This window comes from Ipomoea nil, unplaced genomic scaffold (assembly GCF_001879475.1).
Source record: "Ipomoea nil cultivar Tokyo-kokei standard unplaced genomic scaffold, Asagao_1.1 scaffold3104, whole genome shotgun sequence".
In the NCBI taxonomy this organism is placed as follows: domain Eukaryota; kingdom Viridiplantae; phylum Streptophyta; class Magnoliopsida; order Solanales; family Convolvulaceae; genus Ipomoea; species Ipomoea nil.
The window spans coordinates 2,439,019-2,511,107 of record NW_017619532.1 but is presented as its reverse complement, the minus strand read 5'-3'; the positions used below and the strand labels follow the sequence as shown (position 1 = coordinate 2,511,107).

The 72,089-nt window shown below is 36.6% G+C and overlaps 3 protein-coding genes and 1 long non-coding RNA gene across 6 annotated transcripts; 3 read left to right on the top strand and 1 right to left on the bottom strand.

Annotated features, from left to right (window-relative positions):
• Positions 1 to 15,360: 15,360 nt before the first annotated feature.
• On the top strand, positions 15,361 to 18,290 carry LOC109166704. Of its 2 annotated transcripts, none has more exons than XM_019315599.1 (5): positions 15,361 to 15,602; positions 16,075 to 16,352; positions 17,201 to 17,332; positions 17,458 to 17,574; positions 17,674 to 18,290. In XM_019315599.1, the coding sequence occupies exons 2-5, from the start codon at positions 16,095 to 16,097 to the stop codon at positions 18,013 to 18,015; spliced, it is 849 nt and encodes a 282-aa protein (XP_019171144.1). In that variant the 5' UTR covers positions 15,361 to 15,602; positions 16,075 to 16,094; the 3' UTR covers positions 18,016 to 18,290. The 2 variants fall into 2 exon arrangements, with proteins under 2 accessions (XP_019171144.1, XP_019171145.1); XM_019315600.1 differs by having other exon boundaries at positions 15,430 to 15,602; positions 16,058 to 16,352.
• Positions 18,291 to 20,921: 2,631 nt separating this feature from the next.
• On the bottom strand, positions 20,922 to 49,059 carry LOC109166702 (probable DEAD-box ATP-dependent RNA helicase 48). Of its 2 annotated transcripts, XM_019315598.1 has the most exons (11): positions 47,849 to 49,059; positions 47,632 to 47,738; positions 47,253 to 47,308; positions 46,946 to 47,170; positions 46,313 to 46,519; positions 46,150 to 46,233; positions 45,840 to 45,935; positions 45,645 to 45,716; positions 39,180 to 39,184; positions 31,998 to 32,073; positions 20,922 to 21,112 (listed from the first exon to the last, which is right to left on the bottom strand). In XM_019315598.1, the coding sequence occupies exons 1-10, from the start codon at positions 48,970 to 48,972 to the stop codon at positions 32,004 to 32,006; spliced, it is 2,046 nt and encodes a 681-aa protein (XP_019171143.1). In that variant the 5' UTR covers positions 48,973 to 49,059; the 3' UTR covers positions 20,922 to 21,112; positions 31,998 to 32,003. The 2 variants fall into 2 exon arrangements, with proteins under 2 accessions (XP_019171143.1, XP_019171142.1); XM_019315597.1 differs by lacking the exons at positions 20,922 to 21,112; positions 31,998 to 32,073; positions 39,180 to 39,184 and adding exons at positions 43,726 to 44,127; positions 45,009 to 45,191 and having other exon boundaries at positions 45,501 to 45,716; positions 47,849 to 49,053.
• Positions 49,060 to 51,384: 2,325 nt separating this feature from the next.
• Positions 51,385 to 53,296, top strand: LOC109166708. The gene is made up of 4 exons (XR_002051712.1): positions 51,385 to 51,592; positions 52,709 to 52,866; positions 52,947 to 53,022; positions 53,119 to 53,296. It is a non-coding gene; the product is annotated as an uncharacterized LOC109166708 (long non-coding RNA).
• Positions 53,297 to 61,376: 8,080 nt separating this feature from the next.
• On the top strand, positions 61,377 to 61,887 carry LOC109166676. Its single transcript, XM_019315564.1, has 3 exons — positions 61,377 to 61,511; positions 61,603 to 61,747; positions 61,817 to 61,887. Exons 1-3 carry the CDS (start codon positions 61,377 to 61,379, stop codon positions 61,885 to 61,887), a joined length of 351 nt encoding a protein of 116 aa, XP_019171109.1.
• The last annotated feature ends 10,202 nt before the right edge of the window (positions 61,888 to 72,089 follow it).

The window sequence follows — 72,089 nt, the reverse complement described above, 5'->3', positions numbered from 1 at the left end:
GATGTCATAATATCATAGGTATTGGTGATGTTAACATCCAGATGTATGATGGTATTGTCAGAACTTTGCATGATGTTAGACATATACCGGGATTAACTAAGAACCTGATTTCTCTTGGCAGTTTGCGTGCTAATGGTTTTATTCATAATTCTGAGAGTGATAAGGAAACCATTAAAATTAGTAAGGGTGTTTTAACTGTGATGAAAGGGAAAAGGACCACAGGGAACATTTATAGGTTGTTGGGTAGTACTGTTGTAGGTGGAGCACATTCTGTTGAGTCTAGTGATGATACTACTAGGTTGTGGCATTTACGTTTGGGTCACCTTGGTGAACGTGGTTTGTCTGATTTGCACAAAAGGAATCTGTTAAAAGGAGTTGAATGTTGTAAGCTAGATTTCTGTGAGTTCTGTGTCCTTGGAAAACAGACTAGAGTCAGTTTTTCTACTGGACAGCATAAAACTAAAGGGATTCTGGATTATGTGCATTCTGATGTTTGGGGACCTACCAGGGAACCTTCAATGGGTGGCTCTCGATATTATGTTACATTTACTGACGATTTTTCTAGGAAAGTCTGGGTGTATTTCTTGAAATAAAAATCTGAAGTGTTTGAGAAATTTAAGTTGTGGAAAGCTGAGGTTGAGAACCAGACTGGAAGAAAAATCAAGTACTTGAGGTCTGACAACGGGACAATATACTGAGAAAGAATTTCAGAAATTCTGTGCAGAACATGGAATTCAAAGGCACTATACAGTGCGTAAGACACCACAACAGAATGTGTTGCTGAGCGGCTGAATAGAACCATTGTTGAGAGAGCAAGGTGTCTCAAATTGAATGCTGGGCTCTCTAAGTGTTTTTGGGCAGAAGCAGTGAACGTGGCGTGTTACTTGATCAATAGATCACCACGAGCATCACTTAGTGGCAAGGTTCCTAAGGAGGTTTGGTCAGGTAATCATGTGAGTTTTGATCACTTACGAGTTTTTGGTTGTCCTAGCTATGTTCTTATTCCCGGTGATGAGAGATCAAAGTTAGGTCCCAAGTCAAAGAAGTGCATCTTTTTGGGTTACAAGAAAGGTGTAAAAGGATATAAGTTTTGGGATCCTGCAACCAAAAAGGTGGTGATTAGCAGAGATGCAGTGTTTGATGAGAATTTCATGTTCCAGCCAAAGAAAGAAGATACATTAGTTGATGGTTCTAGCACAGTAGAGGTGGATGTAGATCGTGTACCTTTGAGTGAGAAAGTAGTTAATCCACCTACGATTGAGACTCAAGAAGTTGCAGATTCTACATCTGTAGCAGGTACGAGTTCAGAAAATTTACAAGATTACAGTTTGGCTAGAGATAGACCGAGACGCACCAATGTCAAACCACCTAGTAGGTATGGGTTTGAGGATATGGTTTCTTTTGCACTTCTTGTTTCTAATAATGATCCAGTTACCTTTCAAGAGGCTATTTCTAGCCAGGAGAAAGATAAATGGATAGCAGGTATGATTGAGGAGATGGAGTTTTTACATCATAATCATACTTGCGAGTTAGCTCAACTTCCTCAAGGAAAGAAGGCTATAGGGTTCAAGTGGGTCTATAGGAAGAAGCCACCAGTATCAGAAAAAGAAGGGGAAAGGTTTAAGGCTAGGTTAGTTGCGAAGGGGTTTTCTCAACAGAAGGGGATAGATTATGATGAGGTTTTCTCTCCTGTTGTTAGACATACTTCTATCATATTAGTACTTGCTTTGGTAGCCATTTGGGATTTGCATTTGGAACAAATGGATGTGAAAACTGCTTTTCTACATGGTGATCTAGATGAGCAAATTTACATGAAGCAACCTGAAGGGTTTGTTAAACCCGGAGGTGAGCATCTGGTTTGTCGACTCAAGAGGTCTTTGTATGGGCTAAAACAGGCTCCACGACAGTGGTACAAGCAGTTCGATGCTTACATGATCCAAATTGGCTATACACGTTGTGAGTATGATTGTTGTGTCTATGTTAAAAGCCTTGGTGATGGTTCTTTTATTTTTCTGTTACTGTATGTGGATGATATGTTGATTTCTGCTAAGAGTATGAATGATATTACTGCATTGAAAGTGTTGTTGGGTCAGGAATTTGATATGAAAGACTTAGGAATTGCACATAAAATTCTTGGCATGGAAATTCACAGGGATAGAGGTGCAAGAAAGTTGTGGCTAACTCAACAGAGTTATATAGAGAAAATTCTTGACAGGTTTGGGATGAGTAAGTCTAAACCGGTTAGTACCCCTTTGGCTAATCATTTTAAACTCTCATCTAGTCAGTGTTCTCAAACAGTTAGTGAGATTGAAAATATGGCAAAGGTTCCTTATGCTAGTGCAGTTGGCTGTTTAATGTATGCAATGGTTTGTACTCGACCTGATTTGGCTCATGCTGTTAGCCAAGTTAGTAAGTACATATCTAAACCTGAGAAGCAGCATTGGGAGGCAGTTAAATGGATTCTCCGGTACTTAAGGGGCACTATGGAGCATGGTATTGTATTTGGGAGTCAACAGAATGAGCATGTACTCATGGGATATGTGGATTCTGATTATGTTGGTGACATGGATAATAGATGTTCTACAACAGGGTATGTTTTTACTCTTGGGGGTGGTCCTGTTTGCTGGAGATCATCAGTTCAGTCTATTGTAGCTTTGTCTACAACTGAAGCAAAATACATGGCTGTGACTGAGGCAGCTAAAGAGGCTTTGTGGCTTTCAGGTTTGATTAAGGAGTTGGATATTGAGCATGATGGAGTTCAATTACACTGTGACAATCAAAGTGCCATCTTCTTAGCTAAAAATCAAGTGTACCATGCCAGAACCAAACATATTGATGTAAGGTTTCATAAGGTCAGAGAGTTGGTTGTTTCTGGTGAGATTTTGTTGCAGAAAATTCATACAAGTGAGAATGCAGCAGACATGTTGACAAAGGCAGTTACTAGTGACAAGTTCAAACATTGTTTGGACTTGTTGGGTGTTTCCAGATGTTAAATGAACATGGTGGTCCTAATCCAGGGAGACTATGAGATGAGTTTTTTCTCCTAAAGGGCTTATTTGCGAAGGTGGAGATGGTTAGATAAGTATTTTCTCCTAAAGGGCTTATTCGCCAAGGTGGAGATTTGTTGAGTTATCTTTTCTCCTAGAGAGCATATTCGCCAAGGTGGAGATTTGTTGTGTTTGTCTCATAGAAGGATTAGGAATATGAGTTTATCTCATATAAGGAATAGGAGTGAAAGGGAGATTATATGCCTATAAATATAATCAATGTATCTCATCACCTGGATCACCATCACAAATAATAAGAGAATATTTTCACTCCCGTGAATGTAGACACATTGCCGAACCACGTAAATCTTGTCTTGTCTTCTTTACCTTTCTGCCATTATTATTTTTATTGTTCTTGTTAATCTCCACAAAACAGATAAAAGTAAATAATAGATCAGATAAGTTGGACAAGTTGGTAAATGCGTGTTTGATGCTAGGAAAAATTTTGGGGTTTGTATACCTTATTGTTCAACATAAGAAATAAGCAGTTTTTAACTGCTTCTTTATGGCTTTTATATATATATATATATATATATATATATATATATATATATATATATATATATATATAACTTTTTATATTAATAATGAGATGTGTAATTTATAATGTTTTTCTATTTGAATTATTTTATCAAATTAATTATGTTTCATATTTTGTTATGAATATTTTTATAAAGTTTTAATGTGTTTTATTTTTCGCCTATATCCAACAATATTTATGACTATATTTCTTTAAGTGTTTCATTGTTTTTCAAACTATAATGTTTCGCCTTCACTGAACAAAATTTCTGGATCCACCCCTAACTCTTCAGCAATTAAAAATTGCCTCCCATAATTAGTTTTCAGCAAGGGTATCTTAGCTTGTACGAAGGTAACTTGATGGAGTTACCATCATTGCCTCCGTTTACATGTTGTTTTTTTTATGCTTTGATCATTTTCTTTAGGGGTCGTTTGGTTCACGGAATGTCAGATTACCTTAGGGAATGTTAGATTTCTTGGAATGTTAGATTCCTGTGTTTGGTTAAAATTGGGATATGTAATATAATCATGTTTGGTTTAAGGTTATCTTTTATTCACATACTATAATATCCTTAACATATTTTCATATATTTTAATAAATTTAAAAATTAAAATAAATAAATAAGATAACGGTATCATATATAATTACATGATTTTAAAATATTAACTGAAATATTGAACTTGAGAAACAAAATTATTTTATATGCTAACCTAACATAATAAAAATAAAAAATATAATTACAAAAATAAATTTTATATATATATATATATATATATATATATATATATATATATATATATAGAGTGTCGTTCAGGAATGGATTGTATTTAAAATGTGAATGTGTGGACTGATAGCAGCCGTTCATCTTGTTATGATCAACGCACACAAACGCGGGTGCACGGTGTACTGTGTGCATCTATATCACTGGATTGTTGCCCGTATATGTGTGGTTTTGTGTTTTAGTCCTTCTCCGACTCTTTCACTCATTCAACTTTACTCACCCCGCGTCGGACGGTCAAGCTCGATTCGAACACGCCGCAACGACGACTTTCTAACAGAGTGCATTGCGGAGCGAGGATCGGCTTTAAAAAAAAAAGGCTCGGGGGAGTACATCGCTACCGTTTTTGTCGAGGAACACACCCAACCATACCGCAAACTCAGTCCGAACAGATTGCAGTAATGGCGAGGTCTAATGTGGGTGATCGCCGCTCGACGCGTGGAAGGCCCGGCCGTCAATTGCCGCCTCTGGCTTCTCCGTCCGCCGGGTCACTCAAACGCCGTTCGCGTCTGCGGACTACTAGCTCCCATTCCAACAGCGGACGCCGCGTGGGGGTCGACTGGTCTGCGTCGGGGGTAGCATCCAGGGTTTCGGCACGGAGGAGGGTGGCGCATCGATTGGGGCAGAGAGGTGAGTTCCGTGTATTTTTCTCATTTGGTAACGTCTGGTGCAGTAAGGGGGTTTTGTTCACATCAAAACCTGGGGTGTAGTGGTGGCAGTCGGCGGGGTAATTACGGATTGCAGCTGGGGGTTGGGGGGTTGGTGAGGGGGAATGAATAAATAATATTGAAAAAATTTATTATTAGCATAAATTTGGACTGTTGAGGTATTGATTTGCTTCCGGAGCATGGTGCATGGTTTGTAAAAAATTTATTATTAGCATCCCAAACATAGATAGGCAGAAACATAAGTTCAAAGTGGAAACTAGCATCAGTCCTTGAATTAGTGGTGATTGAATTGTACTTAGGTACTTTCTACTAAATTAAAATCCCATTAAGAAACAATGACTCAATAAAATTATTATCTAGCAAAGCATAATCTGTGAAACACATACAAGGATATTGGAAACAGAAATATAGCATGCACACTCGAATAACAGAAATAGGCGTTACCCATCCAGTAACTAATTTTACCACCAATAACAGAACTTTGTTAAAGCAACACAACTTTCAGCCATCCCCCTTAACACAAAGCTGAAAGGTTGTAAGCATTATTTTTTAGTACACCATATAAGACAAGTACTACAAAGTTATTTTGTGTGAACCTCTAGGGCCATTGGTCTTTCTACGTCTGCCGCTATTTGTTTTGATTTAGGTATAGACAATCTAATTATATTCACTATTCTCAGCTAATCCCCATTGGTTCATCTACCCCAGGTAATACCGTTATGAGGTGCTTTCACTTTGAAAGAGTATACTAGGTGAAATAGCAGCTTATGCACTCAGTCTCGACCCTATATGAATAGTCAGATTTTGCAGCTTATGTACTCAAATTCTAAATACTAGGAGTCTGATTTTGCAGATTACCCCACTATCATACCCATCGACTAGCTTAATTATCTACCAACAACACAGCTTTGTTAATGCAACACAGATTTGAGACAACCCCCCGGTCCAAATGTGGCAGTAATTAGTAATATTAATAGTCTTTACTACATTTTAGCTTCCTGAAGTGCACCGGTGGCTTATGATATACTGCCTGCTATATAAAAAAATATTAAATACTATACTGTTATTGTACGATGGTATTGCTGTGCTATTGTTGTGGATTATAGTTTACATATAGTATGTTGTGGTTCTCATGCCCTCTCATTTGCTGTGCATAGGTTCTGATGACTGTCGCGTAGTTCTGCTAAGTGACGGTGAAAGTGGGGAGGAGGATGTTTTCCAGACTCCGCCGCTGGTGTTGGACAAGGATGTGGAGATGGAAGCACCCCGTGTGCAGCGTTCAACGAGAGGCCAGTTCAACACACGTGGGACGCCGAAGGACCTCGCAAACTTCATGGGAACCTTGACTGAAAGGCAGAGGGGGGATGTTCTGGCGATTGGCCTTGGTGCGCTGTTGGGGTTTAAGATTACTGACGTACCGCTGCGTATGGGTCATTGGTTGGTCACCTGTTTTGACCCGGTTAAGAAGAGGATCAACCTGGGGGACGGTCGGTACATTCCTGTCACCAAGGAGGATGTTGCCGCCATCTTTGGCTTGCCGTGTGGACCAATACCGATTGCTGAACGGGATAGCCAGGGGGTTAGCCCGGAGTTGCGGGACTGGAGGGACGCGGTGAAACAACGTAGAGGAAGGATTACAGCTAGGGGGTTATGTGCGCTGTTGGAGGAGTTGAGTGATGGTGGCCGGTGGTTCAAAATCCATTTCAGTGTTGTAGTGATGACCACCCTGGTTGCGAGCACACCTAACGGCTATGCAAACCAGAAAACCGTCCACATGTTAAGTAGTGTGGACATGATAAAGGACCTTGACTGGTGTGAGTATTTGATTCGCTCGTTGGTTACTACCCATCGGAGTTGGACCGAGGGTTCGAATCGCAAATTCACTGGCCCACTTCTGTTCCTAACTGTAAGTGGCTTTGGTTTTGGTTCTGTAGGGGGTTTGTTATTTTATCTTGGCTAACAGTGGTGTGTTTGTGTGTGTTCAGCTTTTGTATTTGGATAGGGTCGTGGTGGGTGTGCGAGAGGTCCCTAGGACGATCCCGCTCATGGTGGGTTGGACCACGGATCTCATTAAAGCATGTGAGCTGATTGAGCTTGATTCTGGGGGATTCGGTAGGGGTGTGGTGGATGGTCCTCCTTGTGCGTCAAATCCTGGTGCACCTCAACTTGGGGCGGGGTGGGACCACGCCATGGACAGGCTTGTGCCGAGAACATGGTATGTTTTTTGATGTAGCCGTTTTTTTTCTTCCAATCATTATATCATTTGCATGTTAACATCCGTTGTGTGTGTGGTGGTGGGGGTGGGGGGTTGCAGGGGTTTGGCCAAGAGTTTGCAGGAATCACCGTTGAGTTGCAATCGCTCACCACACGGGTTGTTGACTTGGATTCCAACCACCCCAACAAAGTGCAAGAAGATTGTAATTTCCAAACGGTGGTGGATTCAATCAAACAGTGGGAGGTTATTGTAAAGACAGCAGCCAAGGCAATTGAGGCAGCTCCTAAACTGCCCGCCCTGTCGCCGGTTCACGACGAAGGGCCTCTGTTGTATGATGCGGACTTTTTAAGGGAGCTTGACCGGGCTGAGATGGCTGCTACTGGGGTTTATGGCGTGTCTGATGTGCCAAGTTTCAGCTTAGGGTTGACGCAAGAGTTTGCAGCGCATAACCGGACAAAGAACATGGTTCAAGAGCCGGTCTCCGCTGCACCACCTCCTCAGGTATGCTAATGCATAGTATTCTCCTAGTGTCATTTTCAGATGTTTATTTGGGCCAACATTTGCAGGAACTAGGCAGCGCACGTGTTGCATCACATCCCGCTGCACAGGTTGACGGCCCAAAGGGCAAAGAGAACGCTGCATTGTGCACAGCTCCAGTTGACGTGTCAAAGGGCAAAGAGAACGCTGCACCGTGCACAATTCCAGCTGATGGGCCAAAGGGCAAAGAGAAGGAACCAGTTATTCATCATGCCCAGGCGCGGGGGATTTACTTCAGCCCCATGCTTGGTTACCCGACTACTCCACTACCGCACGTGTATGTCGTGTGGAGGTGGGTTTTTAGTTGCCCCCAGGGAGAACGGTAAGTGGCTTTTAATGCGACTGAGCTCGGGTGTTCGGGGTGCATTCTAATTATTATTGGAAAATGTGGTTGGGGTCTATTCTGAAAATGTTTGGTTTATCGTTGTTAACCTGTAGCGATGAGGTGTTATTCCAGTATGCTGAGCGGACGGTAAAGTGGGCACAAATCCAAACACTGAGGGAGGGGTAGAATGTGGCCAAGCCTGTTGTTGATGCCTGGTGCTATGTCCTTAATGCCCGGGAGGAGCTGAGCACAGATGGTGGCGTGACGCGGTTGTTTCTTTCCACTAGCACAACGGTATGCTTTTGTGTGCACTCTAGCAGAATACTCTATATACTAATTATTTGGTGCAAACCCCTTCTAATTATTAACTGGTATATGCAGATCGGCATGGTTGTTGGGACATCTGGCAGCGAGGACGCGAGGATCAGTTGGTTCGCGAATCGCATGGATTCTGAGTTGCAGAGAATAGGCCGTGGTGGTACTGCCGACATAGATATGGTGATGTACCCTTAACTATTATGACATTGCACTAACACATACCCTCCATAGTTTAATACTCCTTTTTTTTTTTTGATACCAATGCAGTTTATTTTCCCAATTTTCACCAAGGGTACTTATTACATGATGGCTATCAGCTGCAAGCCACCCCGTTTTGACATCATTGATAGTTCGTCTGTGAAGAAGACAAACAAAGAAATGTATGGTGGGGCTCCAGAGGAGCTGGTATGTGTCCTTAGCTCCATACTCTGTTTATTAATTATTACATATGCATCTTCCCTTTAATCCTTTATATTATTCCATTTGCTTGTGTCAAACTTACCAGTTGCCACTCACGTTCACTTTAGTCAAACCAACTAGCTGTTACAGCTAAGGCTTACGATTATACTAGCAGAAAAAAATGGAGCACAATGCTCGCAAACTGCAAAATGGAATAATTTTTATTGTAAAATGTAAATTGGCTTGGGATGGTATGTTCGTCTATGTGTCTGGTATTCCATATATATGTATATCTTAACTATTCTTCCTCTGTACAGTGATGAACTAGTGATAGACTTGAGGTGAAGCATAGTACTCGCTTTCATTAAACATGGGCCTTAGGTCTTCTCTGGACATAAAATCCAGTGGGGAAGAATAATTAACTGCTTATGTAACATATCTTATGCAGCATATGTTATTAATAGTCATGCGTTTTAGGCGTGTGCCCTTCTTATCCTAAGTTGGTCACAGCAGTTTTAATAATGATTTCTGTGCAGATGATGTGCCTGAGTGCTTACTTGGACTCCAAGGGGCAAGGGCTTCGTGCTGCACGCATACAAATGTTGAAACCGAAGAGGATGCAGATGGCGTGGAGGGATACCACCTCAATGTTGGATTCTAGGGTGTTCACGATGCGCCATATGGAGGCATACGTGGGACAGGGGTGTGCGAGTTGGGATACTGGTCTGCAGCGGGGGGATGCCATGCAGATGCTCAACCTACGCAAGCGCTACATGCACAATATCCTGCTTAGCGTGGTAAACACCCATACAACCAGTATTGCTGAGCGCGTGTCAGCTTTTGAAAGTAAAAGATTGCCACAGATGCATCGGTGAGTAGGATGGGGTGCCAGCGTGGAAGAAGATTTGATAATGATTACACCTCCAATCCGGGGTTTTGTTTTTTGGTCTCAGCAGTTATGGTCTAGCTCAAGTGCTGTGGGTTAATTTTTGGTGTATATTATCTTAGGTGGTGATGGTCAGTTATTAGTTAGACTTTTTTTAAATGCTTGGGCAGTGCAACACGGTTTTAAATTTTGTTAGTCGGTTTGATCTATTTTCGTTGTTAATAAATTATATTTGGGGGATCCCTGTATTCTATTTGCATACAGTTGCAGAGGCAGTTATGGGGTAGCTCAAGTGCTGTGGTTTAATTCTTGGTGTATATTACCTAAGGTGGTGATTTTTAGTTATTAGTTAGACTTTTTAAAATGCTTGGGGCAGTGCAACACGATTTGTAAACCAAAAAAATAAAAAAAAAAAATAAAAAAAGAGGTGGACAAAAATCGTAGCAACATAAACCAAAATAAACCAAATATTTGCAATCGTAAATCATTTTCTTATGCCATAATAAACCACATCAACCAAAATTGGTGAATCAAGGTAGGAGACATTATGCATGCCTGTGTATATACAAACGCGCACTGTGCAGTGGGGGGGGGGGGGGGGTATGTTTTATATTAAAAAGTCAATTTTAATCAAAAGTGCTACCACATGTGTTATGCTTGGCTGTCCATTACATGTCCATTTTGGTTATTAAATAGTGGGTTTGATATGCATTGGAAAATTCCAAAAAAAAAACAAGGCAAAAGGGATAAAATTAGGTAGCACTGTATGCATGGGCACTCCAGCGTATGTGTATAAGCAGTGCAAAAAATGCTACTAACAGTAATAGGTGATTAAAAAACTGATGGTATTGGAATGCACTAAATGAATTACGAACTGACTATATAATCCTGGGTACAGGCCAACGAATCGTACTGAATAAAAAAGGGAGTAAAACAAACCAAATTAAATATGCTACAGAATTCTTAGCAAGTTACTTTGACGGGCAACTACGGGCGTTATGGTGAGCATATTTACCACAGATCCCGCACTTTCGTCCAATTTTGGCATTTTTCTCGATGGCTATCTCCCTTTGGCTTTTTATACGCTTTCCAGTGCCTTTGTTCTTCGCTTGGGCGGGGGGCTTGATTATTATTGATTCTGGCGGCTCAACACCGCATAATGCCTGTATCGCAGCACGGTTACCCTTAACAGGGTTCGTAGATAGTCCGTCACTACTGAATTCTGCGGTAAGGTCCTTCAGTATCGAGACCATCCGCGTTTGCCGCTCTAGGCTGTTGCCTACCAGTCCAACGCACGTGTTAATCTCAGTCCACAGTTGTGTTGCTACAGGGGTTGGCTTATCACCATTTGACGGTACTCCTTTGCATGCACCGCAAGTAAGATGTTTGCACCATCGGCTCACAATGTATTCAGCCGGTAACTATTCCATCTGTGCACCCCGGAAAACCACAAACATATGCCGACAGACCAAGCCCATTCTTCGGAACAAGTTGCAGCTGCATGATGCTCCAAGACCACCAACCTTGTAGTGCACGGTCGCAATAATGTTCCCCTCATTTGCAATGTCGTAATGGGTGCTATCCCCGTCTTGGCGTACACCGATCACAGAACAATAAAAACAAGCTCCTTCTATTTCTTTCTGTAGCTCATAAAAAATAGTGATCGTGAATTCTCGTGCAATAGTACGCTCGAGTGCTAATGGCGTTTTAAACTCAGGCAGGTAACCCTCGCAATCTGCGTTTAATTTATCTTGTCGATAGCGCTGCGTTCCCAACGCGCTCTGGAATTGCATGTAGAACTCTACCAAACTGGAATGGGGACGTGTGAATTTACCGTATACGCCGTTTTCTGCTTCTGACCGCGATGTGGTTCTTAGCAGCCCACTCATGGGCAAATCATAAAAGTAAGCCGGGATCCAATTCTCCCTTTCACCAAATATTTTGCAAAACCACCGATGGTTTGTTAACTTGTACTCATCTATTAATAGGTGCCATTGCGCCTCAAACTCATCAATGCAGATTCTTTCGTTCCAGACGATAGCGTTTAGTTTTTTGCGAAACTCATTGTCCTTAGCTAACTCATTGCCTAGCTTTTCATTAACCTTTGTCATAATGTGCCACATACAGTAGCGATGACGGCAATTTCGCAATACTTGTTGGATAGCAATTCGCATTGCTGGGTCTTGGTCCGTCACAACACATAATGGGCTCTTGCCCATTGCAGCTATAAATTTCTCCAACAGCCAGCTGTATGAGTCAACGTCTTCCTTAGTGAGCAAACCGCCCCCAAAAGTGATGCATCGTTTGTGATTGTCCACACCCGTAAATGGCACAAACACCATACTGTACCTGTGAAATAAGAAGGAATGCATTAGTTCCAAAATTACTCGCCTAAAACGTTCAATACAAAATAATTAGGCATCAAAGGGCTATTTAGTATGAAGGTAGTGGAGGGCCTACCAGAACATCAAAATCAAAATAGAAGCAATAACATAATAGTTAAGGTGAAAAATAAATATTATTTGGTTGTGCATGCATCATAGTCATTAACAATATAAAAATTCTCCAACAAAAAAAAAAAAAAAAACAAAAACAAAATACACACACATGTTCGATACAGTAACTTAGCAAAATTCAAAGCATAATTAATAGGATTATATCATTTGAATGAGATTTTGCAAGTAATTCACACATGGAGTAATTCAGCAACAAAAATGTGATGCTCAAAGGGTATTTGGGTGGGCGTGACATGCACACACAACTACTAGTACACACATTGTGCAGGGGTTCAATCTAAACATCCACAGTAATCAAAGTGCAGTCCCATACCTGTTTGTTCCGTAGGTGGCATCGAAGGAAATATTATCGCCGTAGCAAGAAAATGTCCGCCTACTGAGGGGGTCAGCCCAGAATAGACGCGATAGCCGGTTTTCCTCATCCATATGGTATTCATAAAAAAATTCACTGCACATTTCTTGCTTGGCTTTGAAGGTGGCGATAATCATCTCCCCATCAGCTACATCAACGTACGTTTGGACATCTCGCTTAAAATTGTGGAATTCCACGTCCGTTGCGCCGACATTTACATACGATCCAGTGGCCTCCTTGCAAAACCGCAGCCTCGTTGAAGAACCAATGTTGGCCTTAACGCAATTACCTAAAAAAGCCTGGTGGACCACATTGAGACGTCGGTTAATTCGCATAAAAACTTTAGACGAATCTGAGCACAATTTGTGGGTGTGTTCCTCGACAAAAACGGTAACGATGTACTCCCTAGAGCCTTTTTTTTTAAAGCCGATCCTCGCTCCGCAATTAACTCTGTTAGAAAGTCGGCGGCGGCGCTCCCGTTTATCTCCAGCATTCACACCCCGATCATGGTCGCGGGGTATCCTACCACCGGCTCTGAACCCTTGCCGACTGCACACCAAATATCGCGAGTACACTTCTCCGTCTCGGTCATGCTTCACGGAGCTACATCGAACGTCAAACCCGATGGTCCGCGCGTAGTTGGTGTAGCATTGGATACCCTCGTTTAGTGTTCTAAATACACGCCCCACTGCCGGCAGCTCTAAAGCGTCCATGGCGAGGTTCAAATTGTGGTCGTCGGGTGGCGGTAACTCCATTGCGCAGCCACCCTCGTCCGGTTCGCATGCCATCACCCTTCGTTGGTACGTCGCAGGTTCGTTACGGATCAAAGTCGACAAGCGTAAGCAAGCCAAGGAATACGTGTTGGAATCCTATTCAGTTAAGATGGGAGGGAAGTTACGTGGTTTGGATTCTATTCAAATAAGATGCATACTTGAATTCTATTCAAGTTACGTGGTTTGAATTCTATTCAAATAAGATGCATACTTGAAGTAATATACTGCTGGCAGGGATCCCATGGTGCATAGTGCATGCGTCTGTTGTGAGTGGCAAATATTTGGCCATCCGATCCAATACATCAACACACCTGATTGATCCGCAAGTTCACACATTAATAATGGTTTGCACCTGAAAAATAGCATATATATATATATATATGTGTGTGTGTGTGTGTGTGTGTGTGTGGGTGTGTGTGTGTGTGTGTGTGTGTGTGTGTGTGTAATAAACTAACATAACCAAGGTTATCTTACATAACCTTAGAAATTGAGGGGTCGTTTGGTTCACGGAATGTAAGATTACCTTAGGGAATGTTAGATTGCTGGGAATGTTAGATTACTGGGAATGTTAGATTCCTGTGTTTGGTTAAAATTGGGGTATGTAATATAATGATGTTTGGTTTAGGGTTATCTTTTATACACACTATAATATCCTTAACATATTTTCATATATTTTAATAAATTTAAAAATTAAAATAAATAAATAAGATAACGGTATCATATATAATCACATGATTTTAAAATATTAACTAAAATCTTGAACTTGAGAAACAAAATTATTTTATAAACTAACATAACATAATAAAAATAAATATATATATATATAATTACAAATATATATATATATATATATATATATATATATATATATATAACTAACATAACCAAGGTTATCTTAGATTACCTAAGATTTTGAAGGGAATCACATTCCCTTCAAAATCCTATGTGGAGGGAATGTGACATTCCTTGGGAATGTTAGATTCCCTGAGATAATATGAACCAAACACCGGAATGTGAGCTTTGGAATGTCACATTCCCTTGGTTATCTTATATAACCTGAACCAAACGCCCCCTGAAGGGAATCACATTCCCTTCAGGGGGCGTTTGGTTCAGGTTATATAACATAACCAAGGGAATGTGACATTCCAAAGCTCACATTCCGGTGTTTGGTTCATATTATCTTAGGGAATCTGACATTCCCAAGGAATGTCATATTCCCTCCACATAGGATTTTGAAGGGAATGTGATTCCCTTCAAAATCTTAGGTAATGTAAGATAACCTTGGTTATCTTAAGGATATTATAGTATGTGTAAAAGATAACCCTAAACCAAACATGATTATATTACATACCCCAATTTTAGCCAAACACAGGAATCTAACATTCCCAGTAATCTAATATTCCCAGCAATCTAACATCCCCTAAGGTAATCTGACATTCCGTGAACCAAACGACCCCTCAAAATCCTATGTGGAGGGAATGTGACATTCCTGGGGAATGTTAGATTCCCTGAGATAATATTAACCAAACATAGGAATGTGAACTTTGGAATGTCACATTCCCTTGGTTATGTTATATAACCTGAACCAAACGCCCCCTTAGAGTTTCCATAACCATATCTAATTACACGAAGTTATTGTCCTTACTTCGGTTTATATATTGGCGTTTGATACTTTGATCTTCTCCTCTAGAATTTCCATAATCATCTCTGATACCTCTAATTACGTTCACACTATCTGGATTCACCTTTTGACTTTTTCATTATGTACATACGTTCTGAGAGATCTTGATTTTCAAAAATTGAGTTTTCAATGATGACGATGAATGTGTAATCAAAAACAATTTTCAAAGGGTATTTCTCTCAAAGTAGTGATTTTATTAAATCCCATGAATTATGGAGTATAAAATTGAGTTGTTTAAAATGAAAAATAGAAATTAAGTTGAACAAAATCTTACATGCAAGATACTTGGACCTACATCATAACCTAAAAATTCTATCTTTTTGCTTGCCTTACAAACGGTACCGTTTAAGGAAGCGCTAGGTCAGCAATATTTCCAGCTCGCCAATCGCCATATAAATTGAGTCTCTCTCTGCCTTTCTCCAATTTCTCTTCGTGATCTCTCTCTCTCTCTTCTCTTCTCTCTACAGTTTGGGATTTCATCGTGCGCAAAATACCAGCTAAATCTCCGTACGGAAACCATATTTGTCATCTCTGCAAATTGCCTGTCGCGATTCAATCATCGCTGTCAGAGTATTGCTTGCAGAGAGGTAAAAGAGATCGCTTGATCGTAAATATCCAATTCTTGGATCTTAAATTTTGATACCCTGTTTTGCTTCTGCACAAAAAGAACACATCTTTTGATATTAGACTAAAAAATAAAACAAGTAAAAATTTAGAATAAATCCTTTCTGGGATCAGGGTCTGAGAAGAAGATATTCAATTTTGATGTTTGGTTTGGAAATTCATAATTTTGATGATTTTTTTTTTTTTTTTTTTTTTTTTGCAATATTCTGTGAGTTTAGTTTTTTATTTTTGTAAGTTTGTGTATGAAAAATGCAAGGCAGAGGGTATTAATTACATAAAATGATGATTAAAAAAGTTATCTTGTGAGCTTAATATTCTTAAACTGGGACATTAAATTGTCCTGTTAAATGTAAATAGTGTAGTTCATTCTTTAAACTTCAACTGAATGTATAGAGTTCATCATTTGTTAAGATGTTAGGCAATCTTGATTACCAGGTTGGCTTTTCTGCTTTGAGATGGCCTTTTTGCAAGACAGCTTGACTAAGTTCCAGAAGCAACAAGAGAAGTGCCAATCAACCCTTTCCAGTATTGCAGCCAAAGCAGGAAGTTCTAGGCCAACTCCTTCAAAGTCTTCCAATTCTTCTGCAAATGCAAAAGCTCCTGCCCCTGCAGTCAAATTTTCTAATGACACAGAAAGACTTCAACACATTAACACCATAAGGAAATCCCCAGTGGGAGCCCAGATCAAACGTGTCATAAACTTGCTATTAGATGTATGTTCACTCACTCTTTTCGTTGCCCCAAGTTTCCCCTAATGAGTTAAGACATGCTTGTTTGCTATATTTTATTGCCATCTGATGAGTGCTGGTGCTGATGTTCTTGATTATCAAATGATTCTTTACGTAGACGAGAAAATGACTGATTAGTATGGTATTTCTGCTCATGCCTTTGTAATTAAGAGGGATAGTTAACATGGTATTCTCTTAGTAGTAGAGATTTCAAGTTGGATAGGAGTATATCTGGTGTCTTGACAAGCATAGCTTAGGTAGACATGTTGTGGTGTAAAAAAGCCTTCAATAAAACATTCTGCGCCCAAAACATATGGAGTGTTTTGCAATGAATCCCAATAAAGTTCTATGAGTTGGATATGTACACCTGACCTATCTGAAAGACACCGTTCCTTCCATCCCATCTCTCAACCCACAGAAGTGCTTTGACAGTCTTATTTTCTCTAGGATGGTTCCCTAAAGTTTGTGGTGCCTGAGAGTTTTATGATTAGTGGAACTAAAAGTGCCACTTGTGGGCACCCTAGTGGATACCACTACTTTTTACTAGTGTGGGGACCAAGGTAGCTTGGTGTGATAATGGCTGCAGGCAGATTTTACCGGGGGATGGAGAAATTGATTCCCAATTGGTGTTTCCTTTTCATTTTGGGTCTTTTGGGAGGAGGACTTCATGGGGAACGGTACATTTTATGGGCACTTATGTCTAGGGAATTATGCATTGAACAGCAATGATATCGGTCTTATATAGCTCCACTTCGATTATATTATATAGGTACACTTCAATAGGCATGCTACTTCCAGATAAATTGTCTAATTTGTTAATTTCGTGTCTGCAGACAAGGCAAGCTTTTACACCGGAACAAATAAATGAACAATGCTACGTTGATATCAATGCAAACAAGGCTGTATTTGACAGTTTGAGAAACAATCCTAAAGTCCATTACGATGGCAGACGATTCTCTTACAAGGTAACTTTGATCCTTCCATTGCCAAACTCATAAATTAAAGCCTTGGGCTTTTAGTATCTCTGCCTTCATTTTGAGATTGCGATGTGGATTTCCCAATTGTAACTTTATGTGTTTATCGTCCACAGGCCAAGCATGATCTGAAAAACAAGGAACAATTACTGACCTTAATACGGAGATATGGTGAGGGTATCCCTATCATTGATCTCAAGGATGCATACCCAACTGTCATGGAGGACCTGCAAGTATGTTTGAATTGTATTCTTCAGGTGTTGGTATTAGTTGATCGAAATCGAGTAATACTGTTCATGAAAATGATCCTAAAAGTAGTGTATTTTCTGTAGTCTTTGAAGGCCGCTGGACAAGTGTGGCTGCTGTCAAATTTCGACTCTCAGGAGGACATTGCCTATCCAAATGACCCCAAAGTCCGCACCAACAAGGTCGATGAAGATATCAAACAGCTCTTCCTGGAAATCGAACTGCCCCGTGACATGCTCGACATTGAAAAAGATCTCCTGAAAAACGGGATGAAACCCGCTACAAACACTGCCAAGAGGAGGGCGATGGCACAGGTCCACGGCATGGCCAACAAGCCCAAAACCAAGAAGAAGAAGCACGAAATCAGCAAGAGGACCAAGCTTACAAATGCTCATCTTCCAGAGCTCTTTGCAAACCTCAAATCTTAATGATGGTGAATTAAGAAGCATTTGGATTTTGTTTTTTTCACATATGTTCTATAATGGCCTTTGGTTCTTCCCATGGCCTGTGGTCTAGTTCATCCTATGTAATGTTCTGTGTCCCCATTCAACTGATTTTTATATTTTCTTTAGTATAATACTGCCTTATAAAGAGTATACATGAGATTGTAACTGGTGATATCCCAGGCATCTGTTTCAATATGCATGGACTAAACATTATAAACTGATATTTGATTATCCATTTCTGCATTTTAAGAGCCAAAGCAAATTTCTTTGGAACTAAAGATTCATATTTTAGCACTAGTGCAGTGTTGATAGTATTAGGTATAGTTATGTATGTTATTAGCATTCATGGTTTGAGGTGACTTTGAGCCGGTCAGCTATGGGTATTCTTGGTTTGAGCCAATCAGTTATGGGTAATTTAACCTGGTTTTTCGTGGTCAGCTAGGGTCACAAAGACAGATTTTATCTAAAGTGAACTTTCGGGTAATAGCTATTGGCTTACCCAGAGTATTTTCAATTGCTCCAAACGCAACGTTAAATAATGGATACTATTGTATCATGAGTAGCCAGAACACTCATATTGGTTGTTTGATCATGTCAAATAGTTAATTGTATCATGAGTAGCCAGAACACTTATATTGGTTAGTTAATAGTGGTCAAATAAATCAAAATTTAGTTAATAGTGGTCAAATAAACCAAAATTGACTGAAAAGTTATGTTACAGCGCCTATTATATCTGTGTTTCAAGTTTTCAACAATACAACATAGTATCAAAGGTGGGGTATGATTTTAATTTCATTGGATGGCAGTCAGTTTGGATTTTTTCATGGTTGGACCTGTAAAGGATGCTCTCAGATCAGTGCTCTGTCTACCTCAAAATGGAGAATCATCCTCTAATTTGACCTCTTTTTTATGGCGAATAAATATAATGTGAGACCGTCTCATCATGAAACATGTAATACATTTTACTTACATGTCTCACTGCACATGAGATGACGACCTCACATAAGACTTATTCTTCCAAAGTCAGTATCTATGTAAGAGCTCTCAACATTTTACATGATTGCAGTATGCTCGAATGCTCGATAGAGAAAACGTGACTTGTTTTGATAGCAATAATTGTTAATTATCATATTAAGTGAATCACTATGCAAGAACTATAAATGCAACAGCTAGAAACCTTTTGATTTTCAACCACCCAGAATTGGTCAAAAATCAATTGTTTATATACTTCTTTTACCATCCATTTTCTGCATCCTCACTTTTCCACCCTCTTGAATTGATTGGTGATTGGAAAAGTTTTTATGTTTAAAAAAAAAAAAAAAAACTAATTATCTGACTTTAATTTTTTTGCAATGTAAAAAAATTGAATGAAAAATGAAGATTGACTTTATTTCCTTATATTCATATAGCAAACATCATTATGTTTCAAATACACATTAAGAACACAGTTAAATTTAACTTTTCAAACCTTAGTCAGGTATGACCAATTAAAAAAAACTTCATTTTTTATTCTATTTGAACAAAAATAACGAGATTTCTAACCGTGAATTGAACATCATGCATCTATCCCCGGCCCCAGCAATACACATGTTGCTTATGTCAGTCTTACCATGCATGAGCAATATTTTTTTCAAAGTCTGTATTTTGAAAACAGGTATTAAATTAATTAATTAATTAAACTATTAATCCCCATCAGCGTCGCGGTCGTCACCGTCCTGCCATTGGACTCTTTACAAAATGCAGTGTTTTGACTCTTAGATGGAATCAAGAAAAGAAAAATATGTCCATGCCCACATGTATGTCCAATTCTCCATAGTCACAAAAGAATGATATAAAACCAAACCTTTTTGCTATTATTGAAATGCCAAATACATGTCTACACTTATTTTGTGTTAATCAAATATTTTTCAATAGACCAAACACATAAACCATATCTTAATAGACAGTTTAGGGTTCAAACGCAAAACCCTTTTATCCGTTTTGTTTTTGTTTGTTTGTTTTTTTTTTTTTTTTTTTTTTTAAGTCGTGCCAAAGTTTAAATCATATCGCTACCATTCTTCCATGTTAATCAAATATTTTTCAATAGACCAAACACATAAACCATATCTTAATAGACAGTTTAGGGTTCAAACGCAAAACCCTTTTATCCTTTTTTTTTTTTTTTTTTTTTAAGTCGTGCCAAAGTTTAAATCATATCGCTACCATCCTTCCATGTTAATCAAATATTTTCCAACCGACCGAAAACATAAATGTATCTTGATAACAATGATGTACATCATAGGGTTCGAATACGAAACTCCTTTTCTCATTTTGTCTCTTTTAAGTTGTACCAAAATTTAAATAGTTACACTCTTTGCATGTTAATTAAATATTTTTCAATACAACCTAGGGTTCAAATGTGAAACTCCTTTACCCGTTTTGTCTCTTCTAAGGCATACCAAAGTTTAAATCGCTATCCTCGCTGCATGTTAGTCAAATACTTTTGAACATACCAAACGTGCAAACATATCTTGATAATAACATATAGCCTAGGGTTCGAATGCGAAACCCCTTTACTCGTTTTGCCTGTTTTAAGCCGTACCAAAGTTTAAACCGTTAATAATTAATCTATATTACCAAGTATTAATTTATATTGATCTTAATAATTATATATACCAATATTTTTTCTTCTTCTTGGCATGGCTAGTAAGGTAGTTGACTTGTTTGATTGGTAGTTGAATATAATGAAGATTTATATATATATATATATATATGTGTATATGGTTGATTATTCATTGGCTCTTTGTTCTCACTTTCCACAAGCTTTGACCTAATTATAACATTGATTAGACTGAAAACAAAACCCAAAAAAAAAAAAAAAAAAATCAAATGAACAGTACACATGATCATCATCATCATCATACACATATATACTATTTCTTAAAATGTGTTCACATTGCAGCAAGAACAATGAAAACTGCAGTCTGACTATATATGCATCTAAAAGCTGCCATTGAAATCTCAATTATACTCAGAACTACACAGTGTTCATTCTTGCCAGTAATCATATATGCAGCAAGAAGAATTGAAGAAGAAGAAGAAGATCCAGTTCAGCCATATCTATCTATATCTATACATCTCCGAGAGATAATTAATCAAGAAACAGTAATTCGATCGATCATACACTACTACTGCTAGCTACAGCTGCAAAAAGCTAGCGTCGTCGTCAATTGTGTAAAGGGTTGGGCCCGCCGGGGACGGCCCGGTAGGAGGCGGCGTAGGCGGAGCCGCCGGGGCCGGCGGCGAGGTGGGGAGCTGGGGCAGAGAAGAACGACAAGGATTTCCTCGGATGCTGCAACTCTGTTGTTGTCTGGTCGTCTGTGGGTGTTTCTGGGAGTTCGCGGCGGCGGTCGGAGAGGGTGGTGACGGTGAGAATCATGAGGAGGAGGAGGAGGAGGGAGGAGACGGCGGCGGCGGCAGGGAGTTGAAGTGCCATGATTTTCCGAGGGAGAATTTGCAGAGGATCGGAAGAAAGGAATGCAGAAGGGTAGATGAGACAGTTTTATGTTCTTTGAGAGTTGAGATTAGTTAATATTCAGTAATGACAGGCAGGTGAGAAGTCTATTAATATGCATTAATGAACCTTTAAATTTTTAAAAAAATATATAAACTAAATCCACCCCTTTCATAATGACTAATTTGCCCCTAGATGATGCCATGCTTCTCCCAAAAGTTGAATCCCATGCCCCCACATCCCACCCGACAAAACATTTGGGATTATGTAAATCAGGGTGATCAGGTCAAATGCTGGTGCGCACAAGAGATTTCTTCATTTTAGACATAATTCCAAGACTGCTACTGTCAAGGTTCGAACCTTTGATCTCTTATCTCAAATACTACAACTCAGATATGATGTCATGCTTACAGGTGCTTATGATGCACATAAACTCTTGGATGAGTTTCTTTTTTTTTTTTCCCCCGAGTTTTGAATATATTTTTTCTCATATTCAACATAGGAATAATATTAGATGTTTGCAAGAAATAATACACAAAGACATTTAACGTGAAAATTACAACTGTAAAAATCACGGGCCTTTTAAGCTAAGGTAAGCCAAGCCAAAATCGACTAGACGTATTGCAGGTACATGTAGATACATGTACAAAGAAAGTCATGGCCATTGAGTGAAAGAGTAAGAAAACTAGGTAGAAGAAGGATTATTTAGAACCGAAAATGAGCTTGGGATCCTTTGTCTGATCCACGAGCCTTTATATAAAATTATTTCCTGACTTATGCAACTCCCCGTAACTCTACATACTTTCTTGCCTGAACTTCTGATCTTCTTTCTCTGACTAATGTTATTTATTATTATTTCATCATTTGTAATTATCAAGTCAACCGTCAAAGCTAGTCAAACTTATAAGTTATAACACCACTGAATACAAGACACGACGCAACAACATCTAAAAGAACAATAGGACAGACATATCCTTTTTATGTTTTTTGTATGGGTTGAGCTGTTTTAATGAGTTGGGATATATGGTGAGGGCGTAATGGTCATTTCACACTCGGGGTGGCGCGGAGGAGGGGGGGGGGGGGGGTGGCTGAGTCGTAGCAGTTGGGGATTGTTTAGAGTTTGTTTGAAGTTTGAAGTTTGAAGTTTGAAGTTTGAAGTTAGAAGGTGGAAATGTTGAGGGTTGAAATTACAGAAATGACATTGGGTGTGGGCTTGTCACAATAATTGTGGGTGCAGCACGTGGCGCAGGGCAAGTCCAGCAAGTCGCCCACATGATTTTGCCGTCCAGTTTACTATTACTGTAAACACTTGCACAATATACACAACACGTACGCCATACCATTTTGGCTTCTGTTCATATCTCCATTCACCATCCAACTTGTATGCTTTCTAAAAAAGTATCATATATTGTCGTTCATCGCTAAGTGTGTGAAATATAATTTTTATATCTAAAAGTTATTAGTTCGATTCTTATTAGTATCACTTTAGAGTTGATCTGCACTATTTCGATTTAAAACAGTCTAAATACACAAAGAAATGATAATGATAGAAACACATCGTTTTAAAATAAATATGAGTGATTTTTTACCCACATTCTAAGTAGCATGACTCAAGCGTGTATTATTTTATTAAAAACATGCATCATTTTGATTTAAATATGCATTAAAGTTTAAGAAGGTTAAACACATATTATTTTGGAATAAATACGCATCTATTTCTTTTTTTAGATGGACGATCGCGATTTATTTTCATTTTACACACCTGACACAATTTTCAAATGAGAGCAACCCCTTTATAAAAGAGTAAGACTAATCTCAATTGTGCTCCATTAGGGTTAATCAATGATGAATAATTTTAGTTTAAAAAAATTGGTTAATTTTATAATTATTGTAAACTTTTGAAGTTGAGAGTTACTAAAAAATAAAAAGTTCTTTATTTTTCAGCAACCCTCAACATTGATATATGCAAATGAATAAATCAGACCATCAGCCCGACCTCACTTTTTATATGGTAGCTTTTATATATATATATATATATATATATATATATATATATATATATATATATATATAGACACACAGAGAGACAGATGCACATATATTCAAAATTTTGGAGGGTCAAGGGCTACCCTAATTGTCCCATGTCTCCATCGTTGTTATGTGAAAGTTTAAGAAAAGAGGCAGCTAATAAGGTAGAAGTTTGGATCGGAGATCATTTTCATGGGAGATTTCGTGTCGAGGAAGACCAGAAATCCAATGTGAAAACATCACTCTTGTTTTGGAATTTCTTGTGGGACGACATTATTTTCCTATGAATCATTTTTATTTTTCTCTTTTTTGGGATAATAAAGTCTAACATAAGAAATAGTATAACTGTATAAGTCTCCCTTTGGCTCAAAATTATTATTAGTATCTATAGTTAAGTGAGTGGAGCATGACTGTACTCCCGTAAGTTCTAACTAAAGATCATGAGTTCAATTCTTGTTAACATCCTTTTAGTTGAACCTGTCGCACATGCTTTTTCTAGTGTGGTTTGTCTTTCTTGTGTGACTTACGAGTTATATTATAATACATACCCTAGATTAGTGACCGCGAGTTTTGCTCGTCATCCAACTAAAAAAAGAAAAATTATTAAGTGATTTAATTACCAAACTGGTTCTTTGACTATATCAAAATTAGCAATTTGATCCTTAATTTTTTTTTTTTTTTTTTGCCTAATGAAGTCCTCTAAATTTAAAAATCTTAACTAATTTGGTCTTTCGTTTGTTTAGCCATTAGACGTCCGTTTACTCGAGACCAAATTAGTAATTTCGCTATAGTAAATGGACCATTTCGATCATCACATGCACCATTCCCTCTCTTATTAAGCCAAAGAGTTAATTACCGAAATAGTCCACTGACTATAGCGAAATTATCAATTTGGTCCCGAGTAAACGGAGGTTTGACGGTTAAAAAAACAGATGACTAAATTGGTTAAGATTTTTAAAATTAAATGACTTAATTAAACATAAAACATAGTCAATGATCAAATTGATAATTTCGCTATAACCAATAGACCATCGATATTTAACTCTTATTAGGTTAGGGCTTGTACGGCGTAACCTAACCATGTTTAATTTGCATTGCCTACATATAATTTAATGATAGAGAAACGACAAGAATCTTCAACCGACCAATAATTAATACACCTAATTAATTTTATTATCAATTTTTATTTTCTTCTTTATCAAAATAATTCGATCATTCGCGGTTTAAGTGTACAATATAGTACGTACTTTGTTATCATTATATTCATTCATTAATTAGTTTGTTATCATTTCATTCTTCAAATTAAAGTCTTGGCTGGAGTTATATATAACCATCATTTTTTCCTCAGCTTATATTGTCCATTTGTCCTTTTGTAACACTTTCTACTGACAGCAACTCCGTATTATATAATCGGTTGATATGATTTCAAGGTGTAGATAATCCCGACTAACTTGTGATATTTAGGGAGTGTTTGGTAAATAGATGTTAGCTGATTAAGTTAGTGGTTTGACTAGTTGATAGTATTAAATGATTATAGAAAAATGTTTGGTAAATTAGCTGTTAGCTAATAGTTGATTACATGTAAAAATGATTTTTTCAAAAAGCTAATCAAAAAACTGCTTTGAGCATTTTTTTAAAATTTTAGTGTTTTGCAGCAATAATAAGTTGTTACAAAAAAACTAATTAATCAAACAGTTATATAATTGGCTGTTTAACCAAGTCAAACAACTAAAAGTGGTCAAATAAGCCAAAAGGGAAAATGACACTTTTTCCCACTGAGTTATATGTTTATAGCACTTTTTACCTCTAAGTTATTCATGTATCCACATTTGCCCCATAAGTTATGTTAAAAGTGACGGATTTCCTTCTTTTTATGTTAGATGGACATTTTTACCCTTAAAAATAAGGATTTCATTTATTTTTCTTCTCCAACAAATTGTTGCTTATATGTATGGATGACCACGGTTCAGTTTGGACCTAACCGTACACTGTAGCAACCGAACCGAAACAGTAGAGACAATTCTGGTTACGATTCAAAACCGAAAAAAATAAAAATAAAATAAAATAATTATTGAATTTAGACTATTTTAAAAATAAAAAATAGAATTTACAAAAATAAATAAATAAGGAAATAAATTTTGAACTTGCGGTTCAAACCGAAACTAGAACCTTTCTAAAAGGTTTCCATTTCGATTTATATCATTTTCAAGAACCGTGAACTGGAACTCTGAACTGGCAATTCAAACCAAAACTGGAACCTTCCTAAAAGGTTCCCGTTACGATTTATCATTTCCCAGAACTGTGAACTGGAACCGAATCGCAGTCATATCTACTTATATGTGGAATTAGAATAAATATGAAAATGATCAAACACTATTGATAAATGATAAATCAGTTCGGTTTGGTTACAGTTTCGATTTTGAATTGTCTATTCAAAATTTATTTTTTTATTTTTAAAATAGTTTAAATTTGCCAAAGACCTTCTGGTCGAGCAGCATAATTGTGGCTCTCCTAAATGGGAGGTTACAGGTTCGAACCCCGGTGTGGGGCATTGACTCTTTGTACTTTAGTAGGTTGAGAAAGTATGTATGAACTATACTACATTATAGCCCATTTGCAAGGCAAATCCCTACCTACTTCTTCCCCATAATTCCCTAAATCAGAAGCAGAGATTTCCTCTCCCCTAAATCAGACACAGAGATGGCGGGTAGCGAGAATAAAAAGGAAGAAAAAGGGAGAACTAGAAGCAGAATCCTCTCCCCTAAATCAGACACAGAGAAGAAGCAGAATCATATGTTGTGTTTTGGGAGGGTTTCGGATATAATAATTAACGGAGGGTTATTTGTTTAATTTCTGTGACGTGTGTATAGACACACTGCCTTAAAAGCTAATTTCGGAGACCGTGCGAGTCTTTTATATCCGGGGCTTTCGACCAGCAAACACAGAGGATACTCACGTATAGGTTGCACAGAGTATACGTATTAGCGCAGTTGCTGAATGAATTTGCGGTATGGGAAGGCTGGGTATTTATACTAGTTTATAATAACTGCCTTCCCACTACTACCACAATTAAGAACGCAAAGAAAGGATAGGTCGCGCACAAGCCAGCCACTACGCAGCTCGAATTGCTCCTGTCCACAAGAACGTTTCCTGAGCGCCAAAATCGGACTAGAAGACTGATTCAAGAGTAAAAAATTCGGACAAAGTATAAAACTTTGACCGCACCGCGAGTGCGAACCGAGCCGGGCGGGCGGCGGCGGCGGCGCGCGCGAGGCTCCCCCTTTCCTCTCTCTAGAAAACACTTCAAAGGACCCATTTGGGTTGGTAGTGAAATAGTGGGAAATATCCTCTTGGGAAACCAATGTGGGACAAGCTTATTTGCTAAAACACACTCTTTGGATGTCTTCTTCCCAACAATCCCCCACACATACAAGGAGTGTGGTTATTGCGATGCTTGCTGACCTTAATGCCAGTGTAGAACTTGAACTGACACGGAGTGACCTGAGTAACTTACTTCTCAGGAGTGAACTGAGTCTTGAACTCATTGAGAAGTGGGTGGTTTTGAACTCTGGTGCACACATCAGCTTTATCGCACACTTATTTGTTAGCCTCAGCTGGACACTTTAGGGTTTCTTGATTATTTTAACCCCATTTCCCTCGATGTATCGAGGATGGCTTTCCTGTTCAACCCTTTCGTTAGAGGGTCTGCGATGTTTTTCTCGGATTTCACATATTCTAGGGTGATTACCCCATTCACTATTAACTGTCGTACAGACTCGTGTCTGACTCTTATGTGTCTCCTCTTTCCGTTATACACGTTGTTCTTTGCTACACAGATAGCAGTTTGTGAGTCACAGTGTATATGGATTGACGGAGTGGAATTCCCCTACAACGGCATGTCTGCCAGTAGGTTTCTTAACCATTCAGACTCTTGGCCAGCCAGATCAAGGGCTATGAACTCAGCTTTCATTGTTGATCTGGCTATGCAGGACTGTTTGGTTGATTTCCAGGACACAGCTGCTCCACCCATGGTGAAAACATACCCACTGGTGGAGCTGACATCATCACTGTCATTGACCCAGTTTGCGTCACAGTATCCTTCTAGGACATTTGGAAACCCAGTGTAGTTAAGCCCCCACTCAACTGTACCTCTCAGGTAGCGCAACACACGTTTTAGTGCATGCCAATGTGCTTCACTTGGGTTGTGTGTGTAACGACTGAGTCGGTTTACTGCTAGGGCAATATCAGGTCTGGTGTAGTTCATTAAGAACATCAGACTCCCTATGAGCTTTGCAAAGTCTTCTTGTGTTACCCCTGTTCCAGTGTGTTTCGTCAGCTTGACACTGGAGTCATAAGGAGTTGGAGCCGGAGTCACTTCAAAGCTGTTGAACTTTCTTAACAGCTTTTCTGTATAGTGACTCTGTGATAACTTGTAGTTACTCCCACTCTGGATAACTTTCACCCCAAGTATCACATCGGCCTCCCCCAAGTCCTTCATGTCAAATTTCTCACATAGGGACCTTTTTGTCTCTATTATTGCACTGACATTAGGGCTGAAGATTAGCATGTCATCTACATAGATGCGGATGAGTACCATGCTTGACTCAAACTGTTTTGAGTATAGGCATGCATCTGATCTATTGACTGTGTACCCCAATTCCATTAGTGTTCTATGAAATTTTTCATTCCATTGTTTAGGGGTTTGTTTTAGTCCATAAAGGGACTTTATGAGTCTACACACCTTTCCTTCTTGTCCTGGGTCAATACACCCAGACGGTTGTTCCATGTAGATCTCTTCCTCCAGATCTCCATTTAGGAAAGCTGTCTTAACGTCCATTTGGTGGACTGTCCATTTGTGCGTTGCTGCCAGCGCAAATAGCACTCGTATTGTAGCTTATTTTGTCACAGGCGAGTAGGTACAGAAGTAGTCTTCTCCAAACTTCTGTTTATAACCTTTTGCTACGAGTCTTGCCTTGAATCTCTCTATCGACCCATCTGGTCTTAATTTTCTTTTGAAAATCCACTTGCAACCAATAGGTTTTGCTCCTTTTGGAAGCTCTACTAGCTCCCACGTGTGATTAGACTTTATTGAGTCTAGTTCACTCTGGACAGCCTCTTTCCAGAACACAGCATCAACCGAGCGCATAGCTGCCTCGAACGTTTTTGGCTCCTCCTCGAGGATTAATTGACATACAAACTGTTCAGATAGCTCATTTATATCTTTTAATTCAGTTATGTATGTGATAAAGTCTGAACCAAAGCTTGTTTCAGTTCGTTGTCTCTTGCTCCTTCTGAGCTGATCAGGCTCATACTCACTCTGTGAGGGTGGGAACACGGTTGGTTCGTCCCTTTGAGAGCTATTAGGAGATTTCAAGGGAAAGACGTTTTCAAAAAACTCGGCTTCCCTTGCTTCACACATAGACCGACTGTCTAAGTACATAAACCGGTATGCAGCACTATTTTCTGCATACCCAACAAAGACTGCATCTGCAGTCTTCGGCCCAAGATTAGGCCTTTTAAAGGAAGGTAGCCCAACCTTTGCCAAATACCCCCACACTCTGAAATATTTCAAATTTGGGGTGTATCCTTTCCACATCTCATAGGGTGTTTTTTCGTACCCTTTATGAGGTATCCTATTTAGGATATGATTAGCTGTAAGTGCAGCTTCCCCCCACAGCGCGTTAAGGGCACCTGAGCTTATTAAGAAAACGTTTATCATCTCTTTTAAAGTCCGATTTTTCCTTTCGGCTACACCATTCTGTTGAGGGGTGTATGGTGCAGTTACTTCATGGATAATTCCATATTTTCCACAAAGAGATTTAAAGGACAAAGACTCATATTCACCCTCCCCCCCTGTCTGAACATAATCTCTTAATTTTTAGACTTAATTGATTTTCTACTTCATTTTTGAAAATCACGAATTTTTCTTCGGCTTCATCTTTAGTTCTTAGCAGATAAATTTTAGAAAATCGAGTAAAGTCATCTATAAAAGATATGTAATACTTTTTCCCACCTTTAGATTCAGTATTTCTAAAATCTGCTATATCCGAATGAATTAAGTCTAATGCACACTTTGAATTATGTAGAGCTAATGAGAATGGTTTTTTCGTAAACTTTGCCTCGACGCAAGTTTCGCATTTAGTTCCGTTTTCACTTGACACATTATGCAATAAATTCATATTTTTTAATCTATTCATGCATTTAATGTCTATGTGTCCTAACCTAGCATGCCACATATCAAATGAGATAGCAATATAAGCAGAATTGCCAGAACCACTGGCCACGTTATTTACTTTATTCGCATTATTTGTAATGTTCTCGTTGGTAAATGCAATGAGAGGCAACACAAACAGCCCCCCACGCAAATACCCTTTTCCCAAGTATTCCCCCCTGCGACTCATGATCATTTTTTCAGATTCAAACACCAACTTGATCCCGGCTCTGACCAACAGCGGCCCCGAGACCAAGTTTCTACGCAGAGTGGGTACATACATTACATTGCTTAATAGTAAATTTTTGCCAGAGCACAGCTTTATTTCTACACTACCAGTACCTCTTACCTCAGCCATGCTATCATTTCCCATGTAGACTTGGTCACCTTGTCCTTGAGCAATTGCCTGGAAGTTCTTGAAGAGCCCTTTATTTGAGCAGAAATGACGTGAAGATCCGGTGTCCACGACCCATTCTTTGGAATCTTCTACTATGTTTGCTTCTAGCGTTATTACTGCTGCTACCACTTCACTTTCTTCCACCACATTGGCTTGATTCTTGGGTCCGCCTTGATTTCCCTTCGGGTCATTTCCTCCTTTCTTGTAGTAGCACTGTGCTGCCCGGTGACCATGCTTCCCGCAGACGTAGCATGGTCCCCCTTTACCTGCTTTGTGATTCTTATTCGCTTTGAAGTTGTTGGTGTTATTGACTTTCACATTCTTTTTCCAGGTTTTATTTTGGCCAGCATTTCCATTTTTAGACCTGTCACTCGTTTCTATTACATTAGCCTTCATTTTTTCAGAAAAAGAAATTGAGCTCTGCCTGAGGCGAAATGCCTCCTCAATATTGATATGGTTTACCATTTCTTCCCATGTACATTCCTTAGGCTCGTGTTTCATTTTATTTTGCAATCCTGACCAGGATTCTGGTAATTTTTCAAGAAGAGAATAAGTTTGAAGGGCGTCACTTACAGGTATACCTTCGGTGATTAGATCTCCAACCAAATTTTCATACTCATGCACTTGATCAATGACTGGCTTACCATCCATCATTTTGTAGTTCAACCAGCGGGCAACGGCATATTTCTTCCGCCCTGCGTCGTCTGAGCCGTACTTCTTTCGCAGTAAATCCCATATTGTTTTGGCACACTTGTGGCTGGCATAAATGTCCAGTAGTGCATCGGACATATAATGAAGCAGAATACCCCTTACAGTTTTATTATCGCGCTCGTACTTGGTACGAGTGTCTTGGACGAAAGTGGCGTCTTCGGATCTGCTGCTGCTGCATTCTGTTCGGTGACTGCATTGTCTGACTGCTCACCATCAGTCGTGGCTGGTTGTGCAGGCAGGACAGCTTCTAGCAGGTTTGCCGGTGGACCGTTGAGGACGACATAGTCAATTTCGAGGGCTTCGAAATGGATCATTAGCTTCACCGCCCACCTGCGGTAGTTGAGCCCGTTGAGGGGTTCGATCTTCGTGAGGTCAGCAGCAGCTTTGGCGACGAAGGTAGACATATTGATTTTTGGTACGGAGGGATTAGCTTTTAACTGTTGTGTTTTGGGAGTGTTTCGGATATAATAATTAACGGAGGGTTATTTGTTTAATTTCTGTGACGTGTGTATAGACACACTGCCTTAAAAGCTAATTTCGGAGACCGTGCGAGTCTTTTATATCCGGGGCTTTCGACCAGCAAACACAGAGGATACTCACGTATAGGTTGCACAGAGTATACGTATTAGCGCAGTTGCTGAATGAATTTGCGGTATGGGAAGGCTGGGTATTTATACTAGTTTATAATAACTGCCTTCCCACTACTACCACAATTAAGAACGCAAAGAAAGGATAGGTCGTGCACAAGCCAGCCACTACGCAGCTCGAATTGCTCCTGTCCACAAGAACGTTTCCTGAGCGCAAAAATCGGACTAGAAGACTGATACAAGAGTAAAAAATTCGGACAAAGTATAAAACTTTGACCCCACCGCGACACGCTGCGAACCGAGCCGAGCGGGCGGCGGCGGCGGCGCGCGCGAGGCTCCCTCTTTCCTCTCTCTAGAAAACACTTCAAAGGACCTATTTGGGTTGGTAGTGAAATAGTGGGAAATATCCTCTTGGGAAACCAATGTGGGACAAGCTTATTTGCTAAAACACACTCTTTGGATGTCTTCTTCCCAACATCATATAGCAATCTCTCCCCTAAATCAGACGCAGAGATGGCGCGTAGCAAGAATAAAAAGGGAGAACTAGAAGCGGAGAACAATGGGCAAGAAAAACAGCAAGAGAATCATATGGCAGCATGGATGAAGATGACTCGATTTATGATGAGTGAAGGGGTAAAATTATCATTTACAATCTTGAGTGTGATCAGCTATGTTGAAACATTGGTCTCAATAGTTTTTTGATTTTCAACTTATTGCACCAATCAACTAAGTCAATAAACTGATTTAACAAACATGAATTTTAGCTGTTTAACAAAGTCAAATAACTAAAAATTGTCAAATCAGTTAAAAAATGGTTGATCAACCAATATCCAAACACTCGCTTAGTATTAAAATATATGCTTATTGAGTTGATTTCGAGCAACAAGCCCAATTATTAATTTATTATAATTATATTTATTTCTTAAGAGATGATATATAAGTAACATAAAGCAATGACCTTGGGATCTAGTGGTACGAAGTGACTCTTCCTAGTGAAAGGTCATGAATTTGAGAAAGTAATTATGAACATATACTACATTATAACAGAGTCAGTAGTATTCAAATATATATATATATATATATATATATATATATATATATATATATATATATATATATATATATATATATATATATATATATATATATAGGGATCAGGTGCGGGTGGTGCTTCTCGTGCGGTTGTGCGGGTGAACTTACATTAAGCATTACACTGGCGCACTTTAAGTACACAATAGACGCACATTAAACACAAAAACAAAATACATTCAGAACACAAACTCACGCACCTTAAGCACAAAACTCACGCATCTTTAAGCACAACCCTCACGCATCTTAAGCACAAAACTCACGCACTTTGAGCACAAAATACACGCACCTTAAGTTTTAACAACAACTCACATTAAGTACAAAACTCACGCATCTTAAGCACAAGACTCACGCACCTTAAGCACAAAACTCACGTACGTTAAGCACAAAACTCATGCATTTTAAAGTTTCAACAACAACTCACATTAAGTACAAACTCACGCACATTAAGCACACAACTCATGCACCTTAGGCACAAGACTCACGCACGCACCTTAAGTACAAAATTTACGCACATTAAGCGCAAACCTCACGCACCTTAAGCACAATACACACGCACATTAAGTATAAAATTCACGCACATTAAGTACAAAAGACACGCACATTAATCACCCGCACAATCGCACGAGAAGCATTCGCCCACACTGAAACTTATATATATATATATATATATATATATATATATATATATATATATATATATATATATATATATATATATATATCATTTATGTATTTATTTCTTAAACGATTATATATAAGTGACATAATCTTATATATAATCGCTTAAGAAATAAATATAGTTATAATAATTTAATAATTAGCAAAGTGTTAATAAATACAATTTAATAATTAGCAGACTTATACATTCTCCTTTGAGAAAAAAAAAAAAAAAAGAGAATAAAATGTGATAAATGTTGGTAAGGCAGTCAATTTACACGAAGGCATGTAATATTAAATAAATAGCAAACAAAATAATATAATAATAGCCAATTATGGGTAGTAAGGCCAATTATGGGTTTTTAAAATAGCCAATAATGCGTTAAATAGTAATATATAATAATGTCAACTATTATAAATAGAAAAATATAGTATTACGTAGTATTTTTGTATATAATATAATGGTTGGGGTTATAGGATTGGGATAACTATTATTATTATTTTTTTTTTGCCTTAAAAACAATAGAGCGATTTTTGACAATTCATCATGACACTAGTTATAGGATTGTGTATAGATATAGGACCTATTATGTACGACCAATTCATCTTTTACTTAATACAACTTGTACTAGTATTATCACTATACTCATAAGTCATAACTTATCTAACAATATAAAGTTCTCATTTTTCATCTTATAACCTAAGTGTAACTCTAGACCCCTATCGATGGTCAAATTTACACTATTGGATCCTAAACACAACAATAATAGTTTTACTTTTATTATTTACAAAATTCTTTCTATTTATAGTAGTCGATATTCTTATTATTTGGTATTGTAAAACTTTTGTATATAATTTCTAAAAATAATTTTTCGGATTTTCAGTATTTGGATGCACTTGAAAAATTCAGTTAATGGAAAACATTTTTCATTGACTGGGGAAAATCTTTACATTTTGACGGAAAATGACTTCCGTTAAAATTTGGCGGAAGTCATTTTCCAGACCAAGGCTACATCGACGAACGACGATGAAGGCTTCCAGACAAGGCTGCTATATCGATGAACGACGATGAAGGCTTCCAGACCAAGACTCTTGTTTCTGGCGAACTGGTTTCCACAGGAAACCAGAGCAGTTCTCTAGACTGGCTTGGTTTCCGGCGGAAACCAATCCGCTGGAAACCATCGTTTAAAAAAAAATTAAATAAATAATATTATTATAAATATTTTTATATTTTAAATAAAATAATTAAAATGTTTAATTATACAATTCTACCCATTTTTTAAAAAATCAACCAAACACATGAAGATAGTTTTTCAGAATGCAACCAAATACTAGAAAAGAAAATGTTTTCTGAAAAATGACGTTTGGAAAATGACTTCTATAAAATGTTTTCTGAAAAAAGACTCATTTTTCAGAAAACATTTTATAGAAGTCATTTTCATGCTTACCAAACGAACCCTAAATGGAGAGAAAAATGAACCATTCATAATAATGAACACATCTAGAATGTAATAAATTTAACTTAATAATAAATGCATTTTATCATAGATATTTTAATTTTTTTTTAGTGACAAGAAAACCTCGCAGCTAATCGCTTTCGCTAGGAGTTGAAATTTTAACCATAGATATTTTAGAAATATTAAAGTTTTATGCACAGCTAAGTTGCTAGTAATTTTCCTGAGTGCAAATTTACAAAAAGATTCTTTTTATACTAATTTTAGTGGAGTTAGTTTGAGTGGTTGTAATTAGATTTGAATTTAATGTGGGCTAAGATCACATTAAAAATGAATCATCTTACATCTATAAATACTAGATCCATACGGTTTATGATATAACATATTTAAACTAATTAAAAATTCTTGCCCCATAGGTTGAATTCCCAACCCTAATGGCCCCCCACACTCCGACCGACAGGACAACAAATTAAAAATTCTACAATGACAAAAAGACACTCTACCTATTATAAATAAAACAAAGCGATAACTTTTTATAAATAAAAAAAATAACAATTATTTATAACAGTCGTGCAGTATGTGTAATAGTCTGCAAGTTACACATGAGAAGTGACAGACTCATGAACTAAAATGATATTCAAGGTTGCAAAAAACGTTAGACGCCCCCTAGGCGGCTAGGCGCCGATATTTTATTTATTTTTAATTATTTATTATTATTTTTAAAAAAAAATAAAATTAAAAATTGTAAAATTCACTAATAAAACATAAGGTTTCTCTAGTTTTTTCTTACAAATTATTTACATGAGTTGTTGTAAAATTGTTTTGAATATTGTTGAAAGCATCTAAATACATTAAAAAAAATTAAAATTAAGAGCAAAAGAAGCATTTTTTTAAAAAATTAGAGGACCAAAACGGACAATCGAATCAAAAATTATGCCTTCCCGAACTTTTAACACTTTAAAACAAATAAATAAATAAATAAATAAATAAATAATTAAACGGTCGATTCAGCCGGCTAGGCCGTCTTAGGCGGCCGCCTAGACCGCCTAGCCGGCTGGCTGCGGAGGAGGTCGATTCAGGCCTTTCTCGCGGCGGCCGGCGGCCGCCTAGCGCCTAGGCGCAATTTATTTTTGCAACCATGATGATATTCACAAGAATTAAAATCATGACCTTTAATACTAAAATTATTTTTTTCAGACTTCACTTCTATGACCAGTTGAGCTGCCCATACAGACTAGATACTAGAATCATGATAGGTCCACCTTCTGAGATAGCCAACTCAGTTAGACTGCACCTCTTCTTCCCCCCAATTATATTTGGATGTACAACAAAAAATGTCTCATTCAATAAATTCATATCTTCATCGTTACCGAAAAACATAAAAAAAACATTAAAAAAAAAAACAAAAAAAAAAAGAGATCGAGAAACATTTAAATAAAAATTTTAAATAATAATAAAATATTCACTCCATATTTCTTACACATTTAATGTTGGCAAAATTGAAAATATATCACTTAATACTCTCCTAAATCTTATATGTTTGGCCAAAAATGATTATTTTTTCTGAACAGCTATAACACTATAACGACCAATAAATAAAATACCCTCTATATAATAAAGAGAATAAAATATACCTAAAAAATACTATTTGCACCAAAATTTGTAACACTTAAGGCACTTTGTGGTGAGCATTACAATTTTCATATTCATCAACTACGTACATACTCGTGAATCAGTTAAACCTACCACGTACAACATAGCCAGATACCATCTTGGTCAATTTTTGTTATCAAATTTGTACAGAAGTAAAGAAAAGGATAGGTTTAATAAATGACACTAATTAATGCATCTAACAACTAAATTTCTTTGTTAAGAAAGGCTGAGCGAATCCATACTGGCCTGATTGTGATATATATGCTCTACTATTGCACTAGTACTGGTGGGATTATTTAATTTTCTGGGCATCACCTATATCATCTATCTTATCTTTATTCCCTGTGTTCTTGAAAGCAACATTATTCAGTTTAATTTGCTCGCCCCAAAAAGGGTTGCCGTGTGAAACATGATTATCGTAGTAGAAGTCTGCATGGACAGCTCAGTTGGTCATATAGGTGAAGTTCGAGAATAATGACCTGGGATCGAGTGTCACCAGCAGCAGTATAAGAGCAACCTCTCAAAGTGAGGAGCTCCTTGTGAGCAGTAAGCAAAGGTCTAACCTCTGTGTTCAGCTGAAGCTGAGTTACATGATTTACATCTTCTCAAATGCTCTGTCGGGTCGGGATGTGGGAGCCCTTGGGGTTGTGGATTCAACCTTGGGAACAATGATTATCGTAGTAGAAGATCACGAATTCAATTTTTACCAACGCCTCAAAAAGGGTGGCTAAAAACACCTTCTTGGTCGATCCTATCTCTCGGACAAGTCTTATCTTCCTAATACGATTTATCATTTTGGCAGGCGATAACACAGGAACGAAGTTTACTCAATGTATATCCACATATCCAAAAAAAATTCAGTTTGCTGATTTGGGAAGTGATGAAGTTAAAGTTCAGAACTAAATTATTAGTGTGGATGAAGGAAGAAGATAAAGTATTTAATCATCCATTGTGATCACCAATCTTACATTATATAATGCACTTAAAAAAAACACTTCTTTCTTTTGTTAAGATATTATTGTTTGTCTAAATTTCTTTTTTTATGTATTGTCCTTGTAGGCTATGGTCCAACTTATGATACTCCATATATAAAATCTAAAATTGTAAACAAGTGTAACTGTATATGAAAGTTTATGTTTGTTTGATTTAAATATATTACAAAAATCCATATAAGAGACAAAAAAACTCTTTAAAAAAGTGTATGATTGAGGCTTGTGACATTTTAGTTACAATCCTACACCACAAAAGCTCAATTGTTATATCATGGATTAAGTCCATTTTGTAAGATGAATTCAACATTTGATATAAATTCATTTTTAGTACATTAATTGTTCATTTTGAATCAGCAAACCCACAAAATGAACATATGTTAAGGTCTATTTTGCAAAATGAAAACCACAATGTACAATTTAATTTTTCACAAAAACTAATTCATATGCATGAATTTGACCGAAGTCATGTTAGCCAGATTATTATTTTGTCACGTTTTTATATGTTATTTTTAATATTCTTTAGACTAGACTTAGTCTTATGTGGCTTTCCTATTAGATAGGATTTATTTGCGTAGACTTCATTAGCTATTTGTATTATGTTTCCGATCCTGTTGGAGTTTAATCAGAAATCATTTTATCTCATCTGGTATCAGTTAGACCAGGAAACTGTTTCTCTCTCTCCCACCATCCTTCCCGTAACCCTCTCCCTCAAACTCTACCGAATCACCACCATGTCAGCCTCCTCCTCCGAACAGTCTCGGCCAACGAGAATGCTACTTCGGCGTCGACTCCGAATCCACTCAGCGGTGCGCACCATTTCGTATCGCTAAAGTTGACGTACAGGAACTTTTTATTCTGGAGAACTCAGCTAGTTCCTTTTCTTCGTGGTCAAGACCTCATGGGGTATGTTGACGGTGAAACCCCATGCCCTCCAGCGATGATTGATGCCGCACCGGCCACTGGCGAGTCCACGACGTCCACAACCTCAGTTCCCAATCCAGCCTATAAGGCTTGGATTAAGCAAGATCAGACATTACTCTCTCTTCTCATCTCATCCCTTTCGGATGAGGTGATGCACCTTGCGGTGGGGCAGTCCACATCCAAGGCTGTTTGGGACTCCATCAACACGGCGCTGGCCAGCTCTACGCGTGCGAGGTGTCTCGGACTCCTCGGGCAGTTTCACGCCCTCAGGTAAGGCGGTAGCAGCACGGCTGAGTATCTCGGCCGAGCTCAGATGTTAGTAGAGGACCTTGCGCACGCTGGGCGTCCAATCTCGCTAGACGAACAGAACATGTTCGTTCTCCGGAGCTTGCGGCAGGAGTATCGCGCCATGGCATCGTCGCTGACTGCGGCTGGAACTCCGGTCACTATACCGCAGATTGCAGATTATCTAAGGGCACAAGAGTTTCTACATGCTGAAGACTATCCGGCGGCCCCAGAACATGCAAATCCGGCAGCCTTTTATGCAGGTCGGGGTCGCAACGGTGGTCGAAACAGTGCAGGAGGACAAAATTCAGGTCGCGGCAACTTCGGGCATCCGAGTCGCGGCAATGGCAGAGGAGGTGGTGGCCGTGGTCGAAACGGCAGAGGGGGTGGCAGTGGACCTCGCTGCCAGATCTGCAGAACACAAGGGCATACCGCCTTTACTGTTTTAAGCGGTATGCTCCGCAACCGAGTCCGCAAGCCAACATGGCAGTCCCGGGCGATGATGCGGCAACTAGCTCTGGCGCCTCGGGTTGGTTTCCAGACACTGGGGCCACGGCACATGCCACACCAGATCCATCATTGATGTCACAATCCGACGAGTATAATGGTGGTGATGTCCTGCGCGTTGGTAATGGCGCAGGTTTGATGATCTCACGAATTGGACATGCTTCTATACCTTCCGCGTCTAATGTTTCTAAATCTCTTAAACTTTCCAATGTGTTATATGTTCCTCAATTAAGTGTTCCGTTGTTATCTGTTTACCGTTTAACAAATGACAATTGTGTCTTCTTTGAGTTTCACAGAGATTGTTTCGTTGTGAAGGATTCGGTCACCCGGGAGGTTCTACTTAAAGGTCCTACGGTTGGCGGGTTGTACAAGCTCCCTATTTCTCAGTCTCACTTTGCGTTTCTTACATCTCGCACCACTCCGGTCGTCTGGCATCGCAGGTTGGGTCATCCCCATGCACATGTCCAGAATCAGGTCCTCAAGTTATGTCCAGTGTCACCAAATAAAACAAAGCCGGCCGAATTATGCTCATCTTGTTAGCTTGGAAAATCTGCTAGATTTCCTATTAATAGAGTTTCTTCTACTAGTACAAATGTGTTAGATTTAATTTTTACGGACATATGGGGTCCGGCACATGTAATCTCTACTAGTGGATGCCGTTACTTTCTGCTTTTTGTAGATGATTTTTTGCGCTTTACGTGGTTTTACCCCTTACGGGTAAAATCCGATATATACAACTGTTTCGAGTCATGGTAGAACGCCAATTTTCGCGTTCTATCAAGTGTGTTCAGTCTGACTTACGCGGGGAATACCGCAAACTCCATCAAGTGTTCAAAAAGTTGAGCATTGTTCATCGCCAGTCTTGTGCGTATACGCATGAACAAAATGGCCGCGTTGAACGCAAAAACCGACACATAGTCGAAACAGGGTTAGCCCTTCTAGCCGAAGGCTGTGTCCCGCCACAATATTGGGACTACGCCTTTGTGACAGCCACAAATTTAATCAACTACCTACCTACTCCCCTCTTGAACTATGAAAGTCCGTACAGTTGCCTATATAAAACCACACCGCCATACACTTTTCTACGAGTCTTCGGGTGTCGGTGTTTTCCCTATCTAAGGCCATATAATCGGCACAAGATGGAATACCGCTCGACACCCTGCGTCTTCCTAGGTTATCCTCCATCCTTTAGGGGTTATAGATGCATGGATCTAATAAGTGGGAAAGTCTATATCTGTCGTCATGTACGTTTTGACGAAACTGTTTTTCCTTTTTCAGAGTTGACTACACAGGAATCAGCTACGTCTATGACTCCTGCTTTACCTTGGGCGTCAAACCCAGTTGTCACACAAACTGGGCCCACACCCGCAGTTGACTTGGGCCGACCCCGGTCTCCGAGTCCAATACCTCTAGCCCAAGAGCCTGCCCCCTTAACTATTGAAGGCCCGGCACGGGTCAAAATTCGGAGAAAAAGGGCTGCACGGACCGAGCCTCAAGATCGAGGTCATACAATGAGGTTACGGCATATGACTCGTGGTACTGGTGAAAGTTTTCAAGCTCTCACTGTGACGGCTGACCCCACTTGTTATTCACAAGCAGTCGGGCACCAAGAGTGGCGAGATGCAATGGACCGGGAGTTCAATGCGTTATTACATAACAATACTTGGACTCTAGTGGCTCCTAAACCGGACATGAATATTATTGGGTGCAAGTGGGTGTTCCGTACCAAACGGACCGCAGATGGCTCCGTGGAACGGTACAAGGCTCGCCTGGTTGCGAAGGGTTAAACCAGGTGGCTGGCGAGGACTTCTTTGACACGTTTAGCCCCGTAGTCAAACCGACTACAGTCAGGATGCTATTCTCTGTAGCTGTCTCACATAACTGGACTCTAAGGCAACTTGACGTCCACAACGCCTTTTTAAATGGGCACTTAGCAGAAACTGTGTATATGAAACAACCACCAGGGTATGAGGACCCGACTCATCCCGATCACGTGTGTCACTTACAGCGGTCTTTGTATGGACTCAAGCAAGCCCCACGGGCGTGGTTCAAAAGATCGCATGATTATTTACTCACTATTGGGTTTTTGGCATCTAAAACCGACGTCTCTCTTTTTCACTACTCAACTGGTGACTCGCGTGTTTACCTGCTGGTGTATGTAGACGATATCATAATGATGGGTAATGACCCTAAGCTCATTGCTTCCCTACTTCAGCGTCTATCCACGACCTTCAAGATACGTGATCTAGGCTCGCCTAGTTTCTTTCTCGGCATTGAGACAATACGCACTGCCGACGGTATTATGTTATCTCAACGCAGGTACATGAATGATCTGTTGACTCGGGCAGGTATGTTGGATTGTAAACCCTTGGTCACACCAGCGTCGGTCACCCAGCCTGTGTCATCTGCTGCTGTTCCGCATGATAATCCGACGCAGTACCGTCGAGTAGTTGGAGCTCTACAGTATTTGACTATTACGAGGCCGGATCTCTCATATTCAGTGAATCGTCTCTGTCAGTTTATGCACACGCCGACTACTGACCATTGGGGCTTTGTTAAAAGGGTCCTACGGTATATCAAGGGTACTCTGGATTATGGTCTTCGCATTACAGTATCCCACTCCGCGGCTATTCATGCCTACTCTGATTCTGATTGGGCAGGTTGTCCTCTTGATAGGAAGAGCACTGGAGGGTATGCGGTGTTCTTGGGTAAAAATTTAATCTCTTGGCTTTCCAGGAAACAGCGTACAGTGGCCCGGTCGTCTACTGAAGCCGAGTACAAGGCCCTTGTCGATGTTGCTGCAGAGGTCACTTGGGTTGTCTCGTTACTCAAGGAGCTTGGTCTACATACCGGTGAGCCACCCACTCTATGGTGTGACAATTTGGGTGCCACCTACCTATGCGCGAACCCAGTTTTCCACGCCAGGACTAAGCATGTTGAAATCGATTATCACTTTGTTCGGGACAAGGTCGCCTCAGGAGACTTAGTGGTTAATTTTGTATCCACCAGGGATCAGCTTGCAGATATATTCACCAAGCCGCTGCCAGGACCTCGGTTTTCAGCTCTTCGGGACAAGCTCAATGTTGTTGCTCATCACCCTTGAGCTTGAGGGGGTGTGTTAGCCAGATTATTATTTTGTCACGTTTTTATATGTTGTTTTTAATATTCTTTAGACTAGACTTAGTCTTATGTGGCTTTCCTATTAGATAGGATTTATTTGCGTAGACTTCATTAGCTATTTGTATTATGTTTCCGATCCTGTTGGAGTTTAATCAGAAATCATTTTATCTCATCAGTCATACTATTGACTCGAATTTTCATTGGTAGTCAATAGGGGTTGACGATTCGGTTCGACTTTTCCGAATCGAACTAAACTAGTTTGGTTCGGTAATATACCGAACTAAGTATGTATCTCTCTTAAATTTTTTATTCAGCTCATAAATTTTTACTTGTATCTCTCTTAAATTTTTTATTCAACTCATATCCTCACTGGTATCTCTTTTAAATGTTTTTATTTGTTAAGTAAAATCCAAGTCTCTTGCCACATACTCCACTGTTTAGCTTATATTCTCACTAGTATTTCTCTTAAATTTTTTATTTGATAAGTAAATTCCCTTGTTGCCTACTCCGCCGTTCAGCTCATATTCTCACTGGTATCTTTCTTAAATTTTTCATTTGATAAGTAAATTCAAGTCTCTTGCTGCGTACTCCGTCATTCAACGCATATTCTCACTGGTATTTCTCTTAAATTTTTATTTGATAAGTAAATCCAACTCCTTTGTTGCCTACTCCGCCATTCAGCTTATATTCTCGCTGATATCTCTCTTAAATTTTTATTTGATTTTTTTATGGCTTGTTCTCTACTTTTCAGTTTTGTTGTTTGCTGCAATTGTTCTTTGCCTCACAAGTATCTCTAACTTGAGTTATTCTTACGATATTCGTTGTTTTCTTTAGTTTCATGTTTCTATGAAATTAATATGCTTCAACATCATTCTAATTTTGATTTCTAATACTTGAAAATATTTTTCAGTATTGAAAAGCATAATATTTCCAGTACACTGGAAAATAATATTCCAGTATACTGGAAATATATTTTGCCAAGCAATGACAGATTGTGTCCAAAAATTAAATATACAATATGACACTTGTTCTCTAAATATTAACTATACAAATGGATTATTCTTCATCTTGTCAACAAAATATTACAAGTGAGCCAACTGAAGAGTCGATTAGGGAAAAAAGTGAACTGATATTTAGTAATTTAGTACTTAGTAGGGTGTTCGAACTTTGAAATGCTATTTTATTATATAATGTTTAAACTTTAAATATGAACTATATGAATATGTATTGTTTGGTAGTGTGTTTGGAAAATTAGAAAATATTAAAAATTTAGGTTCCTAAACCGAACCAAATACCGAACCAAAATCAAGCTTTTTCAAACAGAACTAAACTATAATGTTAAATCGAATAGTATCATTTTTTTTTTTTAAATACTGAAATACTGATACCAAAACCGAAACCCAAAAAAAAATGAACTGAATCACATTAGTAGCCAATTTGAGACACATTAGTCTGTTTCTCTTGCCAAACAAGGAGTTCACCTTCTCTTGCCTCTTTGTAATTATGCTTAAAGAATCATCACTCGGTGGGGGGGGGGGGGGGGGGGGGGTATCTACTCCTATCAATGATCCTTTATCCATCTCCTTTCAAGCAAAAGAGACTAAAAATCTCAAGAATTAAACTAAAAAATATGTACATAAAGAATCTGTCACTGTTGAAATTAGTGAAAATTCAAATACCCACGTTGATGTAACAAATACTGTTTGTGTTAAAACCAGATCAAGTCATGGAAGAAAATCCATCATATATGCACAGCTACTTCCTTAATCGAATTCCAGGAATATCTTTCAATCCCATCTTTACTGCTGTTTTCCGGAACAGCGAGGGGGGCTTCTCCAAACCAATTGACTCGCTAAATTGGTTGGCCAATGAAACAAGTGTTGTTTTGTCTCTGCCTATTTCCCTGATCGAGTTATAGTATCCGAGCCAAGCATGATACGCCGCCTCTTTCACACTGGCATCGATATTTGCCATAGACTCTTCCATCTGCAGTTATCAATTGACTACTCATTCAAAGGACAAGAGTGCATATGTATCATAGAATGTAATGGTAACCATATTGCATTCAATTATGCTTTTCAGACATGTTCCTAGATAAGGAGACGCATAGGATTCGATCTTTGGTGTTTGAATATGACATATTTGAAGGTGTATAGGACATCTAGTTAAAAAAAAATTGTACAACCAAACGAGGATAATCCACATGCAGCATCCAAGTGTTTCTGGAACTGAATCTCAAGGAACTGAATCCAATTAACTCCGAGTATAGTGGTTTTGCCACGTTTAGTCCTTCTAGTAGGACCGCGGCTGGTTAAATTTCGAAAGTTGAGGGACCATGGGTGGTTAACTTGGACCACGGATGGTAACAATTTGAATGTCGAAGGACCATAGGTGGTCAATTTGAAAGTTTAGGACTAAACGTGGCAAAACCACTATACTCGAGAGGACCCCATGTGGCATTAAGTCCATAGATATACCCAAGTTCTAATAGCATCCAACGGTTGTTGTACAAGTATGAAATGGTGAATAGATAGCAGGCACCATTCAATGTTAATATAGGGGAGAGATGACCATCAGAAAAGGGATAGGTCCATGTCCAGCTTATGACAAATGGTAGCCATGGACCAGGTAGCACAAGGAAAGAATGGTTCAGGCATTAGAAATCCAGTCTATTGCAGTCTTCTTTAACAGATGCATTAGTTTACGTTTCTCTAAATGCTACCCTTTTTCTTTAATGTATTCTTCTTTATTTATTACTTCTTGGCTAGGGAAGAGTGGGGGAGGAGTTGAGGGGCAGAGTTGATCTGTACACAAAACAATGAAATAAAATGTGGTTTGAACAGATAAACGGGAATGAGAATGCGAACCTTTGCTGTAATATTAGGATCTAAATATGGCAAATCACATTTCTGAATTGGGAGGTCCTTCAGTCCATCCAAGAAATATTCCTCCCAAGGTGCAATCAATAGGATGCCTTCTCCATCTTTGCCTTGACGCCCTGTTCTTCCAAGTCGATGTATATATTGCTCCCTATCCACCGGAATCCCTACCTGATGTATCAGAATGTCAATATCACACACCCACTCAAAAACTGTTTGGTTGTGCATATAATTTCCATTGATTATAGCATTTGGTCCTATTCAGTCTACATTCAATAGCTCATTAGCATCTGAACATTTCGAAGCAAGAAACAGGTCATAATTAGCAATGTAGAGGGCAAAGTGTGTGATCCAGATGAAGAATCTTGCAGATAGCAGTTCCTAGCTGGCACTTTTTATTGGACATATTTTAGATGAACAAGTTATATTACTTCAAATTCAATTATAGGCATTAATCACAAGCTTAAAGGCCTGTCATACCTGAATAACCAATGTGACATCTGGATAATTCATTCCACGGGCTGAAACATCAGATGTTATGAGAATTACACCTTTCATTTCCTTGAATTCATCAGAGATTCGAGTCCGATAAAGTTGAGGTTTTCTAGAATGTATCTCTCTGACATTCATTTTCATCTCTCGATATAGAGAAAACATGAGAGATGTCATCATTGCTGTTGTACAAAAAACAATGATCTGAAAGGAAGGCAGAGAACAGTAATGATAGTAAAATAATACTCCGTAATACCCAGCAACAAGGAAAACTGACAAAAAATACAGGAATAGAATTTAAAGTTTGAATATAATTAAACATCTTACCTTGTAATCAGGCACTTCTGAGATATGACCCCTCAAAAGCTGGTGCACTATTTGAAAATGTTGTTCATGTGGTGCAACAAGATAAAATTGCTTAACCTGTTCAACAAGCCAAAAATGTAAATGAGAAATTGCTTAAATATGGCCCCACAATTTAATGAAGAGAAAGAGAAAACTCGTATTGTACTCAAAGTTCGTAGTAGAAATGATAATTTACACATTTCTCCAAAAAAAAAAACCAAATTTGTATAAAGAAAAATACTTGGCAACATCACCAAAGTCGAAATGAATAATCTTTCACCATTTACCATACCTTTTCATTAGTCTCCAAACCAAGCCCCACAATATCAATATATGCATGTTCTCTTTTCAGTACAAGTTGAGATATTCTGCGAACCTGCAAACCCATAATGAAGATTTAGAACCTGAAGTCCACAAGTTCTACAACTAGCAGAAATGTCCACCGCACATCTAACCTCCTTTGGAATCGTAGCTGAAAAGAGTAAAGATTGCCGTTGTCGAGGCAAGCAATCAACAATCTTTTCCATGTCTTTACGGAACCCAAGGTCTAGTAAGTGGTCTGCTTCATCGACTATAAGCATCCTCAATCCCATCAACCGCGTAGAGAATCCAGACTTATTCTCAATGTGGTCCAGCAATCTACCTGGTGTTGCCACTATAATCTACAAAAGTTACAATGAAGTTGCAAGAAACAGTTAAATATCGAACTTTATAGGAATAACACTACAAAAGATGCAAAGATATTCAATTTTTCAAATGTCCTTTTATTGGTGTAAATATGCTGCACAATGAAAGACCTAGCTTTTGGCATATATACATTATAGTATTATACTTCGTTTAAATATAGCCTGCCCACAATTTGACACACTATTAGACTATTAGTTTCCTTTCTGCATTGACCCAAGGGAACTAGATTTCACAAGGACCACCTTGTTTTTGCTTCTTCAAGAGATATAAGGCCTCCTCCAAATTACTCTACCTCAGCCAGAACTCTTCAAGATAACTTGATATGAACCCATCCATACCCACGCTAAGTTAACAGATACTCGAGAAAACCTAAAATTTTACTATAAAGTAGGATTAATTACCTGGGATGGATCTGACTCCAAACGTTTTTGATCCACCTTGAAGCGCGTTCCTCCAACCAGTGTTTGCACCCCAATGCCATCGTGGTACTTCAACAACACATTTGTTTCTGCAGCTATCTGACTAGCAAGTTCTCGTGTAGGGCACAATATTAGCACATATATTGGCGGGACCCTTTCAACTGTCCTGCTCCTTATTGGTTTCAGAACTGTTTCAATAGCAGGAATCTGTTTGTGCTTAACAAAAGCAGTGAAAGGAAAAAACTGAAAGATATCAAACTATAATCTATAATAGAGAATAAAAGTATACCAAAAAAGCAGCACTTTTCCCAGTGCCAGTCCTCGCTTTGACTAGAGCATCCCTTCCTGTTCAATGGCAAATGAAATAAGAATAGAAGAATATAGGCTATTCAGAACCAACAAGAAATGTAAATCCTTTGGAGTTCAGGATTGACATTCTCTTTACTCTGTCAAAGTTGAACAAGAATTCCATTTCAGTTTAGCACTTTTAACCCTATACATTTTTGGAAACAGTACTAAAACACATAAACCCACAAGACTGCAATTAATAATATCAAATGAACTAGCTCCAAGTTCTCCACATTATAAATGCCAAACAAAAGAATATGCACCCTCAAGGCCTCAACCAAGTTATTTTGCTTAATACTGCAGTTAAAGTAAAGACATACCTTCAAGGGCAGCAGAAAGAGTAGCCTCTTGCACCCTAGTCATTTGCATGTATCCTGCTGTAGTAAGTGCCTTCACTGTCAATGGGGATATCTCGCATTCATCAAACCTAACAGAGTCAACCCATGTATTAAGATTTATCATAGAGTTGTGCATGCCAATTTCAATCTTAACACATCAAAAGTTTGAAACTGTGTTATTCTCAAACATACCCTATACCTTTTTAAACTAAGAATAGATTCCTCCTCTTCTTCCCCTCCACTTTTCTCCAATCTCCTTTGATTCACCTCCTTCCGAATTTCCTCCACGTGCTGTGATAAATCATACTCATCTTCTACAAGCTGCAATGGTATTCGCTTTTTTATCTTCATATCATACATCCCCAAAGCAGCACTACTCATTCTCTTAACATTAGCCACACTTCCCTCCCCCGCCTCATCATCAGACTCATCGTCATCGTCATCAGATGAATCAATCACATTTGATGTAATCCTCGGCCACTTTGTTCTTCTTCCTCTTGATCCCAATGCATCCCGCTTTGAATCATCCTCAGTTTTCAAACTCTTATTTCTTGGAAAATCAAACCTCTCCAACTTATTCATTCTCTTTGCATCAAAAGAATAGCATCTAGATGTCAAAAAACTATGCCAAATTGTAATATTCCCTCCTTTAAAATCACCAATTCTTTGTGCAAAAATGGGAAAATGCCTTTCTCTTGACCAAGTAGGCAAATTTTCCAAACTTACATTTTCTCCATGACCTGCAAAATTAAGTCCCCTCACAGAACTCCTGGTGTCACTCGAGAAACGTCTAAAGTTTGAGAAACCACTCAAACTCCCAGAAGTCTGGCCAGAATTTGAATTTTCCGAAATTAATCTCCGTAAATTAATAGGCTCACCAACCACCCTGCGGCGCGGCTCCGGTGCAGGAGCCTGGATAGGGCCATCATCTTCATTCCACAAATCTTCAGCACCTTCCTTCATAAACCTATCAGCGAGGGCTTTGATTTGTTCTTGGGGGGTCATCGGGGCATAACTGGGCTGATTAGGATCAGACGGCGGGTTTTGGGCGACGGCGGCGCTAGCTTGTTGGGGAGGTGGGGAGAGTTTAGCCCGAATTTGAGATCGGATTCGGGCTTGGTAAAGCTGCTTCTCATGCTCAAGGAGTCTTCTTTCCTTGTCCCGTGCTTTCTTCTCGTGGAGGCGTTTCCATTGCCACTTGTTGAGCCCACCGGGAAACGTCCGCGGACCACCTCCCATGGCACGGACGAAGGTGAGGCAGTGGTCCACACAACGGAAGTCTCTGCAACCTCTCTTCAGTCGAATAAGCGTAGAGAAATGCATCCTCCCTGGGAATTTTTTGGAGAAGTGAAGCTGCTACACCACAAATCACAGCAATGCAAGGGTTTAGGGTTTAAGGAAACAGATATGACAGGTCTGATAGTATTATATCTAGAGTTAATTCCAGCAAAGGTCCTCCGACTATCATGATTTTCCACATTTAGTCCTCATCTTTTAATTTGGACAGAAAAGACACTCGACTATTAAAATCTTTCCATCAAAGGTCCTTCCGTCACCTTCTGTTACATTCGCCTCAATTTAACGTTAATTTAAAGGGTATATCTGTCCTTTCAAAACATGTGTGTCTTCTTTCCTCATTATACGACTATATATGGTGCACGTTATCCTTCTTTCTTCCTTAAACTGACCACCACCGCGTTTAAAACCATCACCGCCAGTGGCTTCTAATTTCGTGCTTCCGTCCTCCACGCACACGCACAGACCACTGCTTCCCCTTCCCAAACGTAACCAACATCTCCTACAACCACCTAAAGCAACATTCAGCTCCTCGCCTAGAACTTTCGGCAGGCCGATGAGGAGATCGACCCACTGCTTTCTCATTACTCTGGCCGGCAATGGAGGTGGTTGAAGAAGCTGGACACAGAGATCGAGTAATACAATTACCGATCGTTTCCCGACGAGTTGACCTGAGAGATTCCCAACGGGGTGTCAGACGGTCACCTACCGTTGATGAATGCTTAGACAGGAACCCAATTGTTCAATAGTATCTGAATCGCCTGCTTTTGAGGGAGAAGAAGAAGATGAAGAAAATGAGACGGAAAATGGGAATAATAGCATTAGTACAGGTGAAGAGAAGAGTCAGGAGTTGAAGAATATAACATCAATGTTTAAAGTGGAATAATGTGGGACACAGGACACTCATATATTCAACTAAAGCTATATTCTGGTTTAAACACAATGGGTAAGAAATGAAGCACGTTAAAGATGAGTTGGTAAAATTTTATCTTATTTAAAACCATTATTCTCCATTTTTATTCCATACATTGTTATAAAAAACATGTGAAAGTTATATCAGGAGGCCGGTATTTGACTGGCAATCAAGGTATAGGCATAGCTTCCTATTGCATAAAAATTTAACAAAGAAAGAATACAATTCAAAAGTTAATTTAATAGTTCTATTTTCGTTCATATTTAAATATAAAATTATTCACCAAAATTTCAAAGTCAATTCATTAAAGTTTTATTTTCAATTATATTACAATTAAGACCAATCTATGAATTCAAAAAAAAAAAAAAATATATATATATATATATATATATATATATATATATATATATATATATATATATATATATATATATATATATATATATCAAGTATAAAAAACAATAGATTATATCTATAATATTTTTTAAAAAAATTGGGCCCCCAAAAATTGGGGGCCCTGTGCGGTCGCGCCGGTCCGACATGGCCTAGAACGGCCCTGCGCGGTGTGGTGTGGTGTTCAGAATGGTGCGGTATAGTGTGTAGGGGTTAAGGACGGTATGATAGGGGCCGGGGTTGGTAATCGACCCTTCCGGCTAGCGCATGACTAACAAGGTTAGCTATATGTTGGTAATCGACCCTTCCGGCATGCATGGGACACGTGGAGAATGGATATGAAAGAGTAGTTGATCGATGCCGTACAGTTAGCTATATCCCATTTCTTTTGCCGTGATCTTATCTTTTAATATAATTGGGCCACAAGCTGTCTGGGTAATAAACCTCCGGGTAATAAAAAGCAAATTATGCTGTGCAACCATGAATATAGTTATTTAATTTAGAAAAAAATGAAAACTTATTATAAAATAAAAATAAAACTTTCGTTATTTTGTTTATTATACTAGATATATACGTTATTCTTTAAATGAAAACAAAGTCAAAATAATTTTGACTTTTCGATATATATTAGTTATGAGTTAATACCTCCAATGGTCCTCTATGTTTTAAAAAATAACCATCTGTGGTCCTTTTAGGACGTCTCGTGGTCAGAGTTTTTTTAAAAATTAGGACCACGAGTGGTTATTTTTTAAAACATGGAGGACCATTATATTAAAGGTCATTTAAAACTTAGATGATCACAGCTGGTAAATCGCTAATACTCGGAGGACCATTGGAGGTATTAACTCTATTAGTTATATATGTTACGGAGTATTTTTAAAATTTTGATTTTCAAGACTTGCACAATTTGCAAAAAATTTCCCTCTCTTTCAAATAAAATAATTCCCTCTTTGTAAATTTTGACTTTATTTTGTTATTGACACTTAAGTGCAAAAGAAGAAATTTAAAACACAAAACAAAACACAAAATCAATTAAACCTAAGACTAAAAATATAAATTATTAAAATCTAAAAGATTAAAACTAGGGTTCTATTCTTCCACACAATTAAAAACAAACTAGGGTTCTACTATACACTGTTCTCCGATCACACCAAGACATATTGTTACCAACCGGATAACTTTTCACCGATCGGTCAGCTTGGTCGCAGCCGCAGCCCACCAACCGCCGAGCGCTGAGCGCTCGCCGCCCAGGGCCCACCACTCCGCCCCGTGCCCACCGCCGTGCACTCGCCGCCCGCTTGCCGCCCACCACCTACCGTCTGTCACAGCTCCAGGCTTTCGGTAAGTTCACAGCTCTTTTTTTTTTTTTTTTTTTGTTTATATAATAATTTGGAAACTCTTGAATTGGAAGCTTGAATTGATGATTTGATGAATTTGTGAGTTTTATCAATATGGGGATTTGAAGCTTTTATTTCACTGTTGCAGTTTTGTTTTGTTGCTCATTCTGTGCTGTTTGCTCGGCCTTTTGTCGTGCTAAACTCTATTCCAAACTGGTTAAATTGGGGATAAGAGTTATTCCATGTTGGTTGAGTTTGTTTGTGTTTTTTTTTTTTTCATGAAATTTGAGTTGTTGAGTGTGGTATTAATTGAAGAGATACTCTTTTTCCTACCTGTTTGCTGTCCTTTTCCATGCTTGAGTTGAACTCATCAAGTATGCCTGTTATGGAATGGAGTGTTAAATTTGTAAATATTTGGCACTCCTATGTATTACATTACCACTCTTATAATAATCTAAATAAGATTTGAATTTATGACTTGCATGTTTAGAATCGTTGTCTTGATTTTAATGTCATTCTCAATTATATTTATAAATTGTTGAGGAACATGATTTCCCTGTTACATCTATCATTCCCAGGTTGAAAGTTGAATCTGTAAAAAGGCACTATTTGGTTCTTTATTGTAATCTTTTACTGTTTCAAATATGTTTTAATTTGATCAGTATTATACAGACATAGGCTATCCTTTTAAGCCTTAAATTTCTGAAATCTAATGTAGAAATATTTCACCATCCCATATCTGCATTATTGATAGCCCAGAGATGCAAATATTCTAGCTGGTGAGTTTCTTTTTCCTATCATCTTTCCATCTAGCCTGGGAAGTGGTTTCCCTGCTAAGAATGAACTGAACATTACAAGTGACCTCTCAGGCTGTGTAAATGGAGCTTCATGGGCAGCACCCCTTATTGTTGCTAATGACAGAAGCTCTCCATACCCTTGTGTCCATCCAGCAACCTGAAAATCATTATAATGTTGGACTTCATAACTTGTTTTGTGGTTCATTCAGAAATAATACAGATTAATATGAGATCTCTTATGTTGAGTCTCGAACTTATGACATGGATAGGCTAAAGCCCTTTGGTAGAATTCTTACTTCTTAGTTTGGCATTTATGTATTTAGGTTGTTCCCAACCTTATGGGCAGGAATTTAACAAAAGAAGACTAATGAAGAAGATTAAGAAAAAGATGAAACATAATCTTCACAAAGGATGTTGTTTATTTGTGGGACCCTCTTAGTCATAGCATTCGCGATGATGATTGGAAACATGTTGTAGAAATGTAAGTTTTTTTTTTCATTTCTTTCGATTTATATCGGTATGATTATTACATAATCTGAATAATCAACAATATATTTGAAGAGCTATTCAAATGGTCCATGCGGCCTCTGGGAATGGAAAGAAAGGACGAAGTAAAACTGCTTGGGAAATTGTCAAGGTAATTTAATATTTTTAACTAATTAGATATAAGTGTTTGTATATGTATATCTAGATAAATTCTAATGCACATGCAAATCTTATTTAACATTTGTAGGCTCCCCGTCAACCGGATAGCAAACAATGCGGTTTCTATGTCATGGCTTACTTGAAAACTTTAACTGAGAACATGCCGGACATTGATGATAAAGATTCTGTTCAAGCACGGGTAGTAATTCCATTTCTATTTTTGTGTTTAAAATTATTCTGATTTGAATGTTTCAAAGTGGAAATATGATGCATTTGAGTTTCTTGGAAATATGATGCATACCTATTTCGTGTTGAGTTTCTTGACTTTCTTCAGATATACAAATTATTTGTTTTTTTTTTTCTTGATTTGATTATAGATTGTGCTTGAGGACACATCTGATTTTCTAATGAGTTATTAAGTCTTCATTGGGTGTTGTTCTGTACAGTCTTAGTTGCATACTTTGCCCACTTTTTTTGTTTCTTTGCTTCAATTCTATAGCATGAAAATTCCAGTATAAAGACTATGTTAGTTTGACAATTATCCAATAATCCAGAAGAAGGTAGGCTAGAGTCACTTTAAATGACATTGAGTACAAATTACTTGCAAATGATCATGGCAACACCCTCCATGGTATGTATGCTCTTTTTCTTTCTTCCAATTCTACAGATGTGTATATCAAATTTTTTTGTGCTTTCCATGTGGATTGAAAATTTCTCCTTTTTTACTTTATTTTCTTGTGTGCTTTGGTGAAGGATTTGGAAGCTAAACTGCTGTTGCAGATATCATATATTGGCTCTGTTGAAACGAGCCAAAGTTTTTTATTGTTGATGTCTATTGAATGAATGCTTTTTAGATTTTAATTTGATACTTTTATTCACAAAGTTTAAAGTGGAGAGATCAGCGAAAAGACAAAAGCTCTTGCCTTTAGAACTGCTAAAACTCTATTATCATATAGTGGTTCTTGCAAATTACTCCTAACTTATTTCGAATTTCATTGCAAATTTATTATATCTATACTAATTTATTTACTCACTTTTTACATGTAGTTCAAACAAGTTGATTATAACAAAGCGGTTATTGATCTGGTGTGTTCTGAATGAGCCGATATTCTATCAAGTTATATAGAGTAGGTATGATTTGATCATTAGAACGTTGTGATCATTTAGACTTCGTGGAATTATTTTTTGTAGTATTATGACTTAGATGATATATGATTCGATGAGAATGACAATTTAGAATTGTTATTTTGAACCTTAGCTTGTGCAAAATTATGTAACTACACTTGGCCATGGTGAATGGATAAATTGATTTTTTGTATATGATTAAAATTAAAACAGGTTAAAAAACGTTGAGACAACGGTTTATGGGCATCACTTTTAACAACATTGAATAGACAACAGGTCAAAAACCGTTGTCTTTGAAAGAAACGACAACGGTTTTAAACTGTTGTCTATGTTCGTGACTTTTAACAACACCGGTTTCAATAACACTTAATAGACAACGGTTAAAAAACTGTTGTCGTTTCTAGAAAAGACAACGGTTACTAACCGTTGTCTATGTGCGTGACATACAACAACACCGGCTTCAGCAACACTTAATAGACAATGGTTAAAAAACCGTTGTTGTTTCTAGAAAAGACAACGGTTATTAACCGTTGTCTATGTGTGTGACTTACAACAACACCGGCTTCAACAACACTTAATAGACAACGGTTAAAAAACCGTTGTTGTTTCTAAAAAAGACAACGGTTATTAACCGTTGTCTATGTGCGTGACTTACAACAACACCGGCTTCAACAACACTTAATAGACAACGGTTAAAAAATCGTTGTTGTTTCTAGAAAAGACAATGGTTATTAACCGTTGTCTATGTGCGTGACATACAACAACACCGGCTTCAACAACACTTAATAGACAACGGTTAAAAAATCGTTGTTGTTTTTACAAAAGACAACGGTTATTAACCGTTGTCTATGTGCGTGGCTTACAACAACACCGGCTTCAACAACACTTAATAGACAACGGTTAAAAAACCGTTGTTGTTTCTAGAAAAGACAACGGTTGAAAAACCGTTGTCTATGCGCGGGACTTACAACAACAAACCGGCTTCAACAACAGAAATTATACCCCTATAACAACGGTTAATAACCGTTGTCTATGTGCATTTTTCTTGTAGTGTTTATTTACAAAACACATAATATATTAATGCAGATATTGAATATCATTTTGAACGAGGGTCTATAATGCAAAGTGGATCATGATCCACGCTATAATTTGCCTAATAGAGGGGATCATCCATATTAGCTAGTAGCATCATCTATAGAGTCCGATAAATTAAAACAATCATAGAGACTAGCAATCATTATACAGTGGACCATAGTCCAAAACGATGTCATTTTTTAATGAAAATAAACGGCAATTGTTACGTTATGTGGCGCACTCAAATTTTTTATTTTAGTGATGCTGTAATGAAATTACAATGTGTATGAAATGAAACTGAATAACATGTCTCATATATTGTGTGTATATTGTCGAATAAAACTGTAGATGAAACTATAGTTGAATTATAATGATACCTTAGTGGTGCTGTAATGAAGTTACAGTGTCTATAAAATGAAATTGAATAGCATGTCTCAAATATTAAGTGTATATTGTCAAATGAAATCGTAATTGACTAAAAAAGGATATTTTAGTGGTGCTGTAATGAAACTATAGTTTGTATAAAATGAAATTGAATATCAGATCTTACATATTAAGTGTATATTGACATATGAAACTGTATTTGAATAAGAATTATATTTTAGTGGTGCCGTAACGAAACTACATTGTGTATAAAATAAAACTGAATAGCAAGTCTCGAAACTACATTGTGTATAAATAAACTGAATAGCAAGTCTAACATATTGAGTATATATTGTTAAACGAAATTGTAGTTGAATTAAAATGATAATTTGTGATTTTACAATGAAACTACATTATGTATTAAATGAATAACGAGAGAGGTTGATACATGAATTATAACATAATTTGTTGTCTACCATTATTAACGAAAAAACTTCAAACGTCATCATTTTTCTATCTGGTCCAAAGTAAAATTTGCCAGAAGCATCATAGATGTCTACTCTCATAGAGATTTAAAGACAAATCTACAACTATCTCTTCTCGTTTAAATATGTAGAAGAAACTACCACTTTCACTTTTTTCATAGTCAATAAAGAAGCATCCAATCCTTGTCATTTCTTTTAAAAGGCCTCCTCAATCCCTCATCCACCTGGTCAAGGTTGCTTATTTGATAGGGTTGGAGTTCAACCTTTTGGAAGAAGGTTGCTTCTTTGATGATTATTATTTAATTAAAAAAGTAACCATGTAACATATGATTGTCTCTTTCTTGACAGTAAATAAATATGTCTGTTAATCCTAATAATATGTCATTATATGTTGATTAAAAAATTACTAATAGAATTATTTATTTACTTATTTATTTATTACCTTAGTCTATGCATAATTATTATTGAATCACATATAGAGTTTGAAGATATTAGTTTATGTCTAAATACGGAGTTTGAAATAAAAGACTTTAAAAATCTAAATATTATCTCGACATGCATATCAAGTATCTCCTTGAAGGAATGTTACACACCAGTTAGCCTACTTGAAAAATATTTTATATGTATAAGTATCATGTACTTGTCATACTAACGGTTGTCCAATCTCTTGAGGTATATAAGAAACCGTTTAGACTCGAAGAGGATAATGAGGATACTTTAAAACCAAAGTTCATTACTTCATTGTCGTAGGAGCACTATTTTAGGACCGAAAATTCCATAATTGTATCAAACATGATATTGTATTCGCGATGAAATTGCTAGCAACATTTAGCGCTCATCTTACAATGAAATATTTGGATAGTGCTTAAGATATCATACGATATCTTCAAGATACAAAGACTTGACATTTATCTGAGAAACCAAGATATGACTTTTGATATGCTACTTTGGTACTGGCTATTTTGTTTGATCCCATGATGTCAAGTTTCAAACTAGTTATACTATGAATTAACCTCAATGTCCTAAATGAGAACAATAATGTTTGTATTGCACAAATGATAAATGGGTATATTGAAAAATATTTGACAAAACATATATAGCGTCAAAATTCAACCCACGTGAGCTCTAGAAGAGTCACAATATTAATATATAGAATGTTCACTCTAGTGACAATCTTGAAGATTGTACTATATCCATTTTCTACACTTAGAACAATGTTTTTATTATACTAGGACATGTAGGCATTGAAGATTATTATCTTTAGGAGGAGTGATATTGTACTTTAATCAATCTGAAGATTGGGTTCTGAAAACCAACAATTGTACTCTTTTTCCTTTGATTAATTTTTTATGTTATTTTCTTAATTAAAGGTTTTTTAACGAGGCAGCTAGTGCAACACATGAATGCATACATATCATGTATTGTTTTCCTCAACTAGGTTCTTTTCACTAGGTCTTTCTAGTGAGATTTTTAACGGGGCATGACTATGATATAGTAATATATATCCAAGGGGGAGTGCTGTCAATAAATATATGTGAACATTACTGTAAGTATTATATATATACTAGATAGTACATCTTCATCCTTTGTAGTATTGTAGTTATACTAGTACTCTGTATATCTTTTATATATTATACTAAAGGATGATTAATAAAAGATGATGATTTTTCATGTATTTCTTTTCTTTACTTCACTATAGTCCTATTATCTTCCAGCAATCCAGATGATACAACAGTTCACGCAAGGATATATCTAGTTTCACAAGAAATTTTACATTTAGTTTTTGTTCAATTATCTTATTAGACAAACTATAAAAATTTAATGACCTATTCGACGTGTTTTTTTATCAAAACAAATATATTAATAATTTAAGAAAACTTAGAGCCCATTTTACCTATGTGGGCTCTAACATTGTGAGATTTTGTTCAATGCAGTTCACACACAAAGGAAAAAAAAAAAAAAATCAGGCATTATCTCATATTCTCATTCCTCAAAATGTTGGCAAATTTTACTGTGGACCATGATCCATATAGTAATGTGGTCTATAAAGTAAGTATTATTCTAATTACACTTTAGTTTCATTTAATAATATTGTTCTGGTTTTCAGTTATATTTTCCACACACACTATTTTTATTATAATAATATATACTAAAGTATTATTTTAATTATACTACAGTTTCATTTGACAATATACATTGTTGTATGAGTTCTATTTTGTAGTTTCATTTTCCATACACTAGTTTAATTATATAATGTTAAAGTATCATTTTAATTACACTTCACGTTCATTTGACAATATATGTTATTATATAACTCTGAATTTTAGTTTCATTAATTTTCCACACAACTAGTTTCATTTTAACAACATTAAAGTATCACTATAATTATACTACAGTTTCATTTGACAATATACATTTGTTGAATAAGCTCTATTTTTTTAATTTCATTTTAACAACACTAAAATATCATTTTAATTCTACTACAATTTTATTTGACAATCATGATCTACATAACACTATAGACCATGACCCACTGTATAACAATTGCAACATTTTGTTCATTAAATTTGAAGTTTCCTAGAAATAAAAGAATATACGTACTACAACCCTCCCCCACCCCACCCCCAAAATAAAAATTTTTAAAAAAATAAAAAATAAAACCTTTAATGAAACACATTCCAATGATATTTACATATAACTATTACCCACATATAAAATATCCCTCATGTTCATCAGTTCATGACCGCCCATTAGTGAGTAAGAACTGAATTTGTAATTCTAAAAAGGATAATTAATTCAAAGCCCAGCCAGTATTATATTATTTGAACAAAACAAATGTGAACACAAAAATAGTGCATGTGAAAGACCCAAACTATACGATCTCGGCAAATTATGCCGTGCAACCGGGTGCATGGTGCACACGATGTAAAAACTCCGTCGTTTGACGTTCGACTTTAAAAAAAAAAAAATCGATTATCGTTAACAGCGTTATGCTGTGCATAATTTGAATTATATAATCCAGTTATTGGTACTCTATTTTGGCTTATGGCAGTTTCGTCTGTATATTTCAAAATTAATGAACTATAAATTCAGAATTAATGAACTATATATAGGGATGTTAGCGAACAGAGCTTTCGGCAAACTACTCGTGTTCGTGTTCGGTAAACGTTTGTTTATGTTCATTTGTTAAGGTAAACGAACATTAACAAACAAAATTTAGAGCTCGGTTAATAAACGAACAGAGCTTGAACAGTTTTAAGCTCGTTTGCTAAGAGATCGTGAACAAGCTCGTTTGTGTTCGTTTACTAATGTTCGTGAACAAGCTCGTTTATGTTTGTTTAATAATGTTCGTGAACAAGCTCGTTTGTATTCGTTTAATAATATTCGCGAACATGTTCACAAACATATTATATTATATTAGTTTTGTAGTTGTGTTGTTTATTTGATTATTGTTCGTGAACGTATAATGTTTATTGTTCACGAACGAATTGTGATCATGAATATGTGCATGTGTTTGTTTATTAAGTGTTCATGAACGTAAATGAATATGTTCGTGAACGTACTTGTTAATGAACATGTTTGTGAACGTGTTTGTTAACGTTAACGAACACGTTTGCGAACGTCTTCACGAACACATTCGCGAACATGTTCGTTAACGTTAACGAACACGTTCGTGAACGTCTTCGCGAACGTTAACGAACACTAACAAACGCTTAACAAACGAACACGAACAGGATTTTCAAAAACCTTAACAAATGAACACGAACACTCCAAATTCCTTAACAAACGAACACGAACAACCTCCGTTCGTTTATGTTCAGTTCGTTAACAGCCCTAACTATATATCTAGAATTAATGAACTATATATCCAGAATTAGTAAACTATGTACCTAGAATTAATGAACTATATATTCAGAATTAGTGAATTATATATCCAGAATTAATTAATTATATATCCACATAAATCTCGTCAATTAGAATTTTTTTTTTTTAAATAATTGGTTGATGGAGTTAAACTGTACCACTAGAGTTAAACAGTGCCACTAACGGCACTGTTACTCCACCACAGTGAAACAACATTGTTGACAACCATGTGCACCATGCATGGTGCACAACATAACAATTGTTGCAATTTCTATTACATAAAGAATTTACACTCCCAAAATGAAATGGGTTCAAAATCCTTAAACTAGACTTGGTGGGGTGTGCCAAGCCAAGGCAATAGTACAACACCAAGGCAACACTCAATGGCCCAGACAGCAAGTTGCCTTAATGGACCTTTCCCCTAAAAAAAAATGAGTTAATATCATGTGAGCTAATCACTCACGTATTAGATATTAAACTGATAAAAACAGATACTACACTTGATCTTAGCCAAAAGGCTGAGAAAGGTACGCCTTACAAAGTCCACAGCCCCCTTCTTTTATAACCTCACATACCCATCGACTCCCTTCTACCAAACCAATGTGGGAAAACAACATAGCTGCTAAATAGTCATTCTTATACTTCACAGCTTCTTCAATGCCAACAGCTCCTCTACTAATCTCCTCATACATTCCTACCCATTCCCATCCCCTCAAGTTTATCTCCCTCCCTGGAAATAAAGCTTTTGGTTAACATCAAAATATTCGATATATTATTTAATTTAAAAAAAAAAAAAACATGTAACATATATTTTTTTTTTTTTAAAATAAACATGTAACATATGATTGTCTCTTTCTTGGCAATAAATGGATGTGTTTATTCAAATATAATTAAAATAATTTTTTTTTATCCTTGACACAACAATGATGTGTAAGTCATTCAACAATGCAATTGGTTCCTACTAAAAACAATAGATTAAAAAAAATATTAATATTACACATGTTTGTGTTCCGTTGTATCTAATTATACAAATCATGAAAATTCATTGATCTATTCAACGTCCATTTATATATATATATATATATATATATATATATATATATATATATATATATAGGGGGAATCGCACTTTTGGTCCCTCAATTAATGTCAATTCTGCAATGTCATCCCTAATTCTCAATTTGGACATAATTGGTCCCTCAATTATTCGTCCACTAAGCAGTTTTGGTCCTTCTGTGACTATGGCCGTTTGACACCGTTTAAATCAAGGGTAAGGGTGGAATTTCACACATCATTGGTTTTACTTAATCGTTCTCAGCCCGTTCCTCCGCCATTCTCAGCCATTTCCGCCACCACACATGAAGAACCCTAACCTCCGCCATTGACACCTTTCCACCACTTCGAATAGAATACACTATTAAGGACGCCATTCGCAATGTCTTCAAGCACTATCGGGTCAACACAATGGATGCCAGAAGTGCGATGTTGGTGCGGCGAGGTTGCTCCGGTAAAGATGTCATGGAGTACTGCGAATCCAGGGAAGAGATATAGAGCTTGTCCACATTATGGAGTAAGTTTACAAAACCATTATAATTAAATACCGGCCAGAAAAGTTACAAAATTTCAGTTAATTTGTGTTTGTTTGTTACACTTCCCATCAGGGCAACGGCAATTGTTGGTATTTTGAGTGGATTGACAACGATGTCTCCGAGCGTGTTTCCAGAGTCATTAGAGGGCTATTGAAAAGGTTGGATAAGAAGGAGATGGAAATCCAAGAGTTACAAACACTTATTGAAAAAGAAAATGGTGCGATGAAGAAGATGAAGTTGGAGTCTAAATTTTCATTTTTTTATGGGTTTGCACTTGGTATTGCAGTTGCCCTTGTTTGTGTGGGAATTGGGATGGAAACTAGTGAACAAAGTCCCAAGCTTTTCCAGTTGAAGTAGTATTTAGAAATTAGTGGTACTATGTAAGAATTGTTTTGAGGTTCAATTCCAGATTTGGTTGAGTTTAATGCTAAGCAGTTTTATGTAAGGAAATGAAACTTTTTTTTAGTTGAATGGCAAGTATATTTTTATATTGAGATGAATATTAAGTATATTTGAATGGCAAGGGATTGTAACCAATTGTTAAGACCCAAAGCCACTGTCTAATTCTTAAATACAAACTGGAAAACTGCACACCAAAGTAGTAAAAAGTGTCTACTGGGAAAGTGCCTAACTGGCAACCAATTGTTAAGGCCAGACTGAACTAAATCTACTGACTAAAGGCCAAAGTATACAACAAAATAAACTGCCAAAGAGTAGACAAAAGTAATTCATTAACATGTTAAATTGAACCACCCTGTCAGATCAAAAGATCAAAGTTTACAAAAGATCAAAGTTTACCAAAAGATCAAAGATTACATAAGTAACCACTTCTACCAAAATAGACCAAAATAGACCAAAATGCATCAAAAGTTTCATAGTTTCATATTACTACAAAAATACACCAAAGTTCACATTCAGTTTTGTTTCTTCATTTGAGTAGCTTTTTTTTTCCTTGCCTCTCTCTGGACTGCATTAGCTTGTTGCAGGCTTGAGACTGTTACAAATTTTTTCCCTGCTCTTGTGATGACAGTTGGAGTAGCACTTCCACTTGGCTGTTGCTTCTTGAGGCAAAAATTGTCCAGTTGCATATGTCATTGTGTCTACACACAACCCTCACTCTACTGCTTTCATTCTTTTTAAAGTGGATATCTTTTCTCCTAGTTGCCTCATAATATTTAACAGCACATTTAAACTCATCTGATGTTTTGAAAATCATTCCAATCTCAAACTTAAAGCCTTCTTTTTTCAAGTTCCTTTCTTCAAAAACATTCTGTACACCACTGTCTCCCCCATCAGAATCTTCAGAATTCTCTAAACTCTTAAACACCTCTTCAGACAATTGGCACTCTACTTCTTGTACTTCACCCCCTTCCAGTCCAACAGCAGGATTGACCTGCTTAGAACTAGCCCCAGTGTCCATAAGATTAGGGTCTTCCTCACCTTGATCTTCACCTCCAACCGCATCCTCATTTTCAGAACTCTGGTTTATTCCATCATAGAGTAGGCAATCATCTCCCAATTCTCTAGATATGTCTACCTCGTAATCCCATTGGTCATCAAATAAATGTTCAACAAATATTTCTACCTCCTTGTTGAGTGGAACCTCTTCAACTAAACTAACTATGTCTGCATCATTCAGTAGAGGCTTAAGATCAGTTTTTGTTGGCTTCTTCCTACCCTTACCCTTAACCTTAACCAGAGCCCAAAATTGCACCTTTTTATCAGCATACCTCAATTGTTTCACCATTCTCCTTAAATCTAGTATACTGCCCTCATCACAGTTGAAATGGTCAAAGAACTCAACTCCACCATCCCTATAACCAACAGTTGGATGCCATACTAAATCCTCACCAATATGGAGTTTTATGCTAAAGACAGAGGATTCTTCACCAACATCTATACAATGCAGTAAAACAATTAATTGCAGTGAAAATGGTCTACTTCATAGGTCCCAACAACACAGAATAAATGTAGGCACTTTTAGATGCACTTTGGGAAACTAACACAAAATACATATATTCAATTCCAGGCAAGTAAAAATGGTCCCCATATGCTTTCCCCTTTTTCGCTTTTTCTATTACAGTACATGTGTTCCCTTGGTCCCCACCAAACATTAACATAGAACACAACAAAATGCACATGTTAACATCAATAGTAAGACAAAATACATTGCCCAGTTAAATGTGCGAACAACAAAACAAACAAGCAGTTAGAATTAAAAAAAATTAGGGTTGAAAACTTACAAGTAGGAGTGCTGTTTAACCCATTAATTCTCCTACTAGTCATTGTGGATGGCGTCCTTAATAGCGTATTCTATTCGAAGTGGTGGAAAGGTGTCAATGGCGGAGGTTAGGGTTCTTCATGTGTGGTGGCGGAAATGGCTGAGAATGGCGGAGGAACGGGCTGAGAATGATTAAGTAAAACCAATGATGTGTGAAATTCCATCCTTACCCTTGATTTAAACGGTGTCAAACGGTCATAGTCACAGAAGGACCAAAACTGCTTAGTGGACGAATAATTGAGGGACCAATTATGTCCAAATTGGGAATTAGGGATGACATTGCAGAATTGACATTAATTGAGGGACCAAAAGTGCGATTCCCCCTATATATATATATATATATATATATATATATATATATATATATATATATATATATATATATATATATATATATATATATATAGACACACACACACACACACACACACACACACACACACACACACACGACTAGAGATCAGATGTGAAGGATGTCTTACGTGAAAAATTGAGTTAAATCTCAATCATTGATTTCGTCCAGATCTAGTGTCCAGAATGAAGAATTTTTTTTTTATTTTTTTTTAATGCGATGACATTATGGTAATTTAGTGTAAGTTCAGTTTTTTTTTTTCTTTGGATGCATTATTTTTCTTCGTTGGGTGCATATTGTTCATTTCTTGAGTGCATATTGTTCATTCTTCGAGTACATGATTTATCTTCTAGTGATTATTTACTTTTTTTTTTTTGGGTGCATTATTTTCCTTCTTTAGGCGCATATTGGGGTTGACAAATGGCTAATAGCTGATTGAATTAGATGATAATTAATAGATGATTATGTTAGTTGGTTTAACCAACTGATTGTATTAGCGGGTTATAAAAAAAAAAGTTTGGTAAATTAGCTGATTACTATTAGCTTATTACATGTAAAATGATATTTAAGGGTATGAGTGTATTGTGTTATTTTAAGTTTTAAATATAACAAAATATATAAACTCTTATTGATAAATGATTATAAAATTTAGGCAGAAGTGTCAAATAGGGCCATCTAATACTGCGAAGTGTTCAATTCCCACCATGAACTAAATTAAAGTCTAATCAGCCACACTTACCAGCTAAATTTGTTTGATTGGCTTTTTTTTTTTTTTTTTTTTTTTTGCAGGTTGCTAACTGGTTGCCTATTCAATTATTTAAAAAATATATATATAAAAATAAAAAGGAATTTCAGCCACCGGCTGTCTAGCGAGGATAGCAGGTGGCTGCGTATTTCTCAGACAGTCGTGGCTGTTCGACGAGGACAGCCGGACAACCACGGTTGTCAAACATGAGGTCCAGATCTGCTTCGCCGATTTTCGAAACAAATCCACTACCTAGTTCCCACTACCGCCGTGCCGGAAAAGGAATAAGAGGAAACCCACGCCGGAGAGGAAGATCACAGGTCCGCCGCTGCCCACCGCCGGAAAAAGGTCAACTGGCAGAGTTGCTGATCCTCTCGATCTTTTGCCGACCAGCTCTACTCATTGAGAAACAGAGGACGCCAAACTGCTACTGGGTCTCGCAGAAAACCGACGCCACTATCAGCTATGTTGCGCCGCTGCTGGAGGATAAAAGGGGAGACGGAGGAGCTGCTGGTCTGCCTGTCGCTGCTGTTGCTACGCCGGAGGCAGAGGGGCAGCTGCTCACCAACTCTGCTGCTGCTGGTCTGCCGTTGAGTGACGATGGGCAACATGAAATTCCTTTTTTTTTTTTTAATAATTGAATAGGCAACCGGTTAGCAACCTGTAAAAAAAAAAAAAAAAAAAAAAAAAAAAAAAAAAAAAAAAAAAAAAAACCAATCGAACAAATTTAGCTAGTAAGTGTGACTTATTAGACTTTAATTTAGTTCGTGGTGGGAATTAAGCACTTCGCAGTAGTAAATGAGCCTATTTGACACTTCTGCCTAAAATTTAAATCAACATCTATACTTTGAGTGAATGGTTTATCTTCTAGTAAATATTTACTTTTGTCTTTGACTGCATTATTTTTCTTCGTTGGGTGCATATTATTCCTTCTTCGAGTACTAGTTCTTTTACGCGCTTTGCGCGAATGGAATAATGCCCAATGATTATTTTTAAATAAGTATTTTAAAGTATATCAACGTAATATTATATCGGAGATGTTTATGCATAGGTAAATAAATATTGAATTTGTTTATTTAAATCGGTAATTTAAAGTATATAAATGCAATATAATATATGGGAGATTAATTTTATTGTCACTAAAATAAATGTTTGCAACTTTGTAATAACGCTAGTCTAAATATTTAGTCTAAACACGGTAGTCTAAATAAATACTACTTTTGGTTTAAATTTTTCTAAATCTCTTTTGGGTAGCATAGTCATTGTATTCATCTTCAGTACATGTCCTCTTATTGGTAGTGTGTCATGTGCAATTGGGTTGCTGGTGGTAGCATAGATGGATTCATCGTGCAATGAGATGATGGTGTAGAAAACTTTAGATTTGCCTTCAACTGAACATGAACCATAGAGGCGAGACCGGTGCTCACTGCGCACAAGGAGACCCCCCTCACTTTGAGAGGTTGCTACCACACTGTCGCTAGTGAGACTCGATCCCTGGTCATTCTTCCAAAGTTTTTCTCCTACATGTTGCTCCTCACATGTTTCATGCGTTGTGAGATGTGTGTCGTAGGTTATCATGTGAAAGTATTAAACAAAATATTACTATTTATTATATTTGTATAAAATATTTGGTAAATAAATATATATAACATACTTTGTATTATAACTTTGATATTTAATTACAAGATAATGTAAAAAGAAGACAACGGACAATGTAGTGAATATAATAAATTAATAAATTTGAAGGTAATGAATCTTTGAATTGTAGAAAATAAAGATAATATAACTAATGAAATTATCTCTTTTTTTAAATATTTTATAATGAATAATTTTTTTTAAATAAAGGAATTATAGACATCTAATTCTAAATTAATTAAATGCATATGTATTATTTTTTTGTTGTAGCTACTACTTTATTTAATTCAATAAGAGTAATAAAGTGGCGTACATACTTTCCATCAACAATAATGAAATCATTGATTTTTTTTTTTTTAATTTACATTCGTTGTTGAGACAAATTGTTTTGAGAGTTTGTCAATGACAATTGTTACAAATCCTGTCAATAGAGGATGATAATAAATAATTCAAAATATATAGTTACAACAGATATTTTTATAATGATTTTAGTAAAAATTAACTTACAAATTTCTTTAGAAGTTGTCATGCATTGATAAAATTTTGATGTGTAAACTTGTTCAATTTGAGTCAGTGGGATGTCAACATTGTCAATTCGTTAGAAAATGATCCTACCATTTTAGAGTCCATGTGTAATTGTATTTATGATCAACAACTTTGTAGTTAGGTCGCACAGACCTAACAATGATGTAAGAATAATTTTATCCGATAAAAAAATAGTATAATATTTGTAAAGTAATGTACAATTGTACCATTATAAAAATACATACAAAAAATATTAATACCATAATGACCTAAATCATACCAATAATGCAAAAGTATAATTGAAATATTAAGTTTTGTTCTGATCTAAATAATCAAAAGAAGATTAATTAAACGAAAAAAAAAAAAAAACCTAAATTTGTTTTTTTTTTTAAATGCATAAAAATCAAATGATTTTTAAAGTTCTTGATTTATAATCTTTAATGCTTAACTTTGAATGTTATGTATTTAGCCGGACTAATTATTTGAACAAAGTTTATGTTAAATTTTATATTATATATATTTTTAAATATATTTTAACATATTCGTAGTATATGTTTAACAATTATGCCAACTCTAATTGAGATGTGGTTCGAACCTAAGACCTTTCTTATAGAAATTAATGAGTAAGTTAAAAATAATAAATAGTTAACGGGATATTCCGTTACTAAAGTTTATACTAACGGAATTTAGGTTATTTAAGGGGAGAAAATAATAATATAATAGAAGGTAAATAAGGAAAATCATTAAAAAAATACTAAAATCAAAATAATATAAACCATTCATTTTTAAAAACAATACTACCGACATTTTTTTGTTCCAATTAAGGACCTAACATATTGGCTCTTATTAGAATTGTAGATAGATTGTAGATATGATTTATCTTCTAGTGAATATTTACTTTTTTCTTTTAGTGCATTATTTTTCTTCGCTTGGTGCATTACTATAGAACTTAAGGTGCATATGTTTAAATACTTGGGTGCATAACTTTAAAATGTTATCTTTGCACTATAAGGTACATAACTTCGCATTGTAAGGTGCATATAGTTTAGCTTACAAGTGCATACATTTTAATATTTAGATGCTTAAATGAAGATAACTCCAAGAAGTGCATTTTTTTAATATTTTTTTCATTTTAGACCGTTGATCTAGATTAGATCAATCGACTCATATTTCACTCCATATTTCACCTAAGATTTCCTTCGCACATGAATCATCCCCTGTATATAAATAAATCTTAAACTTCACTTTACTAATGTGGAGTCTAACATTGTGAGATTTTGTTGAATGCATTTCACATGAGTAAATAACACATCAAACAATTCCCTTCTTTCAATATGTTGTGAAGTTTTTTAGATGTATATATGTGTGTGTGTTTCAACCAACTCCCAACGAGTTAGTCGGTCAAGACTAAGGTCACAAGCAAGCTTCACCCATAGCGGTTACAAATTTTATCGTGAATAAAATATTATGGTTACAAAATAAATGAAAAACCAGCTTCAATGAAGCATATTACATCAATATGTTCATTTGAGTGGAAGAGGAGCATATTAAAGAAATTCTAAAAATATACCCAGAATAAAAAGAAGTGATTTTTTAATTTTAAAAAGGTAATAATGTATAGATCAAAAAAATTTCAATATCAAATAAATTTATTTTATTCATTAACCTGAACAGACGGGTGTCACTTGCATTAAAAATGAATACTTATTAATTAAATTAGTTTTTTTTTTTATGAGATAATGCCCAATGATTATTTTCAAAATGAATACTTATTAATTAAACTAGTTTTTTTATGAGATAATGTCAAATGAAAATGTAGTATAATTAAAATGATACTTTAATACCAGGACTATGTGGTCTAATGGTATCCGGGTTGGACTTCCATTTGGAAGGTTGTAAGTTTGAGCCTCAGTGGAGGCGTTATTGGCTCTTTGTGTTTCAGTAGGTTGAGAAAGTATATGAACAGATACTACAATGTAATAGAGCTAGTAGCATTCAAAAAAAAAAAATGATACTTTAATGTTGTTAAAATGAAACTAGTTGTGTGGAAAATTAATGAAACTAAAATTCAGAGTCATAATAACACTACTTTTTCTATGCTCTTTACGCGAATGGGATAATGCCCAATGGTTATTTTTAAATAAGTATTTCAAAGTATATCACTATGCGCTTTACGCGAATGGGATAATGCCCAATGGTTATTTTTAAATAAGTATTTCAAAGTATATCACTGCAATATTATATAGAAGATCGGATGTTCATGCATAGGTAACTAAATGTTGAATTTGTTTATTTAAATCAGTAATTTAAAGTATATAAATGCAAGATAATATATGAGAGATTGATTATATAAATGTTTGCAACTTTGTAATAACGCTAGTCTAAATACTATACTTAGTCCAAAAGCGATAGTCTAAATAAATACAACTTTGGATTTAAATTTCTTTAATTCTCTTTTGGGTAGCATTGTAATTGTCTTCATCTTCAGTACATGTTTTTTTTTTTTTTTTTGGTAGTGTGCCATGTGCAATTGCGTTATTGGTGGTAGCATAGAGTGATTCATCATGCAATGAGATTGTGGTATAGGAAGATTTAGATTTGCCTTCTTGTGTATATGACTGAGAACTTAGTTGTGCTATGAACTCTTTATCTTACAAGCACATGTTGATATTTGGTAGTGGTAGTTTTCCCTTACATGTTTCATGTGTTGTGAGATGTGTGTCGTAGGGTATCATGTGAAAGTATTGAACAAAATATTAATATTTATTATATTTGTATAAAATTCTTGGTAAATAAATATATATATATATATATATATATATATATATATATATATATATATATATATATATATATATAACATATTTTGTATTATAACTTTGATATTTAATTACAAGATAATGTAAAAAGAATACAATGAACAGTGAAGTGAATATAATAAATTAATAAATTTGAAGATAAGAAATCTTTGAATGGTAGAAAATAAAAGATAATATAACTAATGAAATTATATATCTTTTTAAATTTTTTATAATGAATAATTTTTTTTAAAAAAATAAAGGCATTATAGACATCTAATTTTAAATTAATTAAATGCATATGTATTTTTTTTTTTTTTTTGGTATAGCTACTAATTTATTTAAATTTAATAAGAGTAATAAAGTGGCGTACATACTTTTCATCCACAATAATGAAATCATTGATTTTTTTTTTTAATTTCCATTCGTTGTTGAGACGAATTATTTTGAGAGTTTGTCAATGACAGTTGTTGTCAATAGAGGATGATAATAAATAATTCAAAATATATGGTTACAATATATATTGTTATAATGATATAGTAAAAATTAACTTACAAATTTATTTAGAAGTTTTCATGCATTGATAAAATTATGATGTGTAAACTTGTTCAACTGGAGCCAGTGGGATGTAAACATTGTCAATTATTTGGAAAATGATCCTACCGTTTTAGAGTTCAGGTACAATTGTATTTATGATCAAAATATATGATTACAATATAAATTGTTATAATGATTAATAACAATTAACTTACAAATTTATTTAGAAGTTTTCATGCATTGATAAAATTCTTATGTGTAAACTTGTTCAACTGGAGCCCGTGGGATGTCAACATTGTCAATTCATTGGAAAATGGTCCGACTGTTTTAGTGTCCAGGTGTAATTGTATTCATGATCAACAACTTTGTAGTTAGGTCGCGCAGGTATGACAATGATGTAAGAACAATTTTGTCCGATAAAAAAAATAATAGTATAATATTTGTAAAGTAATGTATAATTGTACCATTATAAAAAAAATACATACAAAAAATATTAATACCATAATGACCAAAATCATTCCAATAATGTAAAAGCATAACTGAAATATTAAGTTTTATTATAAATAATTAAAAGAATATTAATTCAACGAAAAAAAAAAAAAAAAACTTAACCTAAATTTGTTTTTTTTTTTTAAATGCAAGAAAATCAAATGATTTTCAAAATTCCTGATTTATAATATTTGATTTGACGCTCAACTTTGAATGCTATGTATTTAGTCAGGTTAACTATTTGACCAAAGTTTATGTTAAATTTTATATTATATTTTTTAATACATTTTAACATATTTGTAGTATATGTTTAACAAGTATGCCAACTCTAATTGAGATGGGGGTCGAACCTAAGACCTTTCTTATAAAAATTAATGAATAAGTTAAGAATAATAAATAGTTAACGGAATATTCCATTACTAAAGTTTATACTGACGAAATTTATGGTTATTTAAGGGAATAAAATAATATAATAGAGGGTAAATAAGGAAAATCGAGCTTAGGGTTCATCAAGGTTGAAAAAAGTCTAGGGGCATTGCTTGGGACCAATTGTTATGCCATGGAACCGTGTTCACCATGGATGGTGAACACGGTCCCAACAGTAACGGTGCACCGTTATCTCTTTTTTTTTTTTTTTTTTTTTTTCCTTAATTAACCGCGCGACTTTTCTTCTTCATTTTCACATTTCGCGGTTTCACTTCCTCTTCGCGCAAGTTTCTTCAACATTCATAAATTATGAATGTGCAGTTATGAAATTATAAATTTTCTTTTATGAGATTCTGAATTTTCTGTTATGAAATTATGAATTTTTTGTTATGAGATTATGAATTTTCTGGTATGAGATTATGAATTTTCTGTTATGAGATTATGAATTTACAGTAAATTCATAATCTCATAATAGAAAATTCATAATTTATTAAATGTTTTTCTTTTATGCGATTATGGATTTTCTGTTATGAAATTATGAATTTACAGTACATTCATAATCTCATAACAGAAAATTTATAATCTGAACAAACGTGCGCCGTTAACAACACATTAACTAAATTTTTTTTTTCTCGTAAAAACGATACCGTTTAGTCCGTGTTCAGTGTTCACTATTCATGATGAACACGTTTCCGGGGCATAATTTGCGGCTTGGGACCTCCTTGGCTTGGCATGAAGGGTATAAAGGTATGAATAGTTGAAGGACCAATG

Coding starts and splice junctions, on each gene's coding strand:
- LOC109166704 (XM_019315599.1), top strand. CDS start 16,095: ATGGCCTTTTTGCAAGACAGCTTGACTAAGTTCCAGAAGCAACAAGAG. Junction 17,333..17,457: donor GCAGACGATTCTCTTACAAG/GTAACTTTGATC, acceptor TATCGTCCACAG/GCCAAGCATGATCTGAAAAA. Junction 17,575..17,673: donor CTGTCATGGAGGACCTGCAA/GTATGTTTGAAT, acceptor TATTTTCTGTAG/TCTTTGAAGGCCGCTGGACA.
- LOC109166702 (XM_019315597.1), bottom strand. CDS start 48,972: ATGCATTTCTCTACGCTTATTCGACTGAAGAGAGGTTGCAGAGACTTC. Junction 45,717..45,839: donor CAGAAGTGCCTGATTACAAG/GTAAGATGTTTA, acceptor CCTTCCTTTCAG/ATCATTGTTTTTTGTACAAC. Junction 45,192..45,500: donor ATGTCACATTGGTTATTCAG/GTATGACAGGCC, acceptor CTGATACATCAG/GTAGGGATTCCGGTGGATAG.
- LOC109166676 (XM_019315564.1), top strand. CDS start 61,377: ATGTCTTCAAGCACTATCGGGTCAACACAATGGATGCCAGAAGTGCGA. Junction 61,512..61,602: donor GAGCTTGTCCACATTATGGA/GTAAGTTTACAA, acceptor ACTTCCCATCAG/GGCAACGGCAATTGTTGGTA. Junction 61,748..61,816: donor ACTTATTGAAAAAGAAAATG/GTGCGATGAAGA, acceptor TTGGTATTGCAG/TTGCCCTTGTTTGTGTGGGA.